Source organism: Rutilus rutilus (genome assembly GCF_951802725.1).
Source record: "Rutilus rutilus genome assembly, chromosome: 22".
Taxonomy (NCBI): Eukaryota; Metazoa; Chordata; class Actinopteri; order Cypriniformes; family Leuciscidae; genus Rutilus; species Rutilus rutilus.
The window spans coordinates 4,865,160-4,937,248 of record NC_140227.1 but is presented as its reverse complement, the minus strand read 5'-3'; the positions used below and the strand labels follow the sequence as shown (position 1 = coordinate 4,937,248).

Sequence of the window (72,089 nt, the reverse complement as noted above, 5' to 3'; positions counted from 1 at the left end):
ACATTTGAAATTTAACGAATTGAAATGTTGTTATGGCTGAATTGTATAGACGTGTATTTTCAAACAGATGTTTTTTTGTTCTGAATTCTTCTGACTGCAAATATCAGATTATATAAAAAAAATACAGATTCAAGTTTTCAAGATAAAGAAGAAATTCAGAACTTCAAATTCTGTTTTCTAAAATTCGAAAACGCAGAAAATTCAGGTCGGACAGAAAGTAGGTCACAGGTCATCCACAGGGAAGAGTAGAGGGTCTCAGAAAAGTCAAATGGTCATTTTGGCCAATTGACCCTTCGCAGGGAGTTTGATTGACAGGTGATCTGACCAATCATAATCCGCTGAATCTGCCATTTTTGTCCGACAAAGCAGTCAGGAGAGTTAATAGATTAACGTTGGAGGATTTGAACTTGAAAAACGTAGCAGTAGTTCCCTTACGAGAACGGTTCTCTCGTACTGCGTTGCAAACGCTATGGGAAAACTCCTTTCTGGAGAATACTTTATTTTAAAACGCATTGCAGCTGCACAGCAAGAGAGCATGACAGCTCGATAGAGCGAGCTGATAGGCTGTACTGCGGCAACTGCACGAACCTATGGCGAATCAGCAAAGGCAAACGGTCCAATCGGAGCGCTTGGCACCTTGCCAATCTAAGCGCGCCAAAATAGGCGTGGCTGAAGAGTATAAATTCAGAGAATTCGCCATATGACAGATTTATCTCCTTCAGCTCGAGCTATGTTTCTCACCTCGTTTTTGCTGACCTCTCCGGAAAAAAGAAGCCTCTCGTCGTAGAACAGCCCTTCAGCGGAACAGCTTCAGCGCCAGCATCATCTCGCCAGCTGATCGTTTCCCTGTGGCATCCGACGAGCATATCCTTTAAGCTTTTATCCATCTAAAAGAGCAGAGCATTGTTTCAAATGCCGCTCCCCGTCTGCGAATCCTGCGGGATTCCCCTTCATGTGTCAGATAGACAAACCCAGTGTGCTGTCTGCCTCAGCCCTGAGCACGCCGAGGCAGTGCTTACTAAAGGCGGCTGCCTATCCTGTGACAGCATGCCGGTCTCAGCGCTTTGATCCAGGCTCGCTCTCGCTACGTCAGAGAGCGGGCCCACCGAGCCCCGCAGGAAGAAGAGGCGCGAGCAGAGGATCCACGAGCACAGTGATCTGAGAGCGTGCACACCGGGTCTGTCCCCGTGTGCCTCGCCTACACCTTCTGATACTTCTCCTGTGTTATTCGCGAAGAGCGATCAACGCCCCTCTCTCGAAGCGGCTGCACTCGTCTCTTTCGGCAGATCTGCAGAGGACCTCGATGATGCTGTTTCTGTGGCGGCGTCTGAATGTGAAGATTGGTCGGGTTCCACGGACACCGCCCCCTCTTCTCAGACTGAGCGAATCAACACTAGAGCGAGCACTGACGCCGAACTTCTCCGCGTTATCACTCGCGCTGTCGACGAGCTGGGACTGGACTGGCTTTCTCCAGAAGAGCCCGCGAAAAGCCGCCTTGATGAATGGTTCCTGCCGGGGCGCCAACAGGCTCCTCCCCAGCGTGCCGCTCCGTTTTTCCCCTGAGGTCCACAGCGAGCTTACTAAATCATGGCGCGCACCCTTTGCAGCGCAAACGCGCTCTTCTGCTTCTGCCACGCTCTCTTTCGTTGACGGCGCTGAAGAGAAGGGCTATGTAAAGCTCCCCCCGCTAGAGGAAGCGGTCGCCGCTCATTTGTGCCCTCCCACTGCAGGCAGTTGGAGAACAAAAGCGACGCACCTGTCTCGGGGCTATGTTCCCCCAGAAGAATGGTCTCTCCATCCCCGGACGGTGCGTTGGTTGTGGGAAATCTTCGGCAAAGCAGAGTTGAACCTCTTCGCCTCAACTATAGAATACAACTCTCATTGCCCAATATTCTTTTCAAAGAACAGGGACGCGATGGCTCACGATTGGCCCAGCCTCCCACTTTATGCATTTCCTCCGGTCTCGATGCTCCCTCAGGTCATCGAACGGATCAGGAACACCAAGTATGCAGTCCTTCTCGTAGCCCCTCTCTGGCAAACCCAGGTCTGGTTCCCAGAGCTGATGGAGCTGTCCACGACACATCCGTGGCCGATCCCGCTGAGGAGCGATCTCCTCACGCAGGCGAACGGGACAATCTGGCAACCCCGTCCCGACTTGTGGGCCCTCCATGTATGGCCCCTGAACGGGTACCCCAGGGCCTCCCAGGAGGGGTCCTAAACACCATAATGGAGGCTAGAGCTCCGTCCACAAGACGCCTCTACCACCTCAAGTGGTCAGTTTTCTCCAGCTGGTGTCTAGCTCGGAACCTCGACCCACTTAACTGTGAAGTACCAAGGGTACTGACTTTTCTCCAAGAGCTGTTGGACGTGGGATGCTCCCCCTCCACGCGCAAAGTGTATGTGGCAGCTATTGCAGCTTTTCACTCACCGGTGGCTGGCTCTTCCTTGGGTAAAAGCGACCTCATTGTTTGCTTCCTTAAAGGAGCCAGGAGACTTAACCCACCACGGCCTCCATCGGTGCCGGCCTGGGACCTTTCCCTGGTTCTACGGGCTCTTAAGGGACCTCCCTTTGAACCGCTTCAGTCGGCTGATCTGAAATCCCTCTCTCTTAAAACCACTCTGCTCCTAACACTAGCATCAGTTAAAAGAGTTGGGGACTTACAAGCACTCTTCACAAGCGCTTCTTGTCTTGAGTTCGGTCCTAATGACTCCAAAGTCGTCCTTAAACCAAGACATGGATATGTACCGAAGGTGCTCTCAACTCCATTCAGAGCCCGGGTTATTTCCCTATCGACTCTTCAAGTGTCGGAAGAAGATAGCGACGCCCTCACGCTTTGCCCTGTCACAGCTCTGAGAATGTATCTGGAGTGTTCTGCCTCTTTCAGACAGTCTGAACAGCTCTTTGTCTGTTTCGGGGGCCGCACCAAGGGGCTGCCAGTCACGAAACTCAAACTGTCAAGATGGATTGTAGATGCCATCTCTCTGGCCTACACCTCTCTGAGCCTTTTGTGTCCCATAGGTGTAAGAGTTCATTCCACAAGAGGCATTGCCTCCTCGTGGGAATGGTCCAGCGGGATCCCCATTGAAGACATTTGTGCGGCGGCTGGCTGGTCTGCTCCGTCCACATTTGCAAGGTTCTATAACCTAGAGGCCTTACAGGCACGAATTCTCTCCATTTAGGGCCCTGGCTCTCACGACCCAGACCTATGTGTGACTTAAGTGACCCTTGTGCTTCACTATACACAGTGTATATAATTTAAGGCCCGTCATTCTGGTCTATGATATATCAGACTACTCTGTTATTAGTCCCGGGTCTCCCCGGACACGTTCAGAGTAGTCACCGGCGAATAGCACAGCGTTTTAAATGGGGTTCCCATAGCGTTTGCAACGCAGTACGAGAGAACCGTTCTCGTAAGGGAACGTACTCGGCTACTTTCGTAACCTCGGTTCCCTAAGAGATAAGGGAACGAGTACTGCGTTGCCTGCCGTGCTATTTCACTTATATCAGGTGCTTCGCTTCAGTCGATTAAACCTGTCATATGGCGAATTCTCTCTGAATTTATACTCTTCAGCCACGTCTATTTTGGCACACTCAGGTTGGCAAGGTGCCAAGCGCTTCGATTGGACCGTTTACCTTTGCTGATTCGCCATAGGTTTGTGCAGTTGCCGCAGCACAGCCTATCAGCTCGCTCTATCGAGCTGTCATGCTCTCTTGCTGTGCAGCTGCAATGCGTTTTAAAATAAAGGCTTCAATATTCTCGAGAAAGGAGTTTTCCCATAGCGTTTGCAACGCAGTACTCGTTCCCTTATTTCTTAGGGAACCGAGGTTACGAAAGTAACCGAGTACGTTTTCTGGCACAAACGTGGTGGTGGTTCAAGAGAATCCGTGTATCATTCATTCAGTTGTTTTTTGATTTAATATTAAGAGTAGAAAAACGAGAAAACAGCTTGAATATTAGATTTCTAATATTCTTATAATAGTCCTCCGCTGCTGCAGTTGTGAGGATTCTTAACGCCCTTATTGCAACTACATTTCATCTATTTCTCATCAAACAACTCGACTAACGAATAGCTCGACACAGCCCGTACCGGGTAAGAGCCTAGACAGGGCTTTCTTCAGTGTAGACCAGCAGTTCTCAAGTGCCGGGGGGGGGGTCCGTGAAATCGTTTGCTATAACCTACTGTATTTTCCGGACTGCAAAGTCACGTTTTTTATCATGAAACACACTGTGATTTATTCCCAAGTTACTTAGGCCAATATAAAAATTCAAGGAAAAAAGCAATACAGAAATTATGAGTTCTCTTGGCTGCCTTGAATATAAGTATTACAACACTGATGGCCCAAAAGTGTGACCGTTTGATGCTACAATTTTCTGCAGAGGTGCTTATGTGACACATTAACACTGTATTATTTTGATTCACAGAGCAGCGAGAGGACACAACAGAACCTGGTAAGAGGAATTAACCTTAGATTTAGCCATCACTGTGAACATTAAGAGGTGTTTTATCTTGTCATGTCTTACTATACAATGGATTCTGCAAAAACTTTTGAATGAAGACTCTCTCTGTCTCCATCGCACAATTCTACCCTTGAAGATATCGGTGCACTTTATGCTCCACCTCAGTTGATCGGCAGTGGTATCAAAAATCTCAGACTCTCTGCCAAAAGACCCCAAAGTCTACTCCCCACCAAAAACTTCCAAAGACAACTCTCTGCCAAAAAAAAACCTAAATCTACTCCCTTCATATCTTGGTGAGAAGTGATGTCATTTTTGTGGTGTGAATTTGAATACATTTTAAAGAGAACTACTTTAGTAAAGAAAAAAAAACATTTATTACCTGTTACTTATGTTTGTCTCTTGTTCTTTAGGTTTGTTAGTTGATGGAGATCCACACTTCATCATTGAGCTGCCAGAAACCATCTTCAACTTGGTTAGCGACCCGCTTACAGGTGATTCATTCTGTCAGAAAACAGAAATATCTGGATGTGGGTAATTGGAACTAGGTTTATTTTCCATCTTCTCTTTCTACTCATATCTGTGTAAAAAAAAAAGAATATTCAGGCATTATAGTGAACGGCCAGATCATTGGAGATAAGAAGGTCATCCCAGGAAAGAAGATGCACATTTATTTTGGGCAATTTGGGATTGCTCATGAGAAGTTTTTGTATCAAATTGATGGTGAGCACTAGTGATGCGCGGGTCAATGTATAAAAAACCCGCACCCGACCGACGTTTTCAACTAACCCTGCGAATAAGGGCTATTCTAATTTTTTTTTTTTCTAGTCGACTAGTAGTTGTTCATTTAAGCCATTCATGGACAAATCGCCCCTATATATTAATTTAATTACTTAAATAGGCTGTAGCCTACAGGATAATAAGCGTTATGACCGCACGCATAAAGCTTGCCACAAAGAACCGGTTAAAGTAATGATTATTAATGTGTCTAAATTAGCAAGGAGACATTTAATTGTTTAGTAATAAACTGGTGTTTTCTGTGTCGCTGCAAAGATGAAGTTGACGATGCGGACTCGCCATGAACGCCAGAGAGAAATGCACATTTCATATGGATTACAAAATCAGAGAGTAGGCTAGCCTATTTATTTTGGTTTGAATATTTTCGTTTAAAAGTAGACATTTCAAGCTTTCTGTAATAGATAGCCTATATTTCTCAAATCTGTGAGGCACAAGCTGAGTTTCGGCGCCCTCCAGTTCACATGCAATGCAAGTGATCGTGCCGGCGCCTTATTACATTGTCTGCTATATATTTGCTTCTTATTTATTAAATACGGGAAAATTGATTGATAAAACATTGATCAAAATTAAGATACAATTTATACAAAACGAAAATCTTTTAAAAAGAGTTTTCTATAAAACAAAACTTAATGAAGTCGTCAAAATCATGTTTTACCAAAAACAGCGACGTTGCTAGGAGGGCGCCAGCGCCTCTGCCTCGCGAGTGGATGATAGCCCTGAAGACGCCTAGCAATGATATACCTTTTTTTTTTAACAATATATTTATTACATTTTCAGTTTACATATCACAACAGATTACATAATGAAAAACAATCATGTAAAACACAGCAAACATTTTATACCCTGTTCTCCCTCCCACCACCCAACCACTCCTCCCTTATACCAACCGCTTATGACCGAGACGGGTCCACGCAGTCGTCTATCTCTCGCTTTTAGTTATTTCTTTCTCTTTAGCTCTCTCTGCTATTAAAGAAACTAGCTAACCAACCAATAAAATTATTGTAATGAACAATGCAACATTTATTAACATAACCATTAAAGGGTTATTTATATTGAAACGATTACGCACATACCAGATATTAACATACCTGAGGCCTGCGCTGAAGGGTGAACAAAAATATTAAAGAAATAAAATAATACAACTGTTGGCCATGTAAAGTATGTTCATAAAGAGCTAAACAACACTACTTGTAAAGTAGGTGGCATTATCCTGAATTCTATGGATCATGTCCGTTTGGTTCCCCCTCAACCATGAAAATACACTTAATTTGGCCATGAAAGTAAAAGAAACCGAGACAGTCATATTTGACGAAGAAAAGTTAAGCTTTCCTGATAACGTATGCCATAGGTTCGTCTTGATCCTTCAAAGAGACTGGACAAATTGGTCTACTTCAGCCGGCGTTTGGAACATGTAGGATCTCTCCCCATGTGTCAGCAGAAGCCGTGCTGGAAAAATTATTCTGTGCTTATGAATACCCTTGTCTCGCAGCTTCTTTCGCACGTCATCATAGTCGCGCTGCATCTTGTGAACACCAGCGGAAAGGTCTGGATGAAAACGGACTTGTTCGTTATTATAAAGAACATTCCCTTTGATCCTGGCTGCCTTTAACACTCGCTCCTTGTCTTTGAAATTCCAAAACTTCATAATCAGTGTCCTCGGGCGCGTCATTCGCGAGTCGTTATTTGACAGTGCGCCAATTCTGTGAGCCCGCTCGATTACCAGTGGCTCCCGCGATTCCATTCCTAAAGCCTCTGGTATCCACTTTTCAAGAAATGTAGCTGTGTCCAGGCCCTCTGCTTTCTCCGGTAGCCCCACAAGTCTTATATTGTTACGTCGGCTTCTGCATTCTAAATCTTCCACTTTGTTTGAAAGAGTTTTAACGGTGCTTTCCAATATGCTCACTTTGGATATTAGCCCATTAACGTTGTCTTCGGCATCAGAAATACGTTGTTCCGCGTGCGCTAGGCGCCCTGTGCATTCCTGTATCTCCTTTCTTACCTCCGTATGTTTGCACACCATCTATCTTCTTATAAAGGCCACTTTTCAGAGACATTATGGCTTTCATGATATCCCGGTTATTTTCGCCCGAAGTTGCTACTTCACCATCTCCTTCTTCAAGGCCGTCTTCCATAGCCGCCATGACGTCGCTAATTTCTTCACCCTCAGAGTGTTCGTCTTCGTTTCGTGTTTTTTTCTTGTCTTTTTTGCCACCTTTACGTGACATTTTAATCCCCTGTACTCTTATATATTTATTGCTTAGCTTTAAAAACACTCCTGGTTGGTATTGTAGGATTAATTACATGCTAACAGCAGAGCCAAAAAGTTGCGACCTTTTAGCACCTCGCCATAACCGGAAGTCTGCAATGATATACCTTTAGTGGTAGTATACCTTTAGTTAAGTTATACCTTAAGAGTCTTCGTAGCACGCTAAGAGACAATGTTATCGGAAAATGCAGCCCAGGTATGATGCGTATGATGCGTAATGGAGATTCCAAAGCGCTCTTCTTTGGTCAGGACTTTGGTTTGGACTTCCTGCTCAGCTACTGTTCGGACGCTCTTGCTTACTGCTCCGCGCTTTGCTCTATCGCTTTTACATTTTATCTCCTATATTTTTATATTTTATTTCCTTTTATCACCTAATTTTATCTTCAGCAAACAGCACAGTGCTCAGACAACAAAGTTTGGATTACTACAAAAACGCAGAATTCTTTTACCCGACCAGCTTACATTCCGGGAAAGGAAAACAAACTGCCTACATTCAGGATAAGAGAGAAAATGCCTCTTCAGGTTCAAGAATCTACTTGCTGCACTAACTGCCACAGACTTTTACAAAGGATTGCAGTTCTTGAAACAAAGTTACTTACGGGACCACCAAACCAGACGGAGCACACAACAGAGCTTCGTCATGGACAGCCTCAGCATACAGCCGGTGAGTCCCATGAAACTAGTGCTCCTCGACAGGTAGAGAAACAAGCCGATCGACTTACTAATCGATGGCACAAACAGGGAGGGAGACCCAAAGGCACTCGAGACATCAGATTGTCACGAGCATCACATATTGCCGCAGTAGCATCCTCTACCCCAGATACAGCTCTGACAAGGATTGCAAACACTGGTCTGCTACCACCGCCTATACATCTTGAGAACAGATTTGAAGTACTAATGAATGTAAATGAGGAATCCCCAAATGTGATGAATATGATCAAACACAGACTGAATGGGCCAGTAGCTAACACTGATGCTAACTGGCGCTCAAGGTCGAGCAGACAGCGGCACTCAGCTCAGAGCGCAGCCGGGCCCAGGACTCTGATAGTGGGGGACTCCATAATCAGAAACATTAGCAGCAGGGATACAACTACGTGCTGCCTTCCACAAGCAACAACTTCTGATATAAACAGGGAACTTCAGAACATTCTGATGAAACATAAGACTGCAAATCGACTCATCATTCATGTGGGGAAGAATGATATTCATAAAGAGCAGTCAGAACTCCTTAACCCTCTGGGGACCAAAAACGCGCCCGCGCGTTTTGCTCGTTTTTTTTTTTAGCAATGAAAAATAAACACAAAATGCTCTGTTAATTTTGATCTTTCATTTTCGTGTAATACATCAATCGATCCTGTTCAGTTTCTATTTTTTTTCTGTATACTCACAATAAAAATAAAGTGTTTTGCTTTTTGACAAATAAAGAAAAACTAACATGATGCTATTTCTGCCTTCTCTCTGTCAGTAAACTCCCATTTGAAACGCGTTCGAAAATGATCTATAACTCCGCGAAAATTCAGTCAAACAGGGAAACAGACCCACGGGCATAAAGCTTGAGATCGCAGCTTTTAAATGAAGTAATTTATATAAAAAACAAATATTATCAGCTTCTGTAATCTGTATAAAAAGAGAGCGACTCCAGTCGAGCTCATTACGAGATGATTCACAGTAATTTGACCACGCCCCGGAGAGCGCGTGCTATTCAAACGCAAATTCTGAGAACCATTTCAGTCTGTGAAACGCCCACATCAACTGTAAACAAAGAGGCATAATATAGCCTACCTTATGGAGAAAATTTTCCGTGCTGATATGAGGAGCAGATCCCGCTGAGGAGTGAGGTAGGCTAAGTTATCCTTTCTCAAGTGTTAATGTGGAATAACGTTATGGAATAACGTTAGTGTAGGCCTATGTAAACAAAAAGATGAATCGCGTTTCTATAATATGAATCGCGTTTCTGTGAGATGAATGAAGGGTACATATTTGTAAAGACTGTTTACCCTAAATATGAATCGCGTTTCTGTGAGATGAATGAAGGGTACATATTTGTAAAGACTGTTTAGCCTAAATATGAATCGCGTTTCTGTGAGATGAATGAAGGGTACATATTTGTAAAGACTGTTTAGCCTAAATATGAATCGCGCGTCTGTGTGTGAAAGAATAAACTGCTTTGCTAGAGCCTACTGAGATGAGTAAAAATCGACTGAAATATGTTGAAATAAAATGTATTTGTATAAGCAACGTATTAAACTGCAAATTAACATTTATAGGCTATGCCCTAATATTTCATAAAAACAACGTTACAGTCAGGCGAAGTATGAAAGACAATATTTTGTTGACTAGATTTGGGTACAGTTTTTACTGCAGAATATACTGTCACATCAAATAAGCTTTTCTGCTCATATAAAATACTATTTTGTCAAAAATAAAGTCATAGACTAAGATGTTCCAATGTTGGCTATATTCAAACTAATGAATACATATGATAAAATGTAGGCCTATAATCTTTTTTTTTTTTTTTTTTTTTACAAAGAAAGAGTACTTTTTTGCAGAAATATTGCTGAAATTGTAATTATTGTTGTAATTGTAACCTTTTTAATAAAATAGCAACACATATTTACAAGATAGATGTAAGCAAAATCTTAAATGGTCAATATAAGTCTTCTTCTAAATATATAGGCTATTTTGTCCTTGCATTGTGGCTCAGTCAGTGTCACACCTGAATGAATGGCTAATTATGCAGAGTCATTATGCAGAGTGGGTGGGACTGGGTAATCTAAGGTGTAAACTACTCCTCCCCCTTGCATATTGGCTTTCCAAGCAAAACCTGTTTTACACCATTTAAATCAATGTATTTTTTTTTTGAACGATAAAGCAAGACTATTTTCACATAATTTTGAAGCTAGAACTCGAAGAGAAAACATCCATTAGTCAAAAGTCTTGTGGGCACATATTTTGTATGAGTTTTGTGGTCTTATTTCAGCAACTTTCATTTTTATTTTTTTAAATAACCACGCATAAACATTATTCTCTTAAAAATACAAACATCTACATACATGTTGCTCGCATATTATGGTAGGCCTGTTTGTGCTATATAGAGTGAATTTACACCTTTGCCATTAACATGTTTATAAATAACTGAAAAAAGCACAAATGTCAGAGCATGTCAGAACATCTCAAGGGCCCCAAAAACAGCTTGGTAATAAACCCTTGGGTTAACCCTCTGGGGACCAAGGTGTTTTTGGAGCCCTTGAGATGTTCTGACATGCCTTGAAATTTGTGCTTTTTTCAGTTATTTATAAACATGTTAATGGCAAAGGTGTAAAATCACTCTATATAGCACAAACAGGGCTACCAAAATATGCGGGCAACGTGTATGTAGATGTTTGTATTTTTAAGAGAATAATGTTTATGCGTGGTTATTGGAAAAAATAAAAATGAAAGTGGCTGAATTAAGACCACAAAACACATATTAAATATGTGTCCACAAGACTTTTGTCTAATTGATGTTGTACCTTTGAGTACTGGCTTCAAAATTATGTGAAAATAGTCTTGCTTTATCGTTCACAAAAAAAAATACATTGATTTAAATGGTGTAAAACAGGTTTTGCTTGGAAAGCCAATATGCGAGGGGGGCGTGAAGGAGTAGTTTACACCTGGGATGTCCCACCCACTCTGCATAATGACTCTGAATAGTCATTCATTCAGGTGTGACACTGACTGAGCCACAATGCAAGGACAATGTATTTAGAAGAATTCTTATATTGACCATTTAAGATTTCGCTTACATCTATCTTGTAAATATGTTTAGCTATTTTATTAAAAATGTTACAATTACAACAATAATTACAATTTCAACAATATTTCAAGTGTACTCTTTCTTTGTAAAAAAAAAAAAAAAGAAAGAAAAAAAAGATTATAGGCCTACATTTTATCATATGTATTCATTAGTTTGAATATAGCCAACATTGGAACATCTAACATCTTAGTCTATGACTTTATTTTTGACAAAAATAGTGTGACTAACGCCTGACTAACGTTGTTTTATTGAAATATCAGGGCATATAAATGTTAACTTACGTTGCTTATACAAATACATTTTATTTCAACATATTTCAGTCGATTTTTACTCATCTCAGTAGGCTATGGCAAAGCAGTTTATTCTTTCACACACAGACGCGCGATTCATATTCAGGCTAAACACTCTTTACAAATATGTATCCTTCATTCATCTCACAGAAACGCGAGTCATATTATAGAAATGCGATTCATCTTTTTGCGGTTTATAGGCCTACACTAACGTTATTCCATAACGTTATTCCACACTTGAGAAAAGAAAACAGCCTACCTCACTCCTCAGCGCGGTCTGCTGCTCATATCAGGAGATATTTCTCCTCATCAGCACTGTGGAAACTTTTCTCCATAAAGGCTATAATGTCTCACTCGCGACGCGCTTTGTTTACAGTTGATGTGGGCGTTTCACAGACTGAAATGGTTCTCAGAATTTGCGTTTGAATAGCACGCGCTCTCCGGGGAGTGGTCAAATTACTTTTGAATGGCTCGTAATGAGCTCGACTGGAGTCGCTCTCTTTTTATACAGATTACAGAAGCTGAGAATATTTGTTTTTTATAAAAATTACTTCATTTAAAATTGCCTGTTTGACTGAATTTTCGCGGAGTTATTGATCATTTTCGAACGCGTTTCAAACGGGAGTTTACTGACAGAGAGAAGGCAGAAATCGCATCATCTTAATTTTTCTTTATTTGTCAAAAAGCAAAACACTTTATTTTTATTGTGAGTATACAGAAAAAAAATAGAAACTGAACAGGATCGATTGATGTATTACACGAAAATGAAAGATCAAAATTAACAGAGCATTTAGTGTTTATTTTCATTGCTAAAAAAAAAAAACGAGCAAAACGTGCGGGCGCGTTTTTGGTCCCCAGAGGGTTAAGAAGGATTTCAATGAACTTTTTGAAACACTTAAAAGACTGAAAGTTCAAACATTCATCAGTGGACCACTCCCAGTAAGAGGAACAAACAGGTTTTCACGGTTGCTTGGGCTAAATACGTGGCTGCAAAAAACCTGCAATATAAAAGGAGTAAACTTCATTGACAATTTCAATCTTTTCTGGAGTCAGAGACAACTTTTTCATCGGGATGGCCATCACCCAAACAAACTTGGTTCAAGAGTGTTAAAGGACAATTTCTACTTCTCCCTCAATCATCCTTCTGCAATGTGTGCCAATCCACTCAATCTGAATGGCACACACACACCTGGACACAGTATGAATGACCACAGGACTTCACTTCAGCAGCAAAATGGACATGCGGTTGACATATCACACAAGGACAATGATAACACCACTCCGCCACAACAACATCTGCTCACGGACTCAATCTCAGCTGAGCCCTGCCCACAGAGCTCACCACAGACAGACATATTAGAACTGCTCCAAGATTCAGCACCCAAGGACGACTTCCTGGAAAACAGCCAGGGAGGCCAGGACAGCATATCACAGCCTCCTTTAACACCAGAGGAACAGCCCCTTTCACCAGACACCTTTTCCCTCTCCCCAGCATCGCCACTTCTGTGCTTCTCACAGAAAATGGAAGAACTGGTGTATGCTGGAACCAAACTATCCCACTCTTTTGCTGCAAGCCCCCAGATAACAACCTAAAAACGACAGGCACCGCTGCCACCAAAGCCTGCGGGCCCAGCTCGCCCTCCCCCTCCTCCTGTGAGAGCTCTTCGGCCTCTGCCACAACGCCAGGGCCCACACCCTCCTCCATCTGCTCGAGGTGAACCAAAAACAACTGATACCAGCTCTCAGTGATATGTGTCGGGTCCCCGCTCTGATAACAGTAACTTTCTCAAATGTTTACAGAACAAGCGGGAACCCAGTGTGCCTGTATCTTTCTCTATTGCTGTTCTATTACAAGATAGAAAGTCTAAGGCCTTCAATAGCCGTACAGCAAACCCATCTAATCTGGTGCCTATTACATGTGAAAGTAAGATTGATGTGGGGACAAAAAGTACGACTGTTAAGTTAGCACTTTTAAACATTCGTTCACTTAAAAATAAATCACTTCTAGCTAACGACTTAATAACCACAAACAACCTAGATTTTATGCTTCTAAATGAAACCTGGCTAGAAGACAGCTACAGTGCAACAATCCTCAATGAAGCAGCCCCTCCTAACTTTACTTTTATGAGTGTCTGCAGAGCTGTTAAGAGAGGTGGGGGTCTAGCTGCTCTTTTTAAAGATATCTATCAATGTAAGCAAATATCATTTGGGAATTACCCTTCTTTCGAATATCTGGGTATTGTGTTAAAAGGTGCTCCACGCATTTTACGCATCATTATTTACAGGCCTCCAAAATACTCTCCAGCCTTTGCTGAGGACTTTACAGAACTGTTATCAACAATTACCTCAGAGTTTGACTGTTTTGCCATTGCTGGAGATTTTAACATTCACATAGATAATGCAGAAAACAATATGGCAAAAGAAATCAAAACTGTTTTAAAAACTTTTGATCTGACTCAGCATGTACATGGACCCACACACAATCGTGGACACACTCTAGATTTACTTATCAGTAAGGGTCTAAACATTTCATTGATTGTTATTAAGGATGTAGCACTGTCTGATCATTTCTGTATTTTCTTTGAAATATTGATCTCTCCTGCCACTGAAGCGAGATCTGTGTCTGTCAAGAAGAGATGCTTAAATGAGAACACTAGTGTCCTATTTATGAAGGCTATATCCTTAACACCAAGCATATCTGCAGACTCTGTTGATTTTCTCCTTGATTCTTTTAACTCAAAAGTTAAAGGTGTAATTGATGATATTGCTCCTGTGAAAGTCAGGAAGAAGAGTGGCAGACAAAAAGCACCTTGGAGAAACTCAACAGCAGTGCAAAATATGAAAAGACAATGCAGAAAAGCAGAGCGCATGTGGCGGAAGACAAAACTTGTAGTCCATTATAACATCTACAAAGACAGCCTTCATGCTTTCAATATGGAACTAGGCAAAGCTAGACAGACTTTCTTCTCAAATATTATAAACAGCAATTTAAACAACACACGCACTCTTTTTGCTACTGTAGAGAGACTGACAAACCCCCCAAGCCAGATTCCCAGTGAAATTCTCTCAGACAACAAGTGCAGTGAGTTTGCTTCTTTCTTCTCTGAGAAAATTAATAATATCAGAAATATCAGAAAGGTGATCAGCACATCCTTGAGTTGCACTGGGGTCAGACAGATCAGACCACCTGAGAAAGTAGTTACTATGTCTGATTTCAAAGAAATTAATCATGGCAACATTTTGGAAGAAACCATACAGCACCTTAAAACATCAACCTGCGCTCTTGACACACTTCCCACATCTTTTTTCAAAAGTGTGTTAAACAGTTTAGAAGCAGATCTTCTAGAAGTGGTAAATGCTTCACTTCTCTCTGGGAGCTTTCCAAACTCCCTGAAAACTGCAGTTGTCAAGCCCCTCCTGAAAAAGAGCAATCTGGATAAGACCATATTAAGCAACTATAGACCGATCTCAAATCTTCCTTTCATAGGCAAGATCATTGAAAAAGTTGTCTTCAATCAGCTGAACAAATTCTTGAGCTTGAATGGATCCTTTGACCATTTTCAATCTGGTTTCCGACCGCACCACAGCACAGAGACAGCGCTCATAAAGATAATAAACGATATTCGCTTAAATACTGATTCAGGCAAATTATCAGTGCTGGTGCTACTCGACCTCAGTGCTGCATTTGACACTGTCGATAACATACTTCTTGACAGGCTGGAAAACTGGGTGGGGCTTTCTGGGATAGTCCTAAAATGGTTCAGGTCATACTTAGATGGGAGAGGTTATTATGTGAGTATAGGAGACCATAAGTCTGAGTGGACATCCATGACATGCGGAGTCCCTCAAGGCTCAATTCTTGCACCACTCCTGTTCAACCTGTATATGCTCCCAATGAGCCAAATAATGAGAAAGAACCAAATCTCTTACCACAGCTATGCAGACGACACACAGATTTACTTAGCCCTATCGCCTAACGACTACAGCCCCATTGACTCCCTGTGCCAATGCATTGATGAAGTAAACAGTTGGATGTGTCAAAACTTTCTTCAATTAAACAAAGACAAAACTGAAGTCATTGCGTTTGGAAACAAAGATGAAGTTCTCAAGGTGAACGCATACCTTCACTCTAGGGGTCAAACAACTAAAAATCAAGTCAGGAATCTTGGTGTGACACTAGAGTCAGACCTTAATTTCAGTAGTCATGTCAAAGCAATAACTAAATCAGCATACTATCATCTGAAAAATATTGCAAGAATAAGATGCTTTGTTTCCAGACAAGACTTAGAGAAACTTGTGCATGCTTTCATCACTAGCAGGGTGGATTACTGTAATGGACTCCTCACTGGCCTTCCCAAAAAGACCATAAGACAGTTGCAGCTCATACAGAACGCTGCCGCCAGGATTCTGAGCAGAACCAGAAAATATGAGCATATCACACCAGTCCTCAGGTCTTTACACTGGCTCCCAGTTAAATTTAGGATTGATTTTAAAGTATTATTACTGGTCTATAAATCATTCAATGGCCTAGGACCTCAATACATTGCAGATATGCTCACTGAATATAAACCCAACAGATCACTCAGATCATTAGGATCATATCAGCTAGAAATACCAAGGGTTCACTCTAAGCATGGCGAATCTGCTTTTAGCTATTATGCCAGCCGCAGCTGGAACCAGCTTCCAAAGGAGATCAGATGTGCTCCTACAGTAATCACATTCAAATCCAGACTCAAAACACATCTGTTTAGCTATGCATTTACTGAATGAGCACTGTGCCAATGCTCGTCCGACTGTTTGTACTGTACTGTATTTTATTTAATTTTTCTAAACTGTTTTAATTATTCTTATTTATTTTATTATTTTAATTTCTTCTATGTGAAGCACTTTGAATTGCCATTTTGTATGAAATGTGCTATATAAATAAACTTGCCTTGCCTTGCCTAGCTCTTCTTTGGTCAGAACCACGGAGAGCGATTGCGGATAGGTCTATGCACCGAAACTTTTAACAATGCAACAAAATATTTAAAGAGCATCAAGCTATTAAAATCTATATTATGTATACGCACAGATAATATAACAATAGGCTATATTAGTCAATATTTTTTTATTAGGTTAAGCAGTGATTGGATAATGTTTTTTGTTTGTTTAACGTTTTTAATTTAAGGCCCACACACAATTGGTCTGGCCCATCCAAAACTGGAATCCTGGTGCCGTGCCTGGTTGGTCGTGCCAGTTTTGTGGCTATCAAATGTGTAAATAGCATCGCAAGAAGTACACATGACAAAGCCAGCACTTTGGTCATCATCTTTCATTATTTCGGCAAATGTCTCCCACACTTTGCTCTTTCTATTTGTGTATTTGCAGAGCTTCCACTCCCAAGTCTTCACCTTTTCTATTGCCGCCTCCATCTCTACCTGCAGACTGAGCTTGTGCATCATCTTCGCGCCAGTTATTCAGCCAATAAAGTGTAGGCCTATGTATTTCATAGAAAATTGTGTCTAGTACTATATAAATTACAAAGGTTTAATTGGCATCTTTATTTCAAACGACCCGACCGACCGCGACCCGAATATCATTAAAAATATTTTTGGATGACTCATAACCGCGGGTGACCGCAGGCACCCGCTCATTTTGGATCAACCCGCGCATCACTAGTGAGCACAAAGGAAATCTCACTTCGTCACGGTGCCACTGCGTGTAAAAATGCGAAAGGCGAAGCTTGTATGTATTTTCAAGATGGATGCGCAACATGGCTTCCACCATTCGAGCGACTCGCTCGTATGTATTCTAAATGGCAGATTATACACTTATGAGAATACTTAAAGGAGTCATAATGTTGTTTTAACTTTGGTACCCAATGCTCTACTATAGTCTTTCAGGCACTTCTAAAAAAGAAAAGTGGAAAAAAAATCACCACAGAGCCCCTCAGACCCTTATTTCTAAAGGCATTATTGTCTCGCGAGATCTGATGCGATGTTTTGGCTGTCGTGGACGGTCATTATAATAATGCAAATGAGGGGCGCGTTGATTGGTTGCAGGAAGGAGGGGGGTTGACACCGCAGGTAACTTCAGCATCATTACGAACTGACATGGCACAAGTTGTCAGAACCCGACCCGGCCGCGACATATGGGATTCAACCGTACATGTTTGAGCCGGACTCTGAACCAGAGCTGGAAAGGGAAGATGTAGAGTTGTTGGATGCACGTCTACATCAAGATGTCTCTGAATGGTAAAGACAATCATTTTGACTGAGACATACATTAACATCAGTTCGAGCAAAAACGTGTGTTGCTATTTTCTCCCACATAAATTTACCTTTTATTTAATGTAGATTACATTAACGGAGATGTAGTTTTTTTTTTTTATCAGCTTACAGTGGTTTTGAGATTTTTACTATCATGTGGTGTTTTTGCCTTGTTTCACGTTGTGGTTATTTAGACATTCAATATGTTTCTTCTTTAGACATGCAACGTGATGTTATACTTGCATTTAAACAGTTTTAGCCACTGAGTATGGACTCCTGTACCGTCACTACTGTAGCTGCTAGTGTAAAACAAAGTGGAAAGATGTGGCTAGCATTCGTAGAGTCCATTCCCCGTGTTTACCTCGAAGGTAACGTTACATACAATAGCCGCATTAGCAGTTATCTGCTATTTGTTAACCACAGTAGAGCAATAAAAACACAGTCTTACCTTTTCAATTTCTGGCAAGTCCCTGATGGTTGGGATGGCACCTTTTCCCAAACGGAGCTTCGAGGCCAAGTTCGCCTGATATTGCCCCAAATTTGTAAATGATTCCGGTGTAAAATGTTTAGCACACACACCTAACGATACGCCACTTGAAAGAGTTGTTGGGACAGCGTCATTAAAAATGAATTTCCTCCACTGTTCCCTGATAGTTTCGTCCGTTTTTGGTAGATAAAACACATTTGCATGTTGTTTGTGGCAGTCACCCACAGAGCATCTCAAGTGTAAGCTACACTCGGTTTCTCCATCTTTCTCGAGTCGACTAAACTGAATCTGAGGGGGAGAGGGGCGGGCTTCCCGCGGCATAGGTTTGCGGTGTCCATATTTGGTATATCCTCCCCCGTCTTGACGTCAAGAGGGGGAAGAAATCAAAATCTCGTTTTTTCGTGCGCGTGCACGTGGCCTATTTTACAAACCCTGAGGTAAACAAACGCTTCACTTTTAAATATCGGCTTCCCGGCCAGTGTATAATCATTATGCAATCATAACATACATTGATTCTCGTGGAAAAGGGAAATTTCTACATTATGACTCCTTTAATTAGTTGGTTGAAGTTAATCAACAATTAATAACGCATTAATGAGAACGTATCATTTTGAAATAACGTGTTTTTTGCTAAAAATCAACTTAAAATATTACACAGTGTAGCTTTAAAATTACACTATGGATTTTTTGCCAAATCAAGCTTGTTCTTCATTATTTTCACTAAACATTTTGTATTTTTTATTGCTGTCTGTCTAAAAAAAATCTGAAATGACATCCTATACACTATGCACTTACTAAGCAATACTCTATCGTTTAGTGTATGAAATTTGTCAGGTTATTTTGTTATCTGGCATAGTAAAGTCAAGTCAAGTATATTTGTATAGCGCTTTTCACAATACAGATTGTATCAAAGCAGCTTCACAGTATTAAATTAAAATAATACAACAAGGTTTGTTTCTAGTGGAATTTATTGATAAAATCAAATTAGATATCCCCAGAATATCCCCAACTGAGCAAGCCAAAGGCAACAGTGGCAAGGAACCGAAAAACTCCATCAAGTGACCTAATGGTGACCTAAAACTCCATCAGGTGACCCAATGGAGAAAAAAAACCTTGGGAGAACCCAGGCTCAGTCGGGGGCCAGTTCTCCTCTGGCGTTTATTAACTAGAGGCCGGATTGTAATTTGAACTGTAAGATTCAAAATATTATATGAATGCCTGGCTGAAGAGATGCGACTTTAATCTAGTTTTAAACTGGGAGAGCGAGTCTGAGCAACGAACAGTATCAGGAAGACTATTCCAGAGTTTTGGAGCTAAATGTGAAAATGCTCTCCCTCCTTTGGTGGTTCTGGATATCCTAGGTATGACCAAAAGCTTTAAATGAAGTGATCTTAAAGAGCGCGATGGATTATAGGGCGATAGAAGATCCGTTAAATAGACTGGAGCTAAGCCGTTTAGGGCTTTATAAGTCAGTAGCAATACCTTGTAATTAATACGGAACTTTATAGGTAACCAATGCAGTGATGATAAAATCGGTGTTATATGATCATATTTTCTTGATCTAGTAAGAACTCTAGCGGCGGCATTCTGGACTAACTGTAGCTTGTTAATTGAGGATGCAGGACAACCGGCTAATAAAGCATTACAGTAATCTAGTCTCGAGGTCATGAATGCATGAACTAACTTTTCTGCATCAGAAACTGATAGCATATTACGTAGCTTAGCAATGTTTCTAAGGTGGAAAAAGGCGGTTTACTGTAGAGGATAAATTAACAGGACATCCTACTATATTAAAGTTGTATTGCGAGAGGTTTTGTGGGCGGTTTTATGAACCGATAAGTAGTACCTCTGTTTTGTCTGGATTTAATAAAAGAAAATTACGCGTCATCCAATCTTTTATATCTTTAACACACTCTGTCAATTTGGATAATTTAGCGTTTTCATCTGGCCGTGATGAAATATATATTTGAGTGTCATCAGCATAACAATGGAAACTAATTCCATGTTTCCTTATAATATTTCCAAGTGGCATCATATATACTGAGAATAATAGAGGGCCTAACACAGATCCCTGTGGCACTCCATAGTTTACTGGAGTTATGATCGATTTTTCTCCATTTAAATAGACAAAATGGTAGCGGTCAGATAAGTATGATCTGAACCAGCTTAATGCTTGTCCTTGAACACCAGTATAATTTTGTAGTCGATCTAAGAGTATTGTGTGATCTATAGTATCGAACGCAGCACTCAAGTAAAACTAGTATTGAGATACAGCCTTGGTCAGAAGCTAAAAGTAAATCATTTGTGATTTTAACGAGCACAGTTCCTGTGCTATGGTGCGGTCTGAATCCTGACTGAAACTTTTCATAGATATCATTTTCTTGCAAGAAAGAACACAATTGAGCGGACACCATTTTTTCTAATATTTTAGACATAAATGGAAGATTTGAAATGGGTCTATAATTTGCTAGGTTATTATGATCTAATTGTGGTTTCTTAATGAGAGGTTTTATAACTGCCAGTTTAAATGTTCTTGGAACATGACCTAAAGATAAAGACGAGTTAATAATATTGAGGAGAGGCTCTTCCACTACAGGTAACACTTCTTTCAGTAGTTTAGTTGGTATAGGATCTAATAAACATGTTGTAGTTTTAGATGAAGTGATAAGTTTATTTAACTCTCTTTGTTCTATAGTTGTAAAGCACTGTAATTGTTCTTGCAGGGTGATAATTGAGGCTGAATTATAAGGCGCAATTGAAGATTGAACGTTTACAATTGTGGTTCTGATGCTTTCTATTTTCTCAGTGAAGAACTTCATAAAATCATTACTACTAAACTGTAACGGGATATTTTGTTCGGGTGACGTCTGTTTATTTGTTAGTCTAGCCATGGTGTTAAATAAAAACCTTGGATTATTTTGGTTATTTTCTATTAGTTTGCGGAGGTGCTCAGCCCTGGCCGCTTTTAGGGCCTTTTTATAACGTGACATACGCGATTCTAAAGACCTCTAAATTAGTTTGTTTCCATTTACGCTCTAAAATACGGGTTTCTCTCTTTAGAACATGCGTAGTATTGTTGTACCACGGTGCTTTAATTTTCTCTCTGACCTTTTTTAATCTAATAGGTGCAACAACATCCAATGTTAGGAGGGGGTTTATTTTAGGAGGGGGTTTATTTTTGGAGGGGGGGGGGGTTAATTAAGTGCATTATCTAGGTAATTTAAGTGCACATTTTCGATACCGACTATGTATGTTAACGTCGATAACTGATAAATGGCTGATATTAAAATTCTATACTATGTTATCTAAATAAATTTGGGCACCATAACATTATAAGGTACAGTATGATTAACTGTAAAATGGATATTCATGTTGAGATATGCTATAGTTTAGCCTATACTAAACACGTTAAATTATTAACATTTTTAAAGATTAACCTTGAGCATTAGATGACATCACAGATAATCTAAATGTAAAAGTAGGGGAAATGCTCATGATGGACCAAGTTTTGAGTGTATAAGAACACAGTTTCTAAATTACTGCTGCTACTTGCAACCTCACTAGACTTCCACTCCACTAATCTTGACGTTAACAATAGCTTTTTTGGTCTCTATTTGTACTGCAGGTCAGTTCTACCAGGGTGTTAACTTTGAGGTCAGTGACTTGTTTCTAGGAAAAGACCCTGATAAACAAGATGCCATTATGTTTGTGAAAGGAAACAAGCTCACGGTTACCAGGTAAATGAAATTGAACGTAAATATGCAATGTTGAATTCGCACTTGAAGATTTTCATGCAGATTTTCATTGAATCCTACATGACTCCAGGGGCCGGCAGAGAGATTTCAGAAAGGACGTAAAGAATGGAGACAATGTGCCCTGCTGGTTCATTCACCATAACGGCACCAGACTCCTGGATGGAGTTCACACAGATTACATCGTCTCTGGCCTCTTCCATTCAAGATGGCGCTGCCTCGGTGTGGAGCTCTCCAGTCATTGTGTTGTTTTTGTTCGTTTGTTCTGCGTTTAGTCATTCTTTTCCTATCAGTTTCACCAAAGACGAACTTCTGGACATTAGGAAACACACACCAGACAAGTTTTTTACAGATTTTGATTACTCAGACGTTTTACTGGACATTCTCGTTGGAGGCGCAGCGGTGTTGTTAAAACGCGCGGTCAGACGCAAACGCGGGAAGCGCGCCGGCGCGCTGGTTAAACTCCGCGAGCGCGGCCTCCGCACTGCACTACCCAGTATTCATCTTGCGAATCTCCGATCTCTTCCTAACAAAATGGACGAACTTCTTCTCCTCACCCGCACTAACAAGGATTTTTTAAACTCCGCTGCTCTGTGCTTCACTGAAACCTGGCTGAGTGAAGCCATACCGGACAACGCACTACATCTGCCGGGCTTCCAGCTGTTCCGAGCGGATCGCATCGCGGAACTAACGGGGAAAACGAGAGGTGGTGGATTGTGTTTCTACATTAACGAAAGTTGGTGTTCAGATGTAACAACACTGAAGAAGATGTGCTCTCCTAATTTAGAGGCGCATTTCATAAACTGTAAACCTTTCTACTCGCCGCGGGAGTTTTCCTCATTCATTCTCGCGAATGTTTACATTCCTCCAGACGCGTGTGTGAGCGCGGCGCTACAACAGCTGGCTGAACATATAGCTGAAATGGAACAAAGGTACCCAGACTCTCTTTTAATCATTCTTGGGGATTTTAACAAAGCAAATCTCTCCCGTGAACTGCCAAAATACAGACAGCATGTTACATGTCCTACCAGAGACAGTAATATATTGGACCACTGTTACACCACGATAAAGAATGCGTATCACTCCGTCCCACGGGCAGCTTTGGGGCTCTCTGATCACTGTTTGGTTCATCTTATACCGACCTACAGGCAGAAACTGAAATCAGCTAAACCTGTATTAAGGACTGTAAAAAGATGGACCAACGAAGCAGAGCAGGATCTACAGGCCTGCTTCGATTGCACTGATTGGACTGTTTTTGAAGCTGCAGCCACCGATCTGGATGAGCTCACAGATACTGTAACATCATATATCAGTTTCTGTGAGGATACATGCATTCCTACCAGGACATTCTTATCATTCACTAATGATAAACCATGGTTTACTGGGAAACTCAAACAGCTTCGTCATGCCAAAGAGGATGCTTACAGAAGTGGGGATAAAATCTTGTATAACCAGGCCAGAAACAAACTGACAAAGGAGATCAGAGTTGCTAAAAGAAGCTACTCTGAAAAGCTGAAAAAACAGTTTTCAGCCAACGACCCGGCATCAGTCTGGAGAGGCCTGAGGAACATCACCAACTACAAATCACCATCCCCCCCATCTGTGGAGAATCAACAACTGGCTGACACTCTCAATGCATTCTATTGCAGGTTTGAGAAGCCCAGACTCACACCTCACACCCGCCCTGATGTGCACTTCACACATCCACCATCACCTCCTGCAACCCCTCTCCTCCCCCCTTCTGCCATCCAACCTGAGCTTAAGGTCTGTGTGGAGGACGTGAGCAGAGTCTTCAAAAAACAGAAGACTAGGAAAGCTTCAGGCCCAGACAGCATCTCATCTGCTTGTCTAAAAGCCTGTGCTGACCAACTGGCCCCAGTCTTCACGCAGATCTTCAACAGATCATTGGAGCAGTGTGAAGTTCCCTGCTGCTTCAAACGCTCCACTATCATTCCGGTTCCCAAAAAAACTAAAATCACTGGACTTAACGACTACAGACCTGTCGCTCTCACGTCTGTGGTCATGAAGTCGTTTGAAAGACTGGTGTTGGCCTATCTGAAGGACATCACCGGACCCCTGATGGATCCCCTTCAGTTTGCTTACAGAGCAAACAGGTCTGTGGATGATGCAGTCAACATGGGACTGCACTATATCCTGCAACATCTTGACAGACCTGGGACTTATGCACGGATCCTATTTGTGGACTTCAGTTCGGCCTTCAATACCATCATCCCTGATCTTCTCACAGCCAAACTGACTCAGCTCTCCATGCCATCCACAATCTGTCAGTGGATCTCCAGCTTCCTGACGGACCGGCAGCAGCTAGTGAGACTGGGGAAACTCACATCCAGGACCCTCACCATCAGCACTGGCGCCCCCCAAGGGTGCGTTCTCTCCCCACTGCTCTTCTCCCTGTACACTAATGACTGCACTTCTAAAGACCCCTCTGTCAAGCTCCTGAAATTTGCAGACGACACCACTGTCATCGGTCTCATCCAAAATGGTGACGAGTCTGCTTACAGACTGGGGGTTGAACAGCTGGCTGTCTGGTGCAGTTATAACAACCTTGAGCTGAACACACTCAAAACAGTGGAGATGATCGTGGACTTCAGGAGAAACACCCCAGCACTCCCCCCTCTCACCATCATGAACAGCACTGTGGAAGCAGTGGAGTCATTCAGGTTCCTGGGCTCTACCATCTCCCAGGACCTGAAGTGGGCAAATCACATTGACTCCATTGTGAAAAAGGCCCAGCAGAGACTGTACTTCCTTCGCCAGCTGAAGAAGTTCAATCTGCCACAGGAGCTGCTGATCCAGTTCTACTCAGCCGTCATTGAGTCTGTCTTAAGCACTTCCATCACTGTCTGGTTTGGTTCAGCTACCAAATCGGACATCAGGAGACTACAACGGACAGTCCGGACTGCAGAGAGGATTATTGGTGCCCCCCTGCCAACCCTCCAGGACCTGTACTCTTCCAGAGTGAGGAAGAGAGCAGGTAAAATCATCACAGACTCCACTCACCCTGGACACCCCCTGTTTGAACTGTTACCGTCAGGACGGCGACACAGATCACTGGCCACAAGAACTTCCAGGCACAGGAACAGTTTCTTTCCACAGGCCATTTCCCTTCTGAACACTTAACATGCCCCCCAAAGCATATGCCTGTAAGTGCAATACTCCCACTGTCTAGTGCAATAAACTCAGGTGATATTTATATCTATATTATTCATACTACTCAAAATACTGTAAATATGTTTATAATCTGTAACATGCGCTAGACTCCCACTGTCTAGTGTAATATTCTCTAATTCAGGTGATATTTATATTATTCATACTACTCAAAATACTGTAAATATGTTCATAATCTGTAAATGTTTATTCAGACTAAACCCAACTGTGACCCTACTTTTTTACTTTTATGCTATTTTTATTTATTTTTTATATATTTTCATTCTTAGAATTTGTATTACTATGTTCTTGTTGTATTTGTATTTGTATATGTGCACTGGAAGCTTCAGTACCAAGAAAAATTCCTTGTGGGTGCAAGCACACTTGGCAATAAAGCTCTTTCTGATTCTGATTCTGATTCTGATTCTTTAAGACAATCTAGACCTCATCTGTCGCTCAACCGACCTTTGCACTACGGACAAAGTACAGGGAAAGAAAAAAACACCCTGTTTGTTCTCTTTCTCTGGCTCGTTCACTAGTGACTGAACTTTCATTGCATTATTCATAATATATTTATTTATACCGGATACACCTCACATGACAAGTGGGTCTTTTGCTTATCTTCATTTTAATTAAAAAGCTTTTATGTATTGAATTTTTCTTTCTACTGACCAATGATGATTCTGAAAGAAAGTGTGTAGGGTTTGTTATAGTAACGAACACAACTTTCATGTGCATCTGACTAACAGATAAACAGCACTCTTATTTTACTGTTGTTGTTAATATTGTTAATATATAAACAATTAATATTGTGGTTATTGTGGTTACAGTTTGCTTTGTATATTCAGTTCAACAGCATTAATTTAAAGAGTAAACTTTATCTCTCAACTGAACACAGTACATGCATTTTAGACACATGGGTGTTCTTGCTGTCCAAGTGTGTGTGCTTGAATGAGCGCATTTACTTCAACTGCTTAGGTAATGTCAATGGTTTGACCCATTTTAGGGGCTGCCAAAATTACAATTTAAAATAAATTGAATCAGAGCTACAGAAATGCCACTACATATTTACAAGTAAAGCTCCATATTATGAGTAGGATATTTTCTAATGAGGGGGCATCGTAATTCGCACCCTCAAAGTCTAAAACAAAAATACCATGAGACAAATGATCAATACTGCACTCAATTCAAGAATTTAGGAACAAAGATCACAAATCCACCAACACCCACTCAAACAGGTTTTTGCTCTGCTTTAAAGTGTACACAAGGGTTTAGAGTATTCAATAGTCCTGAATGCGATTGAGCGGACAGTGCACAATGTCTACAGGGTGGATATTCTGTGTGTTTGTGTGCGTATGTTTTACTTTAGGGTCTTTTGAGACCCTGGTCATCACAAAAGGCGACGAGCAATGGGTAGGTCTGCTTTTGCTATCCTAATTTATGTTTTGCTGCACTAATAAAGTGCCTTATAATCATTAACATATCAGCAGTGATCAGTAACATTCTGAGCAACAGTATGTCTTACAATGTCAATACAGTATCAAATATGGGAAAACAGTTCAGCCGTCATAGTTTATATGTACAGTGATGTGTCCTCTTCTGCCCCTCCAGGACAGTGAAACCAGCACGGCCAGACTCTTAAAGGTATTGCAACAATGCCAATAGATTACATAAAGCAGTGGTTCTCAATCAGGGGGCCGGGGCCAGCTGGGGGGCCTCTGCAAACTTAATTTCAATTCATTTCATTTCAAATATACAGTATATAAAAAAGCAAATACAGGCTTGTGATTGCCAATAGATACACAGACACACTGCTGTGAACATGTAAGATATGCTGCTGCATGAATAGGCATACATGAATCCTAGGGGTGGGCGATATACCAGTAGACACGATTAACTGGTAGAGATTTTACTGTATATATCGTCTCTATCGCGGTTGCGCTTACGGGACTTTTAATGAATGTAATATATCAACAAATGTCAGTTGTCTGTTCAAAAACAAGCAGCAATGTCACAATCACAGCAGAAACACCAGAGTAAATATCCAAGCCTAATGAAAAACCTTTGAGTCAAAAAGGTTGAGAACCACTGATGTACAGAAAGTAGTCAAATAATTCACAATACATGAAGTAGGCAATTTTTGTGTGTGTGTGCGTGTTTAGCTTGACTATATTAACCTTTTACAACTACACATAGTTGCCTAATAAATGAATAAAATACATTTTCCAATTGCCTCCTAACAGAAGCGAAGTGTGAGCAGTGCTGAGGTGGGAACTCTTCATTAAATCTCACACAATCTGGTCAATCCATTGATTTGAAAGTTAATTTGAAATGTGGGCAGTTAATGAGCTATCTTTAACTTATTTGACTCTTAAAAAATATACTTTTGCTGCCTAATGATACAGTTAATTATATAAAGTTAATGAATTATATTTTATTACATTTTATTCAATTAATTTAGTTCACCCAAAAACACCCTCATGTCGTTCCAAACCCATAAGACTTTCATTCATGTTCCAAACACAAATGAAGATCTTTTTGATGAAATCTGAGAGTTTTCTATCCCTCCATTGACAGCTACGCAACTACCACTGTGACACTTCAAAAAGTTCATAAAGAGATCGTAAAACCAATCCATATGAATTAAGCGGTTTAGTAACCATGAATTCAATCTGTTCATCATATAAAGCAATCGTGTCTCTTCAGAAAATTTAGATTAAACCGCTCGATTCAAATGTAGTTGCATAGACTGTCAATTGAGGGACAGAAATCTCTCAGATTGTATTTTGTGTTGTGAAGATGATCAAAAGTTGTACGGGTTTGGAACGACATGAGGGTGAGTAATTAATGACAGAATTCTCATTTTTGGGTGAATTATCCCTTTAATTTTGCTGTGTGTGCATGTTTCTACGTGCCATTTTACTGTGGTTATTCATAACATTCAACTTGAATAAAATTAGTTCATCCACAGTATAGTTTGACATTTTATAGTGCAGCTGACACTGACCTCAACAAGCTCAACCTTTATCCTGAAATGACCGCTGTCTAAGTCAATAGACAATCGCGGTTGCAACATTTGTTTGAGGAATATTTTGCCCTTTCACTAAAAGTTCAGCTAGTTTTGGAAAGGTTCTTTGAAAGGGACTGCTTAAACTACTCTGTAATAAAAATACTTTTGTTGCAACAAGAAGTTTATATATCAGTTAACAAGCAATGTACCATAGGAAAGAATTGTTGTCATTGTTGAAATGACAAAGTATATCACCCTTTTGTTGCATCTTTTTTTTTCTTCTTTCAGATAGAGGTACAGAGCGTGAAGGTGGACTGTAAAGTCACATCACGTTTCGCCCACACTGTCATGACCACGAAAGCTCTGAATAAGGCCAGCATCTCACAGGAAGTGTCCTTTGAGGTGGAGTTACCCAAGAAGTCTTTCATCACCAACTTTAGCATGTCAGTCCTTTCCCATGAGTCAGCATGAGCCATGAGAATCTACTGCATTTCGGTTTTATGTTTGCTTTTTTTTAAATTATTGCTATTAATGTCGTGATGTTTTTGGATTTTCAGGGAGATTGATGGCAAGACATATACAGGTGAAGTGAAGGAAAAAGAGAAGGCCAAGGAGCAGTATCAGAAGGCTGTGTCATCTGGCCAGACTGCTGGTTTAGTCAAGTGAGAAGAAGAAAACAAGAAGTCAACATGAACTTGCTTGTTGCTCAAATCCTACTAACTAACTGGTGTTCTGGTATTCCAGGGCTTCAGGTAGAAAAATGGAGAAGTTTTCTGTTTCTGTGAACGTCGCAGCAGACAGCAGTGTCGTATTTATTCTCACCCATGAGGAACTTCTTCAGCGACAGTTTGGCAAATATGAGCTCATGATCAGAGTCAAACCCAAACAGCTGGTCCAACACTTCCAGGTTCACTGTTAACTGACTGCAGCAGATTTTAATTGAGGAGCCACATGATATATTTTTAATAAGTGAAGTGGTGGAAAACGTACAAAAATGTAATGGTCGTGGACATGTTACTTGTCAACTACACTGAAAAAAACAATATGTAAAATTTACTTAATTTTTCTTTGGCAAGTTTTTGCACAAATATTTTTAAAGTAAATTTCACATATGGAATTAAGTAAACTCTACTTAACTAAGTGAAGTGAAAATAAGTCATTTTAACTTGGCTAGTAAAAGGTTGAGTAATATTTATTTAGTTGAAGTTTCCTTTGCAATAAAACGATATAACATTGAATTAAACCACACTGTAAAGTATATACTTTACTTAGAAATATCGAAGTAATGTATAGACACCATATCTACAGATCAGAGGCTGCGCTTCATGTGAACGCAGAGACCTCAATACTTGGTAGACAATACACAATGACGGTAACATTTGATGGATCGTTTTGGTGTTTGAATGTGTCATTTTGAGTAGAAAATGAACTCCAAATGTCACAAAATGGCAGGTTACTAATTCTAACAACAAAAGCAATGATGAAACAGTGTAAATACAGCTGGAAAACAGTGGAAAATCAATCTCATTAATTATTCAAGGCCCAGTGCATGATGGGAACACCAGTATCAGAAAAGTTGAGTAATTTTACTTAATTTTATAACATTGATATTAACGCTTTCATTTCTACACGCTTGAATTGAGTACTAATATAGAATTTACTTCTTTTTTTCTTTTTTTTTTTCTTGCCTGAACTAACTTTTTCATGTAAATTACATTGTTTTTTTCTGTAGGATTTACTTCACAAAATCATTTTTATCAGTGTACCTGCCTATTAATATGATTACATAGATCTATTACGCATGCCATTGTTAAAGTGTCTTGCGTCTTAGTGTTTAAAGACGTTTGATCCTAAAAACGTATTAGTAAATGCTGAAATTTACATTAAGATTAATAAATGCTGTAGAAGTATAGTTCATTGTTAATTCATGTTAACTAATAACTAATGTTACCAAATGAGACCGTATTGTAAAGTGACCACAATTTTTAGCAGTAGTAATTCCTCTCTTAATTTGAACACCTCGCATTTAAACAATGAATGATTTGTTGACTGAATTCAAATTATGCAATTATAATTAAAAGCTAAAATAAATGACTACTTAGTCTGGTCTCTCATCCTCAGATTGTGGCAGATATCTATGAGCCTCAGGGAATTGCATTTGTGGACGCCTATGGTACATTCATCACCAATGAGCTGCTCCCTCTAGTGGAGAAAACTGTCAGTGATAAAAAGGTGATTATTCAAAAAACTTTGGATGAATGGATGCCACTTAGTGTAAAGCATTATTAGTACACTAACTAATAACTAAAAATAATCTGCTAGACAATAATATTGGTAGAAATGATAATGATGTCAAATTGTAACCTTTGTTCAGGCCCATGTGTCCTTCTCTCCAACACTGGATCAACAGAGGAAATGCTCCGAGTGTGACGGCACACTCATTGATGGAGATTTCTTCATTAAGTATGATGTCAACCGTGCTCATGACATTGGTGACATTCAGGTCAGATTTCATTATGATTATAAAAGTAAAAATGACAGCTGAATCGGCAGCATCCTGATGATGAAAAGCTTCAACAATCGAACCTAAATCTTGAGTGGCTCACCTCTGTCCCACAGGCTTTACAGTGAACGCAGATCATTGAGCCTTTTTTTATAGCGAGCCACTCAAAGTCTTTCAGACACTCTTTTTGAAAACTGTGAGCCTTCTTTTCCGCAGGTGGATCCACATTCACCACATGATCGGCATCTCCAACTCTGCGACTAACGTTATCTGTAACTTTACACAGCTTACAAAAGAAAGGGAGTGCAGCGAAAGGGAGTGCTTGACGGCTAATATTAACCAAAATCAGCATTAAAGTTAAGAATGTAAAGATAAAGTTGAATTGATTATGTAAAGTTGAACAGAACGGTGGACCGGTCACTATCAGCTCACAGCGGGCAATAATTAGCGAATGTTTTGTAGAGAAATGAAAACTCACCAGAGTTTGAAACGCACCACAACAATCATTGCATCCGCACAAATGCTCTCAAATAGCAAAATAATGCTTCACAAAAAATAAAGTGAAGATGACCAATTTTGAGAGCTACTAAGCAGATTCTCACTACCGGTAATTTAAACACCTCTGATTGGTCATAATTTCCAACAGAAATCCCAGTGATGAGCTACAATACTCAACGCTGCAAAATCATGTTGTGAATAGATACATTGGCAATGCCGTTGATTTCACATGACATGAATATAACAACCAGATCGCTTTAATTTACTTACTGTTCTGTTTTATGAAACAATACAAATTATATGTAACCAGTGCTTGAAGTGGGGGAAAAAAGGTGCCGGTACTCTCTTGCATTGGCAAGTAATCATGACATTTGAGATTTCTACAGTGAAAAACAAAACTTGGAGATATTGCTGGTACAACAACAATTTATTGTTATTTATTAACAACATAAATGTATTTAAACAAGTCGTGTTTGTGCGTTCCTGTGTGTGAAAACGGAACTACTCCAAGTCTGCAAGTCCAAAAATACATTTATGGTGAGATTATTACTACATTTTATTTAATTAAATGCATTTATAGTGAGATTATTATATTTTCATGTCATATTTTGTGTTAATTTTGACCACGAACCATGCGCTGTTACTTTAATTGAGCGCGTGCAGCACAGTGAAAATAGACTCGGTGTGGAATTGATCGTTGCACTGCTGTATACGCACCGCTCCTGGAACGCATTGCCGGACCGCATCCGCATGCAGTGTGAAAGCTCTAACCTGTTAATATGGGTGCGAAAAAAAAACGCACTGCAAATGCGAGAAGTAGCGGTACGCAAGAAAAAGTGCAGGTACGCTTTGGAGTAAAATGGAGAAGTGCCGGTACTGCGTACCGGTGAGTACCGCCCCACTTCGAGCACTGTATGTAACACATAACATAACTAGTATATTAATCCTGCATGCAATGAATACAAATATATTAATTGCATTGACATGACCAGGCAGCCACGGTATGTCAATGCAACTTATACACCCAATTGACACCCTGGCCTGACCCACTGGCTACAAGTGTGTTGTGCTGCTCGGTCCGATCCACTTTCAACAGCATTTGGAATCAGAAATCACTTACTGCACCTTTATATCCCAGTCATTAGTCCATTCTCCCTTCCATTTCCTTTACTCTTTTTACTTTTCTTATTAAAAAAATAGAAATAGACATAAATAGATATGTGTGTGTATGTGTGTGTGTGTGTGTGTGTGTGTGTCATCTACAGGTTGTCAATGGTTACTTTGTGCATTTCTTTGCACCAGCCAGTCTTCCACGAGTACCAAAGATGGTTGTGTTTGTGATAGACAACAGCTACTCTATGGTGGGGAAAAAAATGAGTCAGGTGAGTTATGATGTCTGTTAAATGAGAAAATACTGTTTTCAAAAGATTGTCAGTACTTTGGACAGTTAATTTGTCCGTTTGTTTCCAAACCGAGACCAAAGATGCCCTAGTGACCATCCTGGGTGAACTCCCAGAGGATGACTACTTTGCGATCATCGTCTTTTCAAGCAGCTTTGTTGTATGGCGGCCACATTTATGTAAAGCAACAAAGGAAAATGTGCATGCAGCCCAGGAATATGTCAAAACAATTGAAGTACTGGGGAGTAAGTATGAATATGAAATATATAAACTGAGATTATCACTGAACAAATTATAAACAAGATTAATTTGGTGCAATTCATATAAAAACATTAAATAAAGCACAACAGTACAATGCACCGTGACTAGGAAAGGAGCCATTTGAGGTTTAAAAGCAGAAATTTAAGCTTTTATTTGTTTAAGAACATTAATTCTTCCTTTACAAATATGCTAAATTAATTGTAAATGGGTGGGACTACTGTTCTAGGCAGATTTATTCTAATAATATGTCATAAACATAGTACATGTATTCTGTGAATACGTAATTCATGTACATTCTCAACAGAGCTTTACTCATATTAAACATGGATTATTGCTTTAATTTTGCTGCTCCATGTTATATTAACTGGGAATGTCAATAAATATATAGAATTTCATATTTATTTAAATTGGTGAAAGAATCCCTAAAGCTGCCTATGCACTGAGAACAGCAAATCTCACTTAATATAGTTTACCTTACATTAAAGGTGTACTTCACCACAGGCAAAATGTGCTTTCAATAAAACTAGGCTACCTATACAGAACAAAGGCGAAAAAATTTATAAATTGGTACTACCTGACTAGAGAAAACAAGGAAAAAAGGCTGTTGTGTTCCCTTTTGCCAAATAGGTAGGAAAACTTCAACACCCATAATGCACTGGGCATGTTGCTGTCCAAGGCCACTCCCACCAGTCTGCTATGAATACGCTTACCAGAGTCAAATAATGCCTTGCTTTAGTAGGAAATATTTCTTGGCAAACTTTTAGTCATAATGGTGGTGTCAACTTGTATTGTTCCCGGGCGAAAAAATAGAGTAAAAGTTTAACAGAAGCGAGTTACTTTTGGTTTCCACTTTCCAGTGAAGGATCCAGCACGTTGTGGGCAGCGGCTAAAAGATGCAAACTATCGTAAATGGAGAACTTCGCAAAAGAAAATCTGAAAGCCCTGTGTTTGTTTGTTTTGTTTTTATTTAATGGTCGTGTCTGAAATTGCCCCCTATACCCTTAAATAGAGCACTATTTGAGGGAACAGCCTTGTGTAGTGGTGTCAGAAAACATAGTGGACACTATTGAGGGAACTCATTTAATCCCATAATGCACCACAATAACGACGAGTGTACAACTGCTGTACACTCAACAGCTAGAGAATACCCATAATGAACTGTGAGGGCATGAATTCCCACAGCTGAATCATCCATCCAATTTTACAATTTTATATAGGTATAAATTCCTTTTAATTGATTTTTAAATTGTTCAATTAAGGTTTATAAATGCTAGCTTCCATGACAGAGTTCAGGATAAATATTTTCATTACCACTGGAGTTGCTACCCAGATAGCAGACGGATGTGGGCCACTTCAGGCAATGATGCGGCACTTCAGGCCTACTTATGGCCCGGACCAAATGTGTCTGAGCCTGAAGTGGCCCACATGTAAATCCATGTAATCTGGATGTAAACCAAAAATGGCCCACATATGTTTCAGCAAATGTGGCCCAGTTTTCTTAAAACATATCTGGGCCAGTTTTGGCAAAGATATGGCACAGTGGCACTGTCTCATCTGGATGTGAGCCAAAAGTGGCCCACATATGTTTCAGCAAATGTGGCCCAGTTATCTTAAAACACATCTGGGCCAGTTTTGGCAAAGATATGGCTCAGTGGCACTGGCTCATCTGGATGTGAGCCAAAAGTGGCCCACATATAATGCTGCAAATGTGGCCCAGTTATCTTAAAACACATCTGGGCCAGTTTTGGCAATGATATGGCTCAGTGAGCACTGGCTCATTTGGGTGTGAGCCAAAAGTGGCCCACATATGTTTCAGCAAATGTGGCCCAGTTATCTTAAAACACATCTGGGCCAGTTTTGGCAAAGATATGGCTCAGTGGCACTGTCTCATCTGGATGTGAGCCAAAAGTGGCCCACATATAATGCTGCAAATGTGGCCCAGTTATCTTAAAACACATCTGGGCCAGTTTTGGCAAAGATATGGCTCAGTGGCACTGTCTCATCTGGATGTGAGCCAAAAGTGGCCCACATATAATGCTGCAAATGTGGCCCAGTTATCTTAAAACACATCTGGGCCAGTTTTGGCAATGATATGGCTCAGTGAGCACTGGCTCATTTGGGTGTGAGCCAAAAGTGGCCCACATATGTTTCAGCAAATGTGGCCCAGTTATCTTAAAACACATCTGGGCCAGTTTTGGCAAAGATATGGCTCAGTGGCACTGTCTCATCTGGATGTGAGCCAAAAGTGGCCCACATATAATGCTGCAAATGTGGCCCAGTTATCTTAAAACACATCTGGGCCAGTTTTGGCAATGATATGGCTCAGTGAGCACTGGCTCATTTGGGTGTGAGCCAAAAGTGGCCCACATATGTTTCAGCAAATGTGGCCCAGTTATCTTAAAACACATCTGGGCCAGTTTTGGCAAAGATATGGCTCAGTGGCACTGTCTCATCTGGATGTGAGCCAAAAGTGGCCCACATATAATGCTGCAAATGTGGCCCAGTTATCTTAAAACACATCTGGGCCAGTTTTGGCAAAGATACGGCTCAGTGAGCACTTGCTCATCTGGGTGTGAGCCAAAAGTGGCCCACATATGATGATCCAAATGTGGCCCAGTTATCTTAAAACACATCTGGGCCAGTTTTGGCAATGATATGGCTCAATGAGCCCTGGCTCATCTGGGTGTGAACCAAAAGTGGCCCACATATGATGCTGCAAATGTGGCCCAGTTATCTTAAATCACATCTGGGCCAGTTTTGGCAAAGATATGGCTCAGTGAGCACTGGCTCATTTGGGTGTGAGCCAAAAGTGGCCCACATATGTTTCAGCAAATGTGGCCCAGTTATCTTAAAACACATCTGGGCCAGTTTTGGCAAAGATATGGCTCAGTGGCACTGTCTCATCTGGATGTGAGCCAAAAGTGGCCCACATATAATGCTGCAAATGTGGCCCAGTTATCTTAAAACACATCTGGGCCAGTTTTGGCAATGATATGGCTCAGTGAGCACTTGCTCATCTGGGTGTGAGCCAAAAGTGGCCCATATATGATGATCCAAATGTGGCCCAGTTATCTTAAAACACATCTGGGCCAGTTTTGGCAATGATATGGCTCAATGAGCCCTGGCTCATCTGGGTGTGAACCAAAAGTGGCCCACATATGATGCTGCAAATGTGGCCCAGTTATCTTAAATCACATCTGGGCCAGTTTTGGCAAAGATATGGCTCAGTGAGCACTGGCTCATTTGGGTGTGAGCCAAAAGTGGCCCACATATGTTTCAGCAAATGTGGCCCAGTTATCTTAAAACACATCTGGGCCAGTTTTGGCAAAGATATGGCTCAGTGGCACTGTCTCATCTGGATGTGAGCCAAAAGTGGCCCACATATAATGCTGCAAATGTGGCCCAGTTATCTTAAAACACATCTGGGCCAGTTTTGGCAATGATATGGCTCAGTGAGCACTTGCTCATCTGGGTGTGAGCCAAAAGTGGCCCATATATGATGATCCAAATGTGGCCCAGTTATCTTAAAACACATCTGGGCCAGTTTTGGCAAAGATATGGCTCAGTGAGCTCTGGCTCATCTGGGTGTGAACCAAAAGTGGCCCACATATGATGATCCAAATGTGGCCCAGTTATCTTAAAACAAATCTGGGCCAGTTTTGGCAATGATATGGCTCAGTGAGCTCTGGCTCATCTGGGTGTGAACCAAAAGTGGCCCACATATGATGCTGCAAATGTGGCCCAGTTATCTTAAATCACATCTGGGCCAGTTTTGGCAAAGATATGGCTCAGTGAACACTTGCTCATCTGGGTATGAGCCAAAAGTGGCCCACATGTGATGATCCAAATGTGGCCCAGTTATCTTAAAACACATCTGGGCCAGTTTTGGCAATGACATGGCTCAGTGAGCACTGGCTCATTTGGGTGTGAGCCAAAAGTGGCCCACATATGTTTCAGCAAATGTGGCCCAGTTATCTTAAAACACATCTGGGCCAGTTTGGGCAAAGATGTGGCTCAGTGAGCACTGGCTCATCTGGGTGTGAGGCAAAAGTGGCCCACATATGATGATCCAAATGTGGCCCAGTTATCTTAAAACATATCTGGGCCAGTTTGGGCAAAGATGTGGCTCAGTGAGCACTGGCTCATCTGGGTGTGAGGCAAAAGTGGCCCACATATGATGATCCAAATGTGGCCCAGTTATCTTAAAACATATCTGGGCCAGTTTGGGCAAAGATATGGCTCAGTGAGCACTGGCTCATCTGGGTGTGAGGCAAAAGTGGCCCACATATGATGATCCAAATGTGGCCCAGTTATCTTAAAACATATCTGGGCCAGTTTGGGCAAAGATGTGGCTCAGTGAGCACTGGCTCATCTGGGTGTGAGGCAAAAGTGGCCCACATATGATGATCCAAATGTGGCCCAGTTATCTTAAAACATATCTGGGCCAGTTTGGGCAAAGATATGGCTCAGTGAGCACTTGCTCATCTGGGTGTGAGGCAAAAGTGGCCCACATATGATGATCCAAATGTGGCCCAGTTATCTTAAAACATATCTGGGCCAGTTTGGGCAAAGATGTGGCTCAGTGAGCACTGGCTCATTTGGATTTGAGCCAAAAGTGGCCCACATATGATGCTCCAAATGTGGCCCAGTTATCTTAAAACATATCTGGGCCAGTTTGGGCAAAGATATGGCTCAGTGAGCACTGGCTCATCTGGATGTGAGCCTAAAGTGGCCCATATGATAAATAATGAATATGGCCCAAATATCACAAGCCAAATGTGGGCCACCTATGGCAAAAACGTGGCACAATCGACAATGACTGATCTGGATGTAAACCAAAAATGGCCCACATATGTTTCAGCAAATGTGGCCCAGTTTTCTTAAAACATATCTGGGCCAGATTTGGCAAAGATATGGCTCTGTGAGCACTGGCTCATCTGGGTGTGAGCCAAAAGTGGACCACATATGATGCTCCAAATGTGGCCCAGTTATCTTAAAACATATCTGGGCCAGTTTGGGCAAAGATATGGCTCAGTGAGCACTATCTCATCTCGATGTGAGGCAAAAGTGGCCCCCATTTGACATGGCAAATATTGCCCAAATAATTAATTACAATTTGGGAAATATATACAGCACAGTCAGCATTGCAGGGTGTAAGTCTAACTTGGCTCACATTCGACGTGGCAAATATTCTTTGTGTTTCCCAAAAATTAAAACCTACGTGGTAAGTCCATTTCTGGATTCGATGCCACACTTCTGAAAATGGCTAATTTAGCTTAAAAGGGACAAAGATTGAACCTGTAATGGCCTGAATATTTTTTAAACATTTTTTTAACAACATTTAACAATATTTTTTGGTATGGATGGAGTAGACACTTAGGCTGGATGTGAGGCTACATGTACTTACATCTATGACATATATGCTATTGCTAACATATGTTTTGTAGGTACAGTGTCTAGAAAAGTTCAAGTGTCTAGGTTCAAACTTATGAAGACTTTTTATGGTTTTGGGATGTGCAAGAAGATACTTTAGTTGCTGTTTGTGCAAAGCTTGGGGCACAATGATTTTGCCAAGTACATGCTCCTGTATCAATATATTTTGTTGATCTTGGAACAACATTCCTGTCCATAAAAATAGTCCTAACCCTAACCCTAACCCTAACCCTAAACCTACAATCAGAGGGAAATGATAATAACATTGATCTAAAAGCATGGTTGTAAGCCTAAACTTGACACAACTGCAAACTTCAAATCTAATTGGTCGAATGCTGTTCCAGGATCAACAAAGATGTTAAGCCAGGAACATGTTGTATGTAGCCTACTCGGTGTAACCTTGCTTATCTTGCTAGCAGTGTCATCTAACTTCTAGAGCAGACCTGGACAAACTTCCACTGGGGCCTCAAGATGACTTAAAATTATGACAAAACTAAATCCACCAATGAGAAAAGATATTTCTCATTATTTGGCTATTTTTATAACAAATGTACAGGATTTGTTGTGGAGAATATAAGGGGACATTGAAGTCAAAAAGGTTGCGATTCACTGTTCCTAGGTGTGTCAAAGTGACCCCACAAAGGGTAATATTTTAAACTCCCTTAAAATATTTAAATATGTAAAATATTATATTATGTTATATGTATAATATTATATTATATTAAATGTTTATATATATATATATATATAAACAATATTTTATTCTAAATAAACCTTAAATTTTTCTTACATTTCTGGCTAAATATAATTGACATTTATACAACTGTCATCTTTAGGTTATAAACTATCTTTATTAAAGATTAAAAAATTATAATACTAATTGACACTATAATTGATGAAATACAATTAAATGAAGATGACAAATCAGCAGAACCTGCTATGAGAAAATATTATTTTGATATGTTTTCTTGAATACTTTTTCAAAGCCCTGCATTCATGACAAAATGTTCCCACTTTTTTGCTGATTAGAGATAAGATCTATTATGTTTAAATATAATATTTACTGCATTTGTAGTTGTCTGTGAAGAAGAAAAAAAAATCTAACTGACGATTTTCCAGTTCACGGCCCTTTAAATTTAAACGTTGCCGGAAAGCGCGAAAAAGGCGCTCAAAACCAAAACGTCAGAGGATTGTCAGGAGGACGGAGGACGGATACCAGTACTGCAAAAAGTCAAGGTAAGACATAATCCATAAATGTTTATTTTTGTTAGCGATTGCTTCGTTATATCAAGTTGGAGTCTGCATGTTGTGTTATATAGAGTCGATGGAATAATTTATATTCGAAGTTACATTATTTTGGCAGTTCAACTCTAAGCTAGATCTATTATGGTTGTCACGAATGCGAAATGAACAAGTATCGATTGCTCGGCGCGCCATTAACGTTACATTTAGATTATCACTCACCCAACCTTTAGTCAGTTCTGCACGGTTAAAGTATTTTAAAACTCGTGTCTTATTTTGGCACAACAATGAAAAATAATAATAATAATAATATAGTGTAATTTGACATTCATGTTTATACATTGGACATAATACTGCACTAGTTGTATTACTTTGTGACAGCAATGTTTCATTAACCCTAGGAATAATGCACAAATAAATAAAAAAAACTACATGCTTTTTCTTACAATAAAAGCTTGATTACAAAGTAACAATAATAGATGTTTTGGGTTCAGGTAGACTATTTAAAAGTTGGGTCAGGTATTAGGCTATTCCTCTATGTATTTCACATTTTTATTATACCCTAGTAATTATAAAATTAACATTAGTTGGCCTGCTTTATGTTTTGAGTCAGGATGTTTTCACCTTAATAACATGTGTCAATGTGATTTGCTACAGAAAACTGCGGGTGGGAATAAAATAGCCTACAGTTTAAAACACATCTAGTGGGTTTGCTGCCAAAAAGGCCCTTTTTTTTTTTGTTTCATCTGACCATAGAATCTGGTCCCTTTTGAAGTTCCAGTCGTGTCTTACAACTGAATATGCTGGAGTTTAATTTTAGCGGAGCGAGGAGGATTTTTCTTGAAACCCTCCCAAACAACATGTGGAGATGTAGGTTTTTTTTTTTTTTTTTTTTTTTTAGGCTTTCTGACCCCAAGACTCCAGTAATCTCTGCAATTCTCCATCTGTGATCCTTGGAGAGTCTTTGGCCACTCAAACTCTCCTCCTCACCGTCCATTAAGACAATAGACACATGTCCTCTTCCAGGCAGATTCGTAACATCATTAGTTGATTATAACTTCTTAATTATTGCCCTGATGGTCAAAATGGGGATTTTCAATTCTTTAGCTATTGTCTTACAGCCACTTTCTATTTTGTGATGTTCAACAATCTTTTGCTGCACATCAGAACTATATTCTTTGGTTTTACTCATTGTGATGGATGATTCAGGGAATTTGGCCTTTGTGTTTCCTCATATTTAAACTCCTGTGAAACAAGAAGTCATAGCTGGACAATTTCATGTTCCTAGTCACCCTGGTGTGCTAAAAAAAGATAAATATTAATGGGAATATACTTCTGAGATATTTTACTCGTAAACAAAATCTAGAGGTGTCAATAATTGTGGCCAATGTGTATTGGAGATAAACATTTATTTCATAATGTGATTTCCATTTTTTGACGCAGTCCGATCTTCCTAGCAGGCATCAAACTTGTTCCTTTTGGGCATCTGGAAGCAAAGAGTGTCCTTGGCCATGGCCAAAATGTTCTTTACATTGGCGCTGGCTAACTATGCATTAACTATGCGCTAATGCTTGTGTTACCTAATTGGGTCCTAAGATTTTAAAAGTTGTGTAGTCCATCCTTGCATTTACAATGTTATATTTTTTTAGGAACTGTCAGAAACAACAGACTGACAGCTGCGGCCACCGATCAAGAGATCGAATCATTTATTAAAAAATGGCTTCATCTTGCAAGTGACCGAGACAGAGGGAGAAGAGAAAGAGAAACGGAGGAGGGTCCAAGACACCAGTAAGTCAGTTACATTGCGTTTTTGCTAGATGTGTATACCATGGTCTGTCTGAATACTTTATTCTGATTGGCTGCAAGGTGTAGCCTAGCCATTTGTAACACTTTACAAGTTTAACTACTTTAGTTAACATGTGGCATGAACAATTCTTCTTCAGTATTTATTAGGGGTGGAACGGTACATGTATTCGTATTGAACCGAAACGGTATGGCGTCACAGTTCGGTGCATGAATATACACGGAGAATACACGGTATAAAAATAAATAAAACTTGCGTGCAAATTAATTAATGTAAAGCGGGACTACTGTTAAATACGCATGTTCTTTAGGGACACCTAATCTGTAGCTCCGCCTTAGCTCTGAAGCTCTGTGTCTATAATGAACAGGCTGCGATGTCAAGATTGCAATGCTGGAATATGTTGTGTGCGTGCGTGTGTGAGTGAGAGATCGAGGCGCGGGCGCGATCGAACAGTGGAAACATAAAAACATACTCCATCATTTTGTTCATACAGGACATCATTCAAACTGCAAAGTGTTTACTTATATTTGTGTACACTTGCAATAAAACACAACATTGTGCTTTTGTCAAACTGTTAACTCTTGTCAAACTGTAACCTACAACTGTCACCCAACCAAAATCTCTCTCTCTCTCTCTCTCTCTCTCTCTCTCTCTCTCTCTCTCTCTCTCACACACACACACACACACACACACACACATTGTTTAAAAGCAAAAAATATTTATCCAACCCCATTTAAAAACAGTCTGTGGGTGCCATCTTTTGGACATTCATCATATTGCATTGGTTTTCATTTCTTGTCCTAAAATTAAACAGAGCACTAATTTGTTTATTTTTAAGTTACACATTCTACATTGATTAAAAAAGAAAATCAAATGTGTTTTTAATGGTAGTATTATTTTATACAGAAATAAATTATGTATAATTAACATGAGAATAAAGTTAGAAATTAAAATTTTAAGGAAAACAAATATATTGATCTGAAATGTAGCAAATTTATTTTAAATTCATTCAGGTACAATTACAAAACATATCTCAAGGTCTTTTTGTATTTTTATTAATTTAATTAATAAACTAATTATATAAAACTATTGTCAATGCACTACAAATAAACTGGTTCTATGCCTTTACTTTATTAATAAAACTTTTAAAAAAAATACAAGGCTTAAAGGAGAACTCCAGTCAATTTTAACATTGAGCAAATTTTTTTGTAAATTTGGAGTGCTGTCAGTACAGAGAACAATGACAAAAATCGGTGTTGCCTACACCGTGTTATCCTCTTTAAAATTTGCACCCTGTTGGGGCAAATTTTAAACCTGCTTTTAGCCTCTTAACATCCTTGATGTGTCATTACAAGTGCACCAGCCATGTGAGTGATTTTATTCAGAGTGAACAAGGTGAATCTGACTGCAGTAGATGTGAAAGATATGAATAAAAGTGATGTTAATTCAGCCAGCGCTCATACCTGTATTTACTTCCTGTTTTCGGTCTAAGTCCACATTAGTCGATTGTCGAGTTCACGCGCGTGATCATAGGTAACTAAGAAACAGTGGAGAACTCGTCAATCGACTACTGTGGACTTCGACCGAAAACAGGAAGTAAATAAATGTGCGCTGGCTGAATTAACATCAGTTTTATTCATATCTTTCACATCTACTGCTGTCAGATTCACCGTGTTCACTCTGAAAGAATCACACACAGTAGAGGCTAAAAGCAGGTTTAAAACTTGCCCCATTTTAGTCAACAGGGTGCAAGTTTTAAAAAGAGGATAACACGGTGTAGGCAACACCGATTTTTGTCGTTGTTCTCTGTACTGACAGCACTCCAAATTTACAAAAAAATGAGCTCAATGTTAAAATTGACCGGAGTTCTCCTTTAAAGGGATACTCCACCGTTTTTTCATATTAAACTATGTTATTCCCTTAACTAAGACGAGTTGATACATACCTCTCTCGTCTCAGTGCGTGCACTAAATCGCTCTGTCTTGTGGCGAAACTTTGTTAGCACTTAGCTTAGCCCAGTTCATTCAATATGGGCCAAGCAGAGAAGCTACCAAACACCTCCACGTTTTCCCTATTTAAATACAGTTACTCGCGTAGTGTAACTCGACCTAGGACGGTGACACAAAACAAAACGTTGCGCTTTTCTAAGCGTGTAAAATGGATAACTATATTGTATGGTGGAATACCATAGCAAGTGCTTGGAAGCACTTCGACTTGGCGCAGTAATATCTTCACTCGTGAAAAATCCTCTCACCGGCCCCCGCTCCCTCTAGTGAAGATATTACTGCGCCAAGTCGAAGTGCTTCCAAGCACTTGCTATGGTATTCCGCCATACAATATAGTTATCCATTTTACACGCTTAGAAAAGCGCAACGTTTTGTTTTGTGTCACCGTCCTAGGTCGAGTTACACTACGCGAGTAACTGTATTTAAATAGGGAAAACGTGAAGGTGTTTGGTAGCTTGTCTGCTTGGCCCATATTGAATGAACTGGGCTAAGCTAAGTGCTACCAAAGTTTCGCCGCAAGACAGAGCGATTTAGTGCACACACTGAGACGAGAGAGGTATGTATCTTAGTTAAGGGAATAACATAGTTTAATATGAAAAAACGGTGGAGTATCCCTTTAAGACATTTATTTTCCTTTGGTGGTACAGCCTACAGACATGCACAAGAAAAAAAAAATGCCTTCTACATTTTTGTTTTGCTTTTCCCTCCATTGTACAGAACTCATACCGAACCGTGATGTCCGAACCGAGGCATGAACCGAACCATGACTTCTGTGTACCGTTTCACCCCTAGTATTTATTAATCGTAATTAATGCTAATTGTGATGCTTACTAATGCATTACTAAAATCAAAAGTTGTATTTGTTAACATTAGTTAATGCACTGTGAACTAACATGATCAAACAATGATTGACTGTAACTTTAAGAAAGCTTAATAAATAATGTAGTTAATGTTAGTTAGTTAATACATTAACTAATGTTAACAAATAAGACCTTACAGTGTTACCAAACCGTTTAATGCACTGGTAGTTCCAGTCCATTTATTCACCATTCAGTATTAATGTGCTGCTTTGATTAAAGCACAGAGACAGCTGTTTTTAAAGTTTTTAAAACTTGCAGCTTCACTATTAGTAAATAGACGGTGTATAGACGCAGGTAATTCCTGAACGCATCTCTCACTACAGTGCCTGCTTTTTTTGTTTTGTATTTATTTATTTTATTTTTTTATTATATTTTGTTTAGGGCTTTTTTATTTAATTTGGCTTCTAAGTAGTTGTGTGTGTGTTTGTTTTGTACTTCAACACTATTGTATTATCAGCGTTCTGTTACTGATTCAACAGTTTTTTTTTTTTCATTTGTGTATCCAATAAAGGCTTGCAAGATTGCCATGATGCAGATGGGCCCAGTCAAGGAGGTCAAATTCTATCATTTTGGATGGTTCCATTTGCCAAGGTTTTGTAGCGTGTTAACTTCTGTGTTGTCTGTTTGTTTTTTTGGATGACCAAGGCTACTGGAAACATGTTTTGTTTTTATTTAGTTTTTACTATGCTTTCTATGCATATATTTTGTGTTTGTTTATTGTTGGGTTTTTTTTTGGTTTGTTTTTTTGTTTAGATTGCTTTCCAGTTTTGAAAATGTAAACTTGCAGTGGGTTGTTCTTTGGCAATATTAATAAATGATGCAAATGTTTTCAGAAATGTGTTTGAATCATCTGTTGTAACTTATCTTAACATAAAGAGGGGCCATTTTTACATTTCTCTTTTCTGTATGTTGGATATTGTTGATGCAGAGTTCACTTAGTGTCAGTGATATTCAGTCACTGAGTTTCCCAAAGTTTAAATGGCACAGCATGCACACACAAAAACACACATTTAAGGCTTATTTAGTTCATTCTTGGCTAATATGTGGCTGAACAAATGGCCTGCTTGTGGCCCAGATCTGGTAAACAGGAGTGGACCACCCAAGTGCCATCATTTCAGGTATACATACAAGGTGTCGAATCTGGGCCCGAATTAAAATGAACTGTGGCTCAGATTTGTGCCAGTTCTGCTTCATTTGTTTTGTTTATGGCTGACATGTGGCATTGCTATGGTTTAATTGTGGCCCAAATCTGGCAAACAGGAGCGGACCGCCCAGGTGCCATCATTTTCATCTGGCCCACATACCGCGTGGAATGATGGCACTTGGGCGGTCCGCGCCTGTTTGCCAGATGTGGGCCACAATTAAGCCATAGCAATGCCGCATGTCAGCCATAAACAAAACAAATGAAGCAGAACTGGCCCAGACACCAAAGTTGCTGTGGCCCAGATCCGGCCCACACTTGACACTTTCATCTGGCCCACATACCGCGTGGAATGATGGCACTTGGGCGGTCCGCTCCTGTTTGCCGGATATGGGCCACAATTAAGCCATAGCAATGCCGCATATCAGCCGTAAACAAAACAAATGAAGCAGAACTGGCCCATATCTGGCCCAGACACCAAAGTTGCTGTGGCCCAGATCCGGCCCACACTTGACACTTTCATCTGGCCCACATACCGTGTGGAATGATGGCACTTGGGCGGTCCGCTCCTGTTTGCCAGATGTGGGCCACAATTAAGCCATAGCAATGCCGCATGTCAGCCGTAAACAAAACAAATGAAGCAGAACTGGCCCATATCTGGCCCAGACACCAAAGTTGCTGTGGCCCAGATCCGGCCCACACTTGACACTTTCATCTGGCCCACATACCGCGTGGAATGATGGCACTTGGGCGGTCCGCTCCTGTTTGCCGGATATGGGCCACAATTAAGCCATAGCAATGCCGCATATCAGCCGTAAACAAAACAAATGAAGCAGAACTGGCCCATATCTGGCCCAGACACCAAAGTTGCTGTGGCCCAGATCCGGCCCACACTTGACACTTTCATCTGGCCCACATACCGTGTGGAATGATGGCACTTGGGCGGTCCGCTCCTGTTTGCCAGATGTGGGCCACAATTAAGCCATAGCAATGCCGCATGTCAGCCGTAAACAAAACAAATGAAGCAGAACTGGCCCATATCTGGCCCAGACACCAAAGTTGCTGTGGCCCAGATCCGGCCCACACTTGACACTTTCATCTGGCCCACATACCGCGTGGAATGATGGCACTTGGGCGGTCCGCTCCTGTTTGCCAGATATGGGCCACAATTAAGCCATAGCAATGCCGCATGTCAGCCGTAAACAAAACAAATGAAGCAGAACTGGCCCATATCTGGCCCAGACACCAAAGTTGCTGTGGCCCAGATCCGGCCCACACTTGACACTTTCATCTGGCCCACATACCGCATGGAATGATGGCACTTGGGCGGTCCGCTCCTGTTTGCCGGATATGGGCCACAATTAAGCCATAGCAATGCCGCATGTCAGCCGTAAACAAAACAAATGAAGCAGAACTGGCCCATATCTGGCCCAGACACCAAAGTTGCTGTGGCCCAGATCCGGCCCACACTTGACACTTTCATCTGGCCCACATACCGTGTGGAATGATGGCTCTTGGGCGGTCCGCTCCTGTTTGCCGGATATGGGCCACAGTCAAGTGTGGGCCTGATGTGGGCCAATTCGGCTTCATTTGTTTTGTTTACGGCTGACATGCGGCATTGTTATGGCTTAATTGTGGCCCACATCTGGCAAACAGGAGCGGACCGCCCAAGTGCCATTATTCCGCGCGGTATGTGGGCCAGATGAAAGTGTCAAGTTTGGGCCGGATCTGGGCCACAGCAACTTTGGTGTCTGGGCCAGATATGGGCCAGTTCTGCTTCATTTGTTTTGTTTACGGCTGACATGCGGCAGTGCTATGGCTTAATTGTGGCCCATATCCGGCAAACAGGAGCGGACCACCCAAGTGCCATCATTCCGCGCGGTATGTGGGCCAGATGAAAGTGTCAAGTGTGGGCCAGATCTGGGCCACACCAATTTTGCTATCTGGGTAGTTTGCTAAGCTTCCGGCACACTCTGTGTCCGAATTCACTAACTCGATTTCATTCAGACCTTCAAGTGAATGATATTAGTTTTCCATTTTTATCATGCTGTTTAAAGCGTAGACAAAGTACAATACAAATTGCAGTCATAAACCTACCCTTACAATAACCATTGTTACGATAACAGGGATACAAAATGTGGAAGTATAATCTATAATTGTCACGAAAACCCTGGAGCATTTTGCATCATCCAGCAGAATTTTACTTAGCCTGGCTCCGCCCTCCTACATACTTCCGCTCAATTTTCATTCTCCTTCAGTACTCCGTCATGGGTTTGCTGTATATTTTTGGGTTTTCTCCGGCCAAATTTTTACCGGTCCAATCAGCGAACAGAGGGAGTGGCTGAGAACGAGGACATTAAGGTTGTGCGCTAATTTGAGTTGTAGGGTTACGTCACGACCAAACGTTAGCAATTGGTTATGGCAGATCCAGAGTGACTCTGGGCAGATCCAATAGTTTTAAACTTCAAAAGAGTACCCGCCGTCAATGGAGAGTGGCCAGACTCTCTGTACAAATGAAATGTACGAAAGTCTGGTAGGACCAGGCTAACTTTTACTGACAAATAAACATGAATTTCTCTGTCCAGGTAATGAGGAGAACAAGGGAACATTGTTCAGTTACTACTGACATTGTGACAATTCAAAGCAGATTGAAAATCGGCAAAGTTACTTTATAAGCATCTAAAATGTGTTAGTCATTATTTTAGACCTGCAAACGCAAAACGTCTACACTACAAAAAAAAAAAAAAAAAAAAAAACCTGGAAAAACTTTAATTCCAGATTTAAAGTTATGACAAAATATAAAATACATCATATTTTAAAGAGAAAATATTTTCTGCACCCTTTCTACATCACTAATCAAATGTGTGACACGAGCACCTTTTGTTTGTGTCTCAGGTACAGAATTGCATAATGCTGTCATTCATGGTGTGGAGATGCTGTATGAAGAACAGCGTACCGGGACAGCCCCAGAGAATATGGTCCTGATGATCATTTTGCTGACTGATGGGGAACCAAACCAAAGTATGTATGCACATACCAACAACCATTTAATGTTTCCAGACTAATAAAGCTCAAAAAAGCTGGGCTCAAGAGCAGACTATAGATTAACTAATCAGTTATTTGTAGCTGTTGTTCATTTTTGTCGCCTGTTGTCGCCTGTGATGATAAATTTTAATCATAAATTTGACTAATTCTTAGTCCCAAGATCGCCTCCTGAGATCCAAGAGAGCATTCGTAATGCAATTAATGGGAATATCACTCTGTTCAGTTTGGCCTTCGGTAAAAATGCAGACTATGGATTTTTGGATACATTGAGCAAGCAGAACAATGGCATGGTTCGCAGGATTTATGAGGACTCAGATGCTCCGCTTCAGCTACAGGTATCACAACTGGGGTCTTTGCAAAATATTAAATATTAATATGATTTAAGTTTTTTATTTTATTTATTAAATCAATCTTCATTCAAAAAAATCTCATAAATCACTTTAAGAATCATAAAGTCCTAAAAATGTAAAGATACATTTTTCCGTTATGGAGTATTTTAATATATTACCATTATTATTATTATTTTCTACCCAGGGATTTTATGAAGAAGTGTCAAGTCCTCTACTTTCAGAGGTGAATTTTCACTATCCGGACAACACTGTTAACTCATTGACAAGAAGCCATTTTAAACAGCTATTCAACGGCTCGGAGATCATGGTCGCTGGGCGACTTAATGACTTAAATGACATAAACAACTTTGCAATTGAAGTGTCCGCACAAGGGGTGAGTTAATAATCTATGGTTCCAGACACATATACACACGGTCCATAGTAATTGTAATTTGTATATAAATCTGTTTTAAATGTGGACATTGGTTGTTGGGTGTATGTGCGCCAAAATCATCTCCTTGTAAGTGTGAAAAAGAAAAAAGCCTTTATGATACAGATAATTTTATAGGGGCACACCTCCCCTCGTCAGCCATTGGTTGGAGATAGACAGATAGCTCTGCCCCAAACCCACACCATTGGTTGAGCTATTGTTGCTATGTCAGGCTTATTAAAGTTGCTACTGCATATTAAGCTGCATATTCAATTAAACAATTGAATTATATCATATTATCATTAATTCATATCTATAATCACATTCTCAGTGAACTTCCATCATTATCAGTGGTGAGCTTGTTTGGGGGGACTAATCCTGCTTTGTTTGTTTTGCAACAGTTTGAAAATAATTTTGAGTTGAAAGGTCAGACAAATGCTCAGAAGTGGGAAACCATATTTCCTGATGAAGAGTATATTTTTGGGGACTTCATTGAGCGTCTCTGGGCGTATCTGACCATCCAGGAGCTCCTGGATAAGAAGTCAGTTCCTAACCTAAAACTCTCAAAGATCAACAAGCCTTCTTACATAGTTAACCTAATGTGAAAATGACTAGTATAAATGTAATTTGTCTGAATTCTTTTTACTGATTTTAATTGGGGCTGACTTTATTCATAATCTTTTAACCAGAAGATTTGAATCAAGTCCAATTATAATACAAAAATGTTTTCTGACAGAGACAAAGGTACTCCAGAGGAGAAAGGAAACGCCACTGCTGATGCTTTAAGCCTTTCATTAAAGTACAACTTTGTTACGCCGCTTACCTCCATGGTCGTCACTAAACCTGAAGATGAGACCAAAAATGACATGTTCATTGCCAACAAACTGACTGAAGGTATGACTAAACTGTCAAATAGCAAACAGAAGTTTGCAAAAACTCATGGAAATGGCACATTAATCTCAGAGGAGAAGCCCATACATTTAAAACAGAGTTCCAGTGTTCTCAGTGATTTTGTTCATGTTTATTCAGTTTTATGACACTTACTCTTTTCTCAACACTCATCCACAGAGGAACAAGGAAAACTTGACAGATATGGTGGTAAGCCATTACACTAGCCCTTATTAATCTGGTTAAGTCTGACATCACTATCACAGTATCCGCTCCTTCATAGTCCAAAAACAAACAACAAATGTTCTAAAACACAGTCACAATGTGCTGAGCAACCGAACAATCATGATAATCCTACCCGTTATCTCCATAGCGAAATCTAGTTGGCCAGGCAGTGATTAATTGTTTATGAATCGTTTAAATACTGGTGTCCGTGACGCCATGAGCATGGAGACTATAGTGTACTAATGTGCAAATTAGGCTAAGAGTTTTAAAGCTTTCTTTTATATTTGACATTATTTAAAACCAAGTGAACTATTTTGGTGCATTTATTTTATCTTATTTGCAGGTTTCATACCGGCCAGTCACTCACATGTGAGCTCCTCATCACCTACATATTATGGTAAATGTTAAAACCATGTACTGGCCATGTGAAATGTAGGTAAAGATTCATAAGTCACATCAGCAGTGTTATTCTTACAATTTGTCAATAGCTGATGGAGATCCACACTTCATCATTGAGCTGCCAGAAAAGAATGATGCTCTGTGCTTCAACATTGATGACGAACCTGGTACCATCTTCAACCTGGTTAGAGACCCGCTTACAGGTAAAACCAACTTGCTATTTTAGCAGAAAAGTACATTAACATTCCCCAGGCATAGCTGTATAGAACACAGTTCTTCTATCGTAAACGTGGTTCCCCCTCCTGGCATTATTGATTCATATTAAATCTAAAAGGTTTAAACTATTTAACATTTTTATTTGAATTGTGGCTCTCCCAAGCTGTCAAGTGCAGCTTTCCAAGCTCCGTTCTTCAGCAAAATGGTAACAACAAAAACTCCAACATAACAGAAACATAACAGAAATCTCACTAACAAGTCTTTCCCTTTACTCAAATCACATAACACTTAATTGCTTTATTTACTGTCCTAATGCAGTCCCATGCAAAGCATACTGGGACCGATTCGTGTAGTTTTTTTTGTTTGTTTGTTTGTTTGTTTGTTTTTTGGCATCGACTGGTTTCGCACCGTTGAAGAAACCTAAGAAGTAGCGTAAGAAACCTCCCTACTAGATTGTACTATTCATGAACTCGGACCAATAATAGACAGCACAGCAAGTTCAGAACAGGTTTAGGCACTGTCCCAAATGGCACACTTTATATGCACTTTCGGTCTTGTGGACTTACAATGGATGTGTGTGTCCATTAAGCCCATGCGACCGTATGGTATCCCTTTTGTCATTTTAGGTTTCAGAAGGGTGCGAGCGAGTGCCCCCTTTGCGGTCGGTATGCGCCCTCGATGCGCACTTTTGCTGAACTCGCACTGGTGTGTGTTTCGCAGCAGACCTCTTCCCGACAGTCAAAGCTGCGTAACGTCACAAAAGTCTGAACTCGTAGAAAGACCGCGAGTGTTTAGGGTGCCATTCGCCGCAGGCCGATCTCGATCACGCGACAACGTTACAAGACAGAGCTGGGAGATCAAGTGAGAAAAAGTTTGCCTTCACCATAGTATTAATAACACTGCTGCGAGATAGATATCTAATGTCGATATTGAATGTGATGACAAAAAATATTCTTTGTTCATCTTTCAAAGATTGTCCCCATTTGTAAAACTATAAGTTGTTGGCAAACAAACACTTTTATTTAAAAATAAAAAAGACATGAAATTACCACTATAGCCAGTAGATGGCGGCAGAGGAGCACTTATTGGCTTATTAGCCATTTCAAGAAAAGCTGAAAAAGCAGACGACAGTCAACGGTGTTTAACATGCTTAAATAAATAAAAACCTTTTCTATTTTTCCATCACCACTAGGCTAGGGCGAACAAAGTGCACAAATTTTATCTTAAAATCTGTATTATCTGAGGTTATTCAATAATCAGGGGCTTAAGCTCCCCAGAGTAGCTACTCACCAATGACAGAATTCAAGAGGACAATATGTTTGTTGTTATCTTCTGAGCTATTGTGAAGTTCAATGTTTTAGTATTTTTTATTTGTTTCTTTGGTGCTCCACAGGCATTTTGGTAAATGGCCAAACCATTGGCGATAAGAAGGTCATCCCTGGGGAAAAAGTAAACACCTATTTTGGGCGCTTTGGAATCGTTCATGAGAAGTTTGGCATCAGATTGACAGTGAGCACAAAAGAGATCTCAGTGTCTGATGAGGGAAAACAAGCAAAATTCTTCTGGACTGAGACTGCCACGCTTAAAGGGCCCAAGTAAGATGCAGGATCTCGGGTGCTTCTCAATCGGAAGGCTGCATATCTCGACTGCCACGTCATCAAGCTCCGTCAAAGGCTGTCTCAAATTGAAATATCCTTAGAAGGCAGCCTTCATTTCGCGTCCTTCATTTAGCTCATTTTCGCGTCCTTAAATCCCCCACAATCATTTGCACACATTCCAATTCTTTAAAAAGAACTGACGGAAAACGATTCGCCGCTTCATGTATACATTATACTGCATTTGTCTTACATTTCATAATAATCTTATATTATGAAATGTAAGACAAATACAGTATAATGTTTTCAGAGATGAAGGCATAGGCTACATGTTATTTTTTGTTTTGGTTTAAATTAATCACTTAATTCTAAACTGGAAGTCCACAGACAGCTGTATTGCATTAATATAAAGATTTTTAAATGAAAGTATTTTTCCAAAATGACATTTTAATAGTATTTTGTGCCGTGACAGTTGGGGCAGGAACATGTGTGACGTAGCCCTGCGCACTTAATAGACCAACTCATTCCGGCGTTTAATGCTGAGGAGTCTAGCCTACAAGCCTCACTTACACAAGCCTGGACTAGGAAGGACACAGCCTTCCGCTTGAGAAGCACACATCATCTTTCACTTCATTCATGTCAGGTCATTGTGAGCTAACTAAAATTTGTACTCTTCAAAAGGAGTTGGAAAAAGACTAAACCTCCTCACAGAACTCTGTCCTTCTTTCTCCAGCATGGATCTGCAGGTGATCAAAGATCGCAGTTTAACAGTGACCCTGAGGAACTCAGTCAAGTTTCTTATTATCCTGCACAAAGTCTGGCAGAAACATCCGTATCATCAAGACTACCTCGGGTTCTACACTCTGGACAGTCACCTGTTTTCAAGCAATGTCCATGGCCTGCTTGGTAAAACACTTAAATGACTTACTACAATATACTGTATATGTCATATTAAAGGGGAACTTGGCAACTATTTCAACTTAGTAAATCCGTTTAGAAATCATTTGGATGAAATAGGAAGTCTCGTGAGAAGCGAGAACAAGCGAGAAACACAAACTGCTTTACGGCAATTCAACATAAACACACACGCCATATGATACTGTGTATGATGTATTACCCACCTCAGTAGACATAGCTTCACACGATAAAGTTGGCCGGCTCCCATAATAACAAATGCGCATGAGCAGCGGTAGAAGGGGAGAGGAGGGTGCCGCAAGTGAGATTTTTTTACTACAGAGTTGTGAAATATACGGCCCACAGCTGTAGGGGGAGCTCGTTGAGAAAACACACGACAACAAAAGAGAAAATCAGCGAAGAAATGGCTAGAGTTGCCATGTTCCCCTTTAAAATAATTGTCCAGTGAAGGGCACTTTTGGAGGCAATTTTGTTTTTTTAAATCAGAAAAGTAGGCTTATAAAATCTCTTATTGTTTCTTCTGTTAAAACGTATTAGATTTGTAAAGTTGTATAAATCATCATTTTTACAGTCGTTTTAGGGATTATGGTGTTTCATTGTCATGGCAACAAAGCTGTAAAATTGGATATGACTTTGCACAGAAAAGATTAATCATCAATTTTTTTCACACCAAAATCATGATAACGTAGGCCTACATATTTCTACATTATGTGGCTATACTGTTGAAACGGTGAATATTTTTTAACATTAATAAATTAGCCCAAAAAAAAGGATGGACAAGAGGAAAGTCAATGTCTGTGGTAATCAGCATTATTCCACAAATGCTGTCAACTTAGCTTAACTTCTACTGAGCGACACAGTCTGTGACGGTTTCACTCTGAACTTGTTCACGGCTCTTTAGGTCAGTTCTACCATGGATTGGAGTTTGAAGTGAGTGAACCGTTTCCAGGAAAGGATCCAAAGAAACCAGACGCCATCATGTTTGTTAAGGGACAAGAGCTTGTAGTTACCAGGTGAATTTAAGACACTGTGCAGTTTACCCTTTCATTGAACATGGAGGGGTCGATCACAATTACACTGCATTATTCTGTGTCAACAGGGGTTGGCAGAGAGATTTCAGACAAGATGTGAAGAACGGAGAGCAAGTGCCTTGTTGGTTCGTTCACAATAACGGCAACGGACTGCTGGATGGAGTTCACACAGACTACATCGTCTCTGGCCTCTTCAAGACAGTCTAACAATAAACCTCTAAAGCCAGAAAAATCAATGATTGACAACAGTTATCAAACAGATGATTAGAGAAATTATCAAAATGATTCGGCCATCAGCCTTTAAATGTAATTTGACCAGATCATTTGTACTTGGAAATTTTGTTGTCAAAATACTAGTTGTTGTCAAAATATAGATTTTACAATGTATATCAATAACCAAATATTTGGAATACTAATTTTCGATACACTGAGACCACCTGAGGTTTCTCGCTCTCTTCTCTCTGTCAGTGAGTTGACAAACACAGCAGTGTGTGTATTTTAAAGAACAGGTTTGCCCGTTTTCAATCAGCTTTTTATTGTTTCGATGTCAGTACTAAATTAACAAGAAGTTCTCTTCTCTTCCTAGATCTCCCCATTTATTTGTCAGCAAAAAGTCCCCCAGATGAAGCAAAACTTGTCGTTTAAATGAGTATAAAGTCAGCAGTGCTGCATGTTTCAGAGTGAAGCATGGCTCTGTGTTCAGTGCGCACGCATGCAGCTCGTGATCCAGTGTTTTCAGCTCAGTAAATGCAACAAAATCAGTCTCTGCGTGTGCTGCGAGTTTAACAACAATTTGGGATACACTTTATTTTCACTTTCGCATTATTTCCAATATTTTGCACTTATTTGTGTTGTATCGAAGTTAGAAATTCCACTATCATGACAACGCTAGTTGGAACTTATAAGCATGAGATCACGGATATACATTTAAATATATCTATAAAATATATATATATATATATAAATTAAGACTGAAATGTAAACACGTGACATTTAACATACATTAAAGTGCCCTATTATGCTTTTTTGAATTTGACCTTTAATATAGTGTAATACAGCTGTTTGTGAATGTAAAAGGTATGCAAAGTTTCCAATAACAAAGTGCACGACAAATAAGTTTATTGTCTCCTTAACGAAACAAACAATAAATTCTAAACTGCTAAAACAAGTCGTCATCAATTACAATCTCACTTCCTGTTACGTATCTATGTAGGTTTGTAACAACTTTGCAAAATGCCAGCCTGTAGTCTTCATTGGCTGCCCGTGAACAACGTCTACTTGACCCCTTAAACTATGTAGTTGCAGCTGAGACTGGAAAGGTTTGGCTCATTTTGCCGACATGTCGAGATGATGCTGTTTTCTGTCCAGCGAATCCATTTTGAGGCACTTCAAAAGGACGAGGACTCGAATTAACACAGTAAAACCGACACCATTATTACTGTTCATATCACTGTGTAACAATTGCTGAGGAAGATCTGGAGCTGAATTTCAGATATGTAATAGCCGCAGTGTTTCCAACACAAGCGGTCGACCAATCATAACAGACTGGGCCATCTGACCAATCAGAGCAGAGGAAGCTCTCAGAAAAGAGGGGGTTTAAAGAGACTGAATCTTCCAACAAACCATTTTCTGAAATGAGGTGATGTGCAATGTAAATGATGAAAATATGAAAGTGTTTATTGACCCTGGAAGCATGTAAACCTATTGTAGAAGACTCCAAAACAAAATGAGGAACCTTTAAAATAGCACAGGTACTTTAAAATCACTCTCTACTGGATACTTTTGTAATTTCTTTAAAATACTGGATTCATATCCTTAGAGATGCATCAAAATAAAAATAATTTATACTAGTATAATTTTCATGTTATGGCTGATATTAAAATTCTATATTCTAAATAAATTAAAAATAAAACACTACCATCTAAAATCAATGGTGCAAGTAAAATGTGTGAAATATTCTGTATTGCTGGTTCTATCCCAAGTCAACCATCCTGCTCATCCAACCATTCCAACAATTTCTTTTAATAATAATAGCCTAATACATTCGGCTAATTTTGTATGCTGACTTTGGTTGACAGATTTTTCTAGGGAGGATTCTCTAGATTAAAACTGAAAGCTATAGCAGCGCTTAATGGCAACATGAAATAAAATATACCTTGAGAAGCACAAACAAACAAAATACCTGACAAAGACACCTGACAGTCACATACCGAGAACTGTCATTAAAACACTTTTAAAAGATTTTGTTCTATTATTGTTCGGCGGCATCCACATGGAATGTAGAAGTCATCCATTTGAGAGGATTCCAGAGAACGCAGTTGAATAAACTTTGGCTCCGACCACATTAGTTCCCAAGCAAAATAGAGGAGAGGTTGATCATGTGAATTTGATAAGAAGGCCCTTACTTTCACATTTAAAAGATTCAATGAGGTTAACTTATACCCTACCTAATGAGGTTAACTTATTTGATCAGTCTGCACAAATAACGATCAACATGCTTATTTGCTTTGCGGCCCCTTTAAATAAAGTTTAAAAAAAGACCAAGCATTTGATCTACGTCAAAGCGTCAGAGCGTCCATGAATCTTTCTACGGCGTTGTTGGCAGGGCGGACAGAGCGGATTTTGCCATTCTCGCTGGCGGCGGTGTAAACGCACAGTTAGTGATTATAAAGGAAGGCTCTTTTGTTGCTTTCTGTTTATTACCCATTCACAATCTGAATACAAGTTTAGTTTTTCATGCTGCTAAGTACACTAGATTGTCAATTCTGGATTGTCAATTGAATCATAAACTGCAATGATGGACAGTGATAACCAACAGACGAGACAAAACGGGACTGATTTTCATTCAACAGTTTTTGCTCTGGTACTGAAACTGGAACAGAGAACCACAGAATTTTACTGGTATTGGTACTGACTACTGAAAATGTTGTACCGTGACAACCCTAACTTGAAAAATAGTGCACAATTTAAATGGATTAATTTTATGATGCTTTGATGCCATTTTTGGAGCCTGACAGGCCCTGGTCCTATCCACTTTCATTGGAGAGAGAATGTAGAATTGGTCAGAAACTACATTTCTCAACTTAATTTTTCCTTTCGTGTTCCATGGAAGTTCCATATAGTTTTAAACATATTACATGTGAAATTTCTCATCTTCTGTTGATGTAAAATATTGACAAGTAAGAGTACAGTTCTTCACAGCAGTGCCATTTAAAGGAGTCATAACCTAGTATTACATTGGATACCTACTGCTGTATTATAGTCTTTCAGGCCCTTCTAAAAAAGAAAAGTGGAAAAAAAATAAACACAGACCTACTTTTACCCTTATTTCTGAAGGCATTATTGTCTCGCGAGATCAATGCGATGTTTTGGCTGTCGTGGACGCTCTATATGGCTCTGCACGCCAGTTGAAAGGGTTGTTGGGACAGCGTCATTAAAAATGAATTTCATCCACTGGTCCCTGATAGTTTCGTCCGATTTTGGGAGATAAAACACATTTACATGTTTTTTATGGCAATCAACCACAGAGCAAGTCCGGTGTGCACTCGGTTTCTCCATCTTTCTCGACTGAACTGAATATGAGGGGGAGAGGGGAAGGGGGGCTTCCTGCTGCGGTGTCCATATATGGTATATCCTACTACCTCATGACGTCAAGAGGGAGCTGAAATCAAAATCTCGTATTTGAGTGCGCGTGCACGCGCGCTGGTTTATTTACCCTGAGGTAAACAAACGCTTCACTTTTAAATATCGGCTTCCCGGCCAGTGTATAATCGTTAGTCGATCATAACATACATTGATTCTCGTGGAAAAGTGAAAATTGCAGGTTATGACTCCTTTAAGGTAATTTAATGTTAAACTAAATTAATTAGAGAATTAATAATCAGCAATCCTATTGAAAGTTTTTTTCCCCTCAAAATTGTGATTTACATACTCCTTTGAAAAAGTGTGAATGTAGTTTTGGAACCTGAGATGAGGGAGGCTCACTAAAGATTCATAATCTATTATACATGGTCTGGTCACTGGGCTTATGGAAAATGTGACCCAACTCCTTTAAAAAAAAAAAAACATTCTACACCCTGTGCTAAACCGGGCCAGTTCACGTCACGACTGTCTGACAGTAGGTGCCATTTATCCACCTTATTTTTCAGTGTGGAAGTGTGTGTGTGTGTGTGTGTGTGTGTGTGTGTGTGTGTGTGTGTGTGTGTGTGTGTGTGTGTGTGTGTGTGTGTGTGTGTGTGTGTGTGTGTGTGAGAGAGAGAGAGAGAGAGAGAGAGAGAGAGAGTTACAACTGTACAGCAGATTCCTTAACTTTCTTAAATGACTATCTTTCAGTCTCTCTCTCAGATAGAAGTGCAAAGCATGCGAGTGGACTGCAAGGTCGCGTCTCGCTTTGCTCACACAGTCATGACCACCAAAGCCCTGAACACAGCCAATGCATCACAGGAAGTGTTCTTTGAGGTGGACTTGCCCAAAACAGCCTTCATCACCAACTTTAGCATGTTAGTCCTCCTTTGTTTATACAAGCTATAAATACATTACACTTGCAACATGCCCAAAACCCACTATGACAAGCATCATTCTGCCAAGCAGAATGATGGACTCGCTCGAGTCTATGAGGCCTCAGATGCTGCCCTTCAACTGCAGGTAGAACTGACAACTTTATACTCTCAATCAATAAAAATAATACCTTATATCCAGATAATAGCCGGGTCTTGAATGATTTCCTTTTCTATAGGGTTTTTATGAAGAGGTGGCTAGCCCACTTCTCTTTGAGGTGAACCTAAATTATCCTGGTAATGCTGTAACTGACTTGACACAAAGTCACTTCAGGCAATTCTTCAAAGGCTCTGAGATAGTGGTAGCCGGACGCCTAAAAGAACTTGAGATTGACACTATTCTGACTGAAGTATCTGCACAAAAGGAAGCACTATTGGTTGAATAAAAATCAGTTTGATTGTACAGTGTCATAAGTGCCATACATCCAATTTCAGTTGGAGGACCAGTTTGTGGTCCAGAGTCAAGCAATTGCTGAAGAGTGGGACAGTGTGTTCCCTGAGCAGGAGTACATCTTTGGCGATTTCACAGAGCGACTGTGGGCATATCTGACCATCCAGCAGCTCTTGGATAAAATGTCAGCGTGAGACATATGCGCTCAAATAATTCAACCTATTCAACCTGAGAATTACAAAAAATAATACAATGTCCAATAAAATTTGTTGACAGAGAGAAGGATGAAGAAATGCTTGTTGTTGACAAGCTGACTGAAGGTACTTGGTAATGTTTTTAAGCTATATTCCACCCAAAAATGAAGATTCAGTCATCATTTACTTATGCTCATGTCATTCCAAACCTGGCTTAAAAGGTTAGTTCACCCAAGAATGAACATTTTGTCTCACCCTAATGCTGTTCCAAACCCATAAGACTTTTGTTTATCTTTGGAAACATTGTAAATATTGTTCAGCGAACATAAACAGAAGCTAAACCGAACCTGCTTGACGTGCAAAAACAAACCTCTCGCTGAAGCTCAAACGTGCAGCGTAACACGAGAATGAACCTCACTGGTTTTCAAATGTCATCGCATGAACATCCTTGAGCTTCCATTTACCACAACTGATGTGTGAGTTAATGAATATTCATATGTGAATAAAAGCCTAAATTAAATCTGTTCATCATGTAAAGTGATTGTCTCTTCTGAAAATTTGGACTAAACCGCTCAATTCTTATGGGTTAGATTTACATTCACATTTTGAAGCATCAAAGTGGTAGTTGTGTAGCTGTCAATGAACAGTACAAAACTAGCTCAGATTTCATTAAAAATATCTTCCTTTGTGTTCCAAAAATGAACAAAAGTCTTACGGGATTGGAACGCCATGAGTATGGAGCTTATAATATGACAAAATTATTTGAATAGTGTAATCTAACAAAATTTTATATTATGTGGAATTTTAAATAGTTCTGATTTGATTTCTTTAAACGAGTATTGAACATTTGAAATTTAACGAATTGAAATGTTGTTATGGCTGAATTGTATAGACGTGTGTTTTTTTGTTCTGAATTCTTAGACTGCAAATATCAGATTATATAAAAAAAATACAGATTCAAGTTTTCAAGATAAAGAAGAAATTCAGAACTTCAAATTCTGTTTTCTAAAATTCGAAAACGCAGAAAATTCAGGTCGGACAGAAAGTAGGTCACAGGTCATCCACAGGGAAGAGTAGAGGGTCTCAGAAAAGTCAAATGGTCATTTTGGCCAATTGACCCTTCGCAGGGAGTTTGATTGACAGGTGATCTGACCAATCATAATCCGCTGAATCTGCCATTTTTGTCCGACAAAGCAGTCAGGAGAGTTAATAGATTAACGTTGGAGGATTTGAACTTGAAAAACGTAGCAGTAGTTCCCTTACGAGAACGGTTCTCTCGTACTGCGTTGCAAACGCTATGGGAAAACTCCTTTCTGGAGAATACTTTATTTTAAAACGCATTGCAGCTGCACAGCAAGAGAGCATGACAGCTCGATAGAGCGAGCTGATAGGCTGTACTGCGGCAACTGCACGAACCTATGGCGAATCAGCAAAGGCAAACGGTCCAATCGGAGCGCTTGGCACCTTGCCAAACTAAGCGCGCCAAAATAGGCGTGGCTGAAGAGTATAAATTCAGAGAATTCGCCATATGACAGATTTATCTCCTTCAGCTCGAGCTATGTTTCTCACCTCGTTTTTGCTGACCTCTCCGGAAAAGAAGCCTCTCGTCGTAGAACAGCCCTTCAGCGGAACAGCTTCAGCGCCAGCATCATCTCGCCAGCTGATCGTTTCCCTGTGGCATCCGACGAGCATATCCTTTAAGCTTTTATCCATCTAAAAGAGCAGAGCATTGTTTCAAATGCCGCTCCCCGTCTGCGAATCCTGCGGGATTCCCCTTCATGTGTCAGATAGACAAACCCAGTGTGCTGTCTGCCTCAGCCCTGAGCACGCCGAGGCATTGCTTACTAAAGGCGGCTGCCTATCCTGTGACAGCATGCCGGTCTCAGCGCTTTGATCCAGGCTCGCTCTCGCTACGTCAGAGAGCGGGCCCACCGAGCCCTGCAGGAAGAAGAGGCGCGAGCAGAGGATCCACGAGCACAGTGATCTGAGAGCGTGCACACCGGGTCTGTCCCCGTGTGCCTCGCCTACACCTTCTGATACTTCTCCTGTGTTATTCGCGAAGAGCGATCAACGCCCCTCTCTCGAAGCGGCTGCACTCGTCTCTTTCGGCAGATCTGCAGAGGACCTCGATGATGCTGTTTCTGTGGCGGCGTCTGAATGTGAAGATTGGTCGGGTTCCACGGACACCGCCCCCTCTTCTCAGACTGAGCGAATCAACACTAGAGCGAGCACTGACGCCGAACTTCTCCGCGTTATCACTCGCGCTGTCGACGAGCTGGGACTGGACTGGCTTTCTCCAGAAGAGCCCGCGAAAAGCCGCCTTGATGAATGGTTCCTGCCGGGGCGCCAACAGGCTCCTCCCCAGCGTGCCGCTCCGTTTTTCCCCTGAGGTCCACAGCGAGCTTACTAAATCATGGCGCGCACCCTTTGCAGCGCAAACGCGCTCTTCTGCTTCTGCCACGCTCTCTTTCGTTGACGGCGCTGAAGAGAAGGGCTATGTAAAGCTCCCCCCGCTAGAGGAAGCGGTCGCCGCTCATTTGTGCCCTCCCACTGCAGGCAGTTGGAGAACAAAAGCGACGCACCTGTCTCGGGGCTATGTTCCCCCAGAAGAATGGTCTCTCCATCCCCGGACGGTGCGTTGGTTGTGGGAAATCTTCGGCAAAGCAGAGTTGAACCTCTTCGCCTCAACTATAGAATACAACTCTCATTGCCCAATATTCTTTTCAAAGAACAGGGACGCGATGGCTCACGATTGGCCCAGCCTCCCACTTTATGCATTTCCTCCGGTCTCGATGCTCCCTCAGGTCATCGAACGGATCAGGAACACCAAGTATGCAGTCCTTCTCGTAGCCCCTCTCTGGCAAACCCAGGTCTGGTTCCCAGAGCTGATGGAGCTGTCCACGACACATCCGTGGCCGATCCCGCTGAGGAGCGATCTCCTCACGCAGGCGAACGGGACAATCTGGCAACCCCGTCCCGACTTGTGGGCCCTCCATGTATGGCCCCTGAACGGGTACCCCAGGGCCTCCCAGGAGGGGTCCTAAACACCATAATGGAGGCTAGAGCTCCGTCCACAAGACGCCTCTACCACCTCAAGTGGTCAGTTTTCTCCAGCTGGTGTCTAGCTCGGAACCTCGACCCACTTAACTGTGAAGTACCAAGGGTACTGACTTTTCTCCAAGAGCTGTTGGACGTGGGATGCTCCCCCTCCACGCGCAAAGTGTATGTGGCAGCTATTGCAGCTTTTCACTCACCGGTGGCTGGCTCTTCCTTGGGTAAAAGCGACCTCATTGTTTGCTTCCTTAAAGGAGCCAGGAGACTTAACCCACCACGGCCTCCATCGGTGCCGGCCTGGGACCTTTCCCTGGTTCTACGGGCTCTTAAGGGACCTCCCTTTGAACCGCTTCAGTCGGCTGATCTGAAATCCCTCTCTCTTAAAACCACTCTGCTCCTAACACTAGCATCAGTTAAAAGAGTTGGGGACTTACAAGCACTCTTCACAAGCGCTTCTTGTCTTGAGTTCGGTCCTAATGACTCCAAAGTCGTCCTTAAACCAAGACATGGATATGTACCGAAGGTGCTCTCAACTCCATTCAGAGCCCGGGTTATTTCCCTATCGACTCTTCAAGTGTCGGAAGAAGATAGCGACGCCCTCACGCTTTGCCCTGTCACAGCTCTGAGAATGTATCTGGAGTGTTCTGCCTCTTTCAGACAGTCTGAACAGCTCTTTGTCTGTTTCGGGGGCCGCACCAAGGGGCTGCCAGTCACGAAACTCAAACTGTCAAGATGGATTGTAGATGCCATCTCTCTGGCCTACACCTCTCGGAGCCTTTTGTGTCCCATAGGTGTAAGAGTTCATTCCACAAGAGGCATTGCCTCCTCGTGGGAATGGTCCAGCGGGATCCCCATTGAAGACATTTGTGCGGCGGCTGGCTGGTCTGCTCCGTCCACATTTGCAAGGTTCTATAACCTAGAGGCCTTACAGGCACGAATTCTCTCCATTTAGGGCCCTGGCTCTCACGACCCAGACCTATGTGTGACTTAAGTGACCCTTGTGCTTCACTATACACAGTGTATATAATTTAAGGCCCGTCATTCTGGTCTATGATATATCAGACTACTCTGTTATTAGTCCCGGGTCTCCCCGGACACGTTCAGAGTAGTCACCGGCGAATAGCACAGCGTTTTAAATGGGGTTCCCATAGCGTTTGCAACGCAGTACGAGAGAACCGTTCTCGTAAGGGAACGTACTCGGCTACTTTCGTAACCTCGGTTCCCTAAGAGATAAGGGAACGAGTACTGCGTTGCCTGCCGTGCTATTTCACTTATATCAGGTGCTTCGCTTCAGTCGATTAAACCTGTCATATGGCGAATTCTCTCTGAATTTATACTCTTCAGCCACGTCTATTTTGGCACACTCAGGTTGGCAAGGTGCCAAGCGCTTCGATTGGACCGTTTACCTTTGCTGATTCGCCATAGGTTTGTGCAGTTGCCGCAGCACAGCCTATCAGCTCGCTCTATCGAGCTGTCATGCTCTCTTGCTGTGCAGCTGCAATGCGTTTTAAAATAAAGGCTTCAATATTCTCGAGAAAGGAGTTTTCCCATAGCGTTTGCAACGCAGTACTCGTTCCCTTATTTCTTAGGGAACCGAGGTTACGAAAGTAACCGAGTACGTTTTCTGGCACAAACGTGGTGGTGGTTCAAGAGAATCCGTGTATCATTCATTCAGTTGTTTTTTGATTTAATATTAAGAGTAGAAAAACGAGAAAACAGCTTGAATATTAGATTTCTAATATTCTTATAATAGTCCTCCGCTGCTGCAGTTGTGAGGATTCTTAACGCCCTTATTGCAACTACATTTCATCTATTTCTCATCAAACAACTCGACTAACGAATAGCTCGACACAGCCCGTACCGGGTAAGAGCCTAGACAGGGCTTTCTTCAGTGTAGACCAGCAGTTCTCAAGTGCCGGGGGGGGGGTCCGTGAAATCGTTTGCTATAACCTACTGTATTTTCCGGACTGCAAAGTCACGTTTTTTATCATGAAACACACTGTGATTTATTCCCAAGTTACTTAGGCCAATATAAAAATTCAAGGAAAAAAGCAATACAGAAATTATGAGTTCTCTTGGCTGCCTTGAATATAAGTATTACAACACTGATGGCCCAAAAGTGTGACCGTTTGATGCTACAATTTTCTGCAGAGGTGCTTATGTGACACATTAACACTGTATTATTTTGATTCACAGAGCAGCGAGAGGACACAACAGAACCTGGTAAGAGGAATTAACCTTAGATTTAGCCATCACTGTGAACATTAAGAGGTGTTTTATCTTGTCATGTCTTACTATACAATGGATTCTGCAAAAACTTTTGAATGAAGACTCTCTCTGTCTCCATCGCACAATTCTACCCTTGAAGATATCGGTGCACTTTATGCTCCACCTCAGTTGATCGGCAGTGGTATCAAAAATCTCAGACTCTCTGCCAAAAGACCCCAAAGTCTACTCCCCACCAAAAACTTCCAAAGACAACTCTCTGCCAAAAAAAAACCTAAATCTACTCCCTTCATATCTTGGTGAGAAGTGATGTCATTTTTGTGGTGTGAATTTGAATACATTTTAAAGAGAACTACTTTAGTAAAGAAAAAAAAACATTTATTACCTGTTACTTATGTTTGTCTCTTGTTCTTTAGGTTTGTTAGTTGATGGAGATCCACACTTCATCATTGAGCTGCCAGAAACCATCTTCAACTTGGTTAGCGACCCGCTTACAGGTGATTCATTCTGTCAGAAAACAGAAATATCTGGATGTGGGTAATTGGAACTAGGTTTATTTTCCATCTTCTCTTTCTACTCATATCTGTGTAAAAAAAAAAGAATATTCAGGCATTATAGTGAACGGCCAGATCATTGGAGATAAGAAGGTCATCCCAGGAAAGAAGATGCACATTTATTTTGGGCAATTTGGGATTGCTCATGAGAAGTTTTTGTATCAAATTGATGGTGAGCACTAGTGATGCGCGGGTCAATGTATAAAAAACCCGCACCCGACCGACGTTTTCAACTAACCCTGCGAATAAGGGCTATTCTAATTTTTTTTTTTTCTAGTCGACTAGTAGTTGTTCATTTAAGCCATTCGTGGACAAATCGCCCCTATATATTAATTTAATTACTTAAATAGGCTGTAGCCTACAGGATAATAAGCGTTATGACCGCACGCATAAAGCTTGCCACAAAAAACCGGTTAAAGTAATGATTATTAATGTGTCTAAATTAGCAAGGAGACATTTAATTGTTTAGTAATAAACTGGTGTTTTCTGTGTCGCTGCAAAGATGAAGTTGACGATGCGGACTCGCCATGAACGCCAGAGAGAAATGCACATTTCATATGGATTACAAAATCAGAGAGTAGGCTAGCCTATTTATTTTGGTTTGAATATTTTCGTTTAAAAGTAGACATTTCAAGCTTTCTGTAATAGATAGCCTATATTTCTCAAATCTGTGAGGCACAAGCTGAGTTTCGGCGCCCTCCAGTTCACATGCAATGCAAGTGATCGTGCCGGCGCCTTATTACATTGTCTGCTATATATTTGCTTCTTATTTATTAAATACGGGAAAATTGATTGATAAAACATTGATCAAAATTAAGATACAATTTATACAAAACGAAAATCTTTTAAAAAGAGTTTTCTATAAAACAAAACTTAATGAAGTCGTCAAAATCATGTTTTACCAAAAACAGCGACGTTGCTAGGAGGGCGCCAGCGCCTCTGCCTCGCGAGTGGATGATAGCCCTGAAGACGCCTAGCAATGATATACCTTTTTTTTTTAACAATATATTTATTACATTTTCAGTTTACATATCACAACAGATTACATAATGAAAAACAATCATGTAAAACACAGCAAACATTTTATACCCTGTTCTCCCTCCCACCACCCAACCACTCCTCCCTTATACCAACCGCTTATGACCGAGACGGGTCCACGCAGTCGTCTATCTCTCGCTTTTAGTTATTTCTTTCTCTTTAGCTCTCTCTGCTATTAAAGAAACTAGCTAACCAACCAATAAAATTATTGTAATGAACAATGCAACATTTATTAACATAACCATTAAAGGGTTATTTATATTGAAACGATTACGCACATACCAGATATTAACATACCTGAGGCCTGCGCTGAAGGGTGAACAAAAATATTAAAGAAATAAAATAATACAACTGTTGGCCATGTAAAGTATGTTCATAAAGAGCTAAACAACACTACTTGTAAAGTAGGTGCCATTATCCTGAATTCTATGGATCATGTCCGTTTGGTTCCCCCTCAACCATGAAAATACACTTAATTTGGCCATGAAAGTAAAAGAAACCGAGACAGTCATATTTGACGAAGAAAAGTTAAGCTTTCCTGATAACGTATGCCATAGGTTCGTCTTGATCCTTCAAAGAGACTGGACAAATTGGTCTACTTCAGCCGGCGTTTGGAACATGTAGGATCTCTCCCCATGTGTCAGCAGAAGCCGTGCTGGAAAAATTATTCTGTGCTTATGAATACCCTTGTCTCGCAGCTTCTTTCGCACGTCATCATAGTCGCGCTGCATCTTGTGAACACCAGCGGAAAGGTCTGGATGAAAACGGACTTGTTCGTTATTATAAAGAACATTCCCTTTGATCCTGGCTGCCTTTAACACTCGCTCCTTGTCTTTGAAATTCCAAAACTTCATAATCAGTGTCCTCGGGCGCGTCATTCGCGAGTCGTTATTTGACAGTGCGCCAATTCTGTGAGCCCGCTCGATTACCAGTGGCTCCCGCGATTCCATTCCTAAAGCCTCTGGTATCCACTTTTCAAGAAATGTAGCTGTGTCCAGGCCCTCTGCTTTCTCCGGTAGCCCCACAAGTCTTATATTGTTACGTCGGCTTCTGCATTCTAAATCTTCCACTTTGTTTGAAAGAGTTTTAACGGTGCTTTCCAATATGCTCACTTTGGATATTAGCCCATTAACGTTGTCTTCGGCATCAGAAATACGTTGTTCCGCGTGCGCTAGGCGCCCTGTGCATTCCTGTATCTCCTTTCTTACCTCCGTAATTGATGTTTGCACACCATCTATCTTCTTATAAAGGCCACTTTTCAGAGACATTATGGCTTTCATGATATCCCGGTTATTTTCGCCCGAAGTTGCTACTTCACCATCTCATTCTTCAAGGCCGTCTTCCATAGCCGCCATGACGTCGCTAATTTCTTCACCCTCAGAGTGTTCGTCTTCGTTTCGTGTTTTTTTCTTGTCTTTTTTGCCACCTTTACGTGACATTTTAATCCCCTGTACTCTTATATATTTATTGCTTAGCTTTAAAAACACTCCTGGTTGGTATTGTAGGATTAATTACATGCTAACAGCAGAGCCAAAAAGTTGCGACCTTTTAGCACCTCGCCATAACCGGAAGTCTGCAATGATATACCTTTAGTGGTAGTATACCTTTAGTTAAGTTATACCTTAAGAGTCTTCGTAGCGCGCTAAGAGACAATGTTATCGGAAAATGCAGCCCAGGTATGATGCGTATGATGCGTAATGGAGATTCCAAAGCGCTCTTCTTTGGTCAGGACTTTGGTTTGGACTTCCTGCTCAGCTACTGTTCGGACGCTCTTGCTTACTGCTCCGCGCTTTGCTCTATCGCTTTTACATTTTATCTCCTATATTTTTATATTTTATTTCCTTTTATCACCTAATTTTATCTTCAGCAAACAGCACAGTGCTCAGACAACAAAGTTTGGATTACTACAAAAACGCAGAATTCTTTTACCCGACCAGCTTACATTCCGGGAAAGGAAAACAAACTGCCTACATTCAGGATAAGAGAGAAAATGCCTCTTCAGGTTCAAGAATCTACTTGCTGCACTAACTGCCACAGACTTTTACAAAGGATTGCAGTTCTTGAAACAAAGTTACTTACGGGACCACCAAACCAGACGGAGCACACAACAGAGCTTCGTCATGGACAGCCTCAGCATACAGCCGGTGAGTCCCATGAAACTAGTGCTCCTCGACAGGTAGAGAAACAAGCCGATCGACTTACTAATCGATGGCACAAACAGGGAGGGAGACCCAAAGGCACTCGAGACATCAGATTGTCACGAGCATCACATATTGCCGCAGTAGCATCCTCTACCCCAGATACAGCTCTGACAAGGATTGCAAACACTGGTCTGCTACCACCGCCTATACATCTTGAGAACAGATTTGAAGTACTAATGAATGTAAATGAGGAATCCCCAAATGTGATGAATATGATCAAACACAGACTGAATGGGCCAGTAGCTAACACTGATGCTAACTGGCGCTCAAGGTCGAGCAGACAGCGGCACTCAGCTCAGAGCGCAGCCGGGCCCAGGACTCTGATAGTGGGGGACTCCATAATCAGAAACATTAGCAGCAGGGATACAACTACGTGCTGCCTTCCACAAGCAACAACTTCTGATATAAACAGGGAACTTCAGAACATTCTGATGAAACATAAGACTGCAAATCGACTCATCATTCATGTGGGGAAGAATGATATTCATAAAGAGCAGTCAGAACTCCTTAACCCTCTGGGGACCAAAAACGCGCCCGCGCGTTTTGCTCGTTTTTTTTTTTAGCAATGAAAAATAAACACAAAATGCTCTGTTAATTTTGATCTTTCATTTTCGTGTAATACATCAATCGATCCTGTTCAGTTTCTATTTTTTTTCTGTATACTCACAATAAAAATAAAGTGTTTTGCTTTTTGACAAATAAAGAAAAACTAACATGATGCTATTTCTGCCTTCTCTCTGTCAGTAAACTCCCATTTGAAACGCGTTCGAAAATGATCTATAACAGACCCACGGGCATAAAGCTTGAGATCGCAGCTTTTAAATGAAGTAATTTATATAAAAAACAAATATTATCAGCTTCTGTAATCTGTATAAAAAGAGAGCGACTCCAGTCGAGCTCATTACGAGATGATTCACAGTAATTTGACCACGCCCCGGAGAGCGCGTGCTATTCAAACGCAAATTCTGAGAACCATTTCAGTCTGTGAAACGCCCACATCAACTGTAAACAAAGAGGCATAATATAGCCTACCTTATGGAGAAAATTTTCCGTGCTGATATGAGGAGCAGATCCCGCTGAGGAGTGAGGTAGGCTAAGTTATCCTTTCTCAAGTGTTAATGTGGAATAACGTTATGGAATAACGTTAGTGTAGGCCTATGTAAACAAAAAGATGAATCGCGTTTCTATAATATGAATCGCGTTTCTGTGAGATGAATGAAGGGTACATATTTGTAAAGACTGTTTAGCCTAAATATGAATCGCGTTTCTGTGAGATGAATGAAGGGTACATATTTGTAAAGACTGTTTAGCCTAAATATGAATCGCGTTTCTGTGAGATGAATGAAGGGTACATATTTGTAAAGACTGTTTAGCCTAAATATGAATCGCGTTTCTGTGAGATGAATGAAGGGTACATATTTGTAAAGACTGTTTAGCCTAAATATGAATCGCGCGTCTGTGTGTGAAAGAATAAACTGCTTTGCTAGAGCCTACTGAGATGAGTAAAAATCGACTGAAATATGTTGAAATAAAATGTATTTGTATAAGCAACGTATTAAACTGCAAATTAACATTTATAGGCTATGCCCTAATATTTCATAAAAACAACGTTACAGTCAGGCGAAGTATGAAAGACAATATTTTGTTGACTAGATTTGGGTACAGTTTTTACTGCAGAATATACTGTCACATCAAATAAGCTTTTCTGCTCATATAAAATACTATTTTGTCAAAAATAAAGTCATAGACTAAGATGTTCCAATGTTGGCTATATTCAAACTAATGAATACATATGATAAAATGTAGGCCTATAATCTTTTTTTTTTTTTTTTTTTACAAAGAAAGAGTACTTTTTTGCAGAAATATTGCTGAAATTGTAATTATTGTTGTAATTGTAACCTTTTTAATAAAATAGCAACACATATTTACAAGATAGATGTAAGCAAAATCTTAAATGGTCAATATAAGTCTTCTTCTAAATATATAGGCTATTTTGTCCTTGCATTGTGGCTCAGTCGGTGTCACACCTGAATGAATGGCTAATTATGCAGAGTCATTATGCAGAGTGGGTGGGACTGGGTAATCTAAGGTGTAAACTACTCCTCCCCCTCGCATATTGGCTTTCCAAGCAAAACCTGTTTTACACCATTTAAATCAATGTATTTTTTTTTTTGAACGATAAAGCAAGACTATTTTCACATAATTTTGAAGCTAGAACTCGAAGAGAAAACATCCATTAGTCAAAAGTCTTGTGGGCACATATTTTGTATGAGTTTTGTGGTCTTATTTCAGCAACTTTCATTTTTATTTTTTTAAATAACCACGCATAAACATTATTCTCTTAAAAATACAAACATCTACATACATGTTGCTCGCATATTATGGTAGGCCTGTTTGTGCTATATAGAGTGAATTTACACCTTTGCCATTAACATGTTTATAAATAACTGAAAAAAGCACAAATGTCAGAGCATGTCAGAACATCTCAAGGGCCCCAAAAACAGCTTGGTAATAAACCCTTGGGTTAACCCTCTGGGGACCAAGGTGTTTTTGGAGCCCTTGAGATGTTCTGACATGCCTTGAAATTTGTGCTTTTTTCAGTGATTCATATTCTGGCTAAACACTCTTTACAAATATGTATCCTTCATTCATCTCACAGAAACGCGATTCATATTATAGAAATGCGATTCATCTTTTTGCGGTTTATAGGCCTACACTAACGTTATTCCATAACGTTATTCCACACTTGAGAAAAGAAAACAGCCTACCTCACTCCTCAGCGCGGTCTGCTGCTCATATCAGGAGATATTTCTCCTCATCAGCACTGTGGAAACTTTTCTCCATAAAGGCTATAATGTCTCACTCGCGACGCGCTTTGTTTACAGTTGATGTGGGCGTTTCACAGACTGAAATGGTTCTCAGAATTTGCGTTTGAATAGCACGCGCTCTCCGGGGAGTGGTCAAATTACTTTTGAATGGCTCGTAATGAGCTCGACTGGAGTCGCTCTCTTTTTATACAGATTACAGAAGCTGAGAATATTTGTTTTTTATAAAAATTACTTCATTTAAAATTGCCTGTTTGACTGAATTTTCGCGGAGTTATTGATCATTTTCGAACGCGTTTCAAACGGGAGTTTACTGACAGAGAGAAGGCAGAAATCGCATCATCTTAATTTTTCTTTATTTGTCAAAAAGCAAAACACTTTATTTTTATTGTGAGTATACAGAAAAAAAATAGAAACTGAACAGGATCGATTGATGTATTACACGAAAATGAAAGATCAAAATTAACAGAGCATTTAGTGTTTATTTTCATTGCTAAAAAAAAAAAACGAGCAAAACGTGCGGGCGCGTTTTTGGTCCCCAGAGGGTTAAGAAGGAT

General features: G+C 40.6%; 1 protein-coding gene and 1 long non-coding RNA gene across 3 annotated transcripts; both read left to right on the top strand.

Moving 5' to 3' along the window:
- Positions 1-26,519: 26,519 nt before the first annotated feature.
- On the top strand, positions 26,520-55,661 carry LOC311281897 (inter-alpha-trypsin inhibitor heavy chain H3-like). 2 transcript variants are annotated; one of them, XM_084395254.1, is made up of 22 exons: positions 26,520-26,675; positions 26,874-26,906; positions 27,506-27,529; positions 28,561-28,715; positions 28,830-28,934; positions 29,017-29,179; positions 30,394-30,504; positions 30,647-30,775; positions 32,539-32,655; positions 32,750-32,918; positions 48,316-48,441; positions 48,619-48,800; positions 49,000-49,188; positions 49,626-49,765; positions 49,961-50,118; positions 50,293-50,319; positions 50,681-50,734; positions 50,826-50,939; positions 52,346-52,547; positions 53,281-53,453; positions 54,364-54,475; positions 54,562-55,661. In XM_084395254.1, exons 1-22 carry the CDS (start codon positions 26,556-26,558, stop codon positions 54,698-54,700), a joined length of 2,742 nt encoding a protein of 913 aa, XP_084251380.1. In that variant the 5' UTR covers positions 26,520-26,555; the 3' UTR covers positions 54,701-55,661. The 2 variants fall into 2 exon arrangements, with proteins under 2 accessions (XP_084251380.1, XP_084251379.1); XM_084395253.1 differs by having other exon boundaries at positions 50,293-50,322.
- LOC311281902 lies at positions 39,487-45,112 on the top strand. The gene is made up of 3 exons (XR_014625858.1): positions 39,487-39,603; positions 41,259-41,397; positions 44,791-45,112. It is a non-coding gene; the product is annotated as an uncharacterized lncRNA (long non-coding RNA).
- Positions 55,662-72,089: the final 16,428 nt, after the last annotated feature.

What these genes read in the sequence shown, in the direction of transcription:
- LOC311281897 (XM_084395253.1), top strand. Translation starts at nt 26,556, where the DNA reads ATGCGATTGAGCGGACAGTGCACAATGTCTACAGGGTGGATATTCTGT. An exon ending in ATGACATTGGTGACATTCAG is followed by an intron (nt 30,776 to 32,538) that starts GTCAGATTTCAT and finishes TGTCATCTACAG; the next exon opens with GTTGTCAATGGTTACTTTGT. An exon ending in GGTTAGAGACCCGCTTACAG is followed by an intron (nt 50,940 to 52,345) that starts GTAAAACCAACT and finishes GGTGCTCCACAG; the next exon opens with GCATTTTGGTAAATGGCCAA.